The sequence below is a fragment of the Odocoileus virginianus genome, chromosome 29 (genome assembly GCF_023699985.2).
Source record: "Odocoileus virginianus isolate 20LAN1187 ecotype Illinois chromosome 29, Ovbor_1.2, whole genome shotgun sequence".
Classification (NCBI taxonomy): Eukaryota; Metazoa; Chordata; class Mammalia; order Artiodactyla; family Cervidae; genus Odocoileus; species Odocoileus virginianus.
The window spans coordinates 3361577-3433665 of record NC_069702.1 but is presented as its reverse complement, the minus strand read 5'-3'; the positions used below and the strand labels follow the sequence as shown (position 1 = coordinate 3433665).

Here is a 72089-nt window from a genome sequence, read left to right as displayed (position 1 = left end):
GGAAGACAGTTAGGCAGTTTCTTACAAAATTTACCATATGATGCAGCAACTGGGCTCCTTGGTATTTACCCAAATCAGTTAAAAACTTATGTCCACACAAAAACCTGCATACAGATGTTTTTTGCAGCTTAATTCATATTTGTCAATATTTGGAAGCATCCAAGATGTGTTTAAGTAGGTGAATGGATAAATAAACTATGATACATACAGACAAGGGAATATTATTCACACTAAAAAGAAACAAACTATCAAGCCAAGAAAAGACATGGAGGAATTTTAATGCATATTAATAAGTAAAAGAAGCCAGTTGGAAAAAGCTACATACTGTGTAATTCCAACAATATGACATTCTGGAAAAGACAAAACTAGGGAAACAGTAAAAACAGCAATGGTTGCCAGGGGTTAGGGGAAGGGAGGAATGAATAGGCAGAGCACAGAGGATTTTTAGGACAGTGAAATTTGTTTGTATGATACTGTAATGATGGACACATGGGCTTGTCCAAACCCATAGAATGTTCAACACCACTAGAGCGAAACTTAATGTAAGCTATGGTTTAAAGTGATACTGTTGTGTTAATGTAGAATTATTCCAAGTTGTGACAAAGGTGCCACTCTGATGGGGGATGCCTGCAGTGGGGGAGGCTGTGCTTGTGGGGTCAGGAGGTATATGGGAACTCTCTGTACTGTTTGCTCAATTTTTTTGTGAACCTAAAACTGAAGATAATCTGTATTCTAATTCAAAGAATAAATTCTCCAGGAAGGCTGTTGCATGAAGGAACACAGTTTATAGTGGAGGAGACTGGGAGAGACAGACATTTGAAAGATTCTGAAAGTACTTTAGGGTACTTTCAGGGACTTGAAGTTGATATAGCCAATGAGTTGCCAAATGAATGGCGCATATTAGTGAATAGAAGTAGGTAGGAATTATTATCCTCAAAGAAATGAGACCTGAAGAGGAAAAACAAAACAAAACAGAAAACAAACAAAAAAACCCCTATATCCATGATCATATGAGCATGAAGCAGCCCAGAGTCCCATTTGCATCCCTCTGGAGAAGACTTTTGAGAGTCCCTTGGACTGCAGGAGGTCCAACCAGTACTGAGTGTTCATTGGAAGGACTGATGTTGAAGCTGAAACTCCAATACTTTAGCCACCTGATGTGAAGAGCTGACTCATTGGAAAAGACCCTGATCCTGGGAAAGATTGAGAGCAGGAGGAGATCGGGATGACAGAGGATGAGATGGCTGGATGGCATCACCGACTCGATGGACATGGGTTTGGGTGGACTCTGGGAGTTGGTGATGGACAGGGAGGCCTGGCGTGCTGCGGTTCATGGGGTCGCAAAGAGTTGGACACGACTGAGTGACTGAACTGAACTGCATCCTGCACTCACCAGGGTACTCCCCTCTCACCCAGAGGAAACACATGGAACAGTGGGTAAGGTTCACTTGAAGAAACCTTGTCAAAATGTTTCCCCAAAACTGACATGGTTGATGAACTGTTGGCAAATATCAATCAAGAATTCCCTAATAGCTCAGTTGGTAAAGAAAATACCTGCAATGCAGGAGACCCTGGTTCGATTCCTGAGTCAGGAAGAGCCTCTGGAGAAGGGATAGGCTACCTGCTCTAGTACTCTTGGGCTTCCCTTGTGGCTCAATTGGTAAAAAATCTGCCTGCAATGTGGGAGACCTGGGTTCGATCCCTGGGTCAGGAAGATCCCCTGGTGAAGGCAAAGGCTACCCACTCCAATATTCTTGCCTGGAGAATTCCATGGACTGTATAGCCCATACAGTTGCAAAGAGTCAGACACAACCGAGGGACTTTTACTTTCTTTTTCACTCTTTCAAAGGTTAATGCAACTGAAAAAGACATATTACCCATCAAAATCATGAGATTTGATAATATTTGGGGCCCATGATATTTTATTTAAAGATTAAAAAATAAAATAATACAATCTACAAAAATTATCATACAGTATAATAAAATAAGAATGAGGATATCATTTTTTCAATTCCCTTCCCCAAAAAAAGGTAGAAAACACAAATGGCCATTTGTAATGGTAATGGCTAAATAATGGGTGTGTGTGTATACACACACACTTGGAACAATGTGCAGCTATACAAAAGGATGAAAAAGCTCTCTAATAACATATACTGATACAGACAATTTTCAATGAAATAAAATATAGTTGAATGAAAAAAGTAGCTCTGTAGCCTGATTCTAATGGAATCCCATATTTTTTATACTAAATTATATAAACTTTCATCTGCCAATTTATCAGCTCTCTCCCAAGCCAGAGTATAGGATGCCCAGCAACTAGGACTGTGTCTGCCATATAAACACATTTGCTCTATAAACATTTGTTACATAAATGAATATCTAATTACAGTTCAAAACTAGAAGATTACTACTTAATGAAGAAATGAAGGTAACCCTTGGGTGGCACCTGCTCTATTTTAGCATTTAATTAGTAGTTTATACTTGTTAGTACGCTTATTATTATACTTATCACTCACAAATCCCATTGAGATTGAGATGATTAAGACTCAGAGAGCTTACATATCAATAATTTATCCAAGTTTACACAGAACCTAGGATCCAAGGCCTTTTTTTAAATTGAAGTGTAGTTGATTTATAATATTGTGTAAGTATACAGCAAAGTGATTTGGCTAAATATATATGTATTCAAATTATTTTCTATTATAGGTTGTTATAAGTTATTGAATATAGTTCTCTGTGTTGCACAGTAAACCCTCATTGCCTATCTATTTTATGTATAGTAGTTTGTGTGTGTTACTTCCATATCCCTAACTTACTCCTTTCTCTCCTGCCTTTCGCCTTTGGTAACCAAATGTTTGCTTTCTATGTGAGTCTGTTTCTCTTTGGTAAATAAGTTCTTTCGTATTATTTTTTTTTAGACTCTACATATAAGTGTTACAATATAATATTTGTCTCTGTCTGATTTACTTTACTTAATATGAAATTCTCTAGGTCCATCCATGTTGTTGCAAATGGCATTATTTCACTCTTTTTTTGGCTGAAATAATATTCCATGTGAATATATGCCACATCTTTATCCATTCATCTGTTGATAGACACTTAGGTTGCATCCATGTCTTGACTATTGTAAATGGTGCTGCTATGAATGTTGGGGTGCAAGTATCCTTTGTATACTTTCAGAGTTTTCTGGATATATTCCCGGAAGTAAGAAGTAGATCTCATGGCAGCTCTGTGTTTGGTATTTTAAGGAAACTCCACGTTGTTTCTATAGTGGCTGCACCAATGTACACGCCACCCCCAGTGTAGGAAGGGTCCTAAAGGGGGGACCTCCTTTTTAAAAATGCTTAGTTAGTTTGTCATTATTTTTTTTGGCAGCGCTGGGTCTTCACTTTTGCACGTGGACTTTCTCTCGTTGTAGTGAGCGGGCGTTACTCCCGCTGGGATGCAGAGCTTTCTCACTGCCGGGGCTCCTCTTGTTGCGGAGCTCAGGCTGCAGGGCAAGCGGGCGGGTAGTTGTGGGGCCTAGGCTCAGGTGCCCCACGGTGTGTGGAATCCCCCTGCACCCGTGATTGCACCGGTATCCCCTGCATTGCAAGGCATACTCTTAAGCACTGGACCGCCAGGGAAGCATGAAAGCTTTTTTGATTGCACAGCTTCTGAGCACATTCTCAGGTATAATCAGTAATAGAATCCGGGGTCCTGTATGTTACTCTGATATCTTATCTATCTTATATTATGGATCTACTAATAAAGAGCAAAATGGAAGTGCAAAGCGTGGCGTGTTTTGTTCATAGATCCCTAAGGGATCTTAGATGTGGTAAATTCAAATTAAGGAAGAACCTGTTATTGAATACCTAAGCTTGTAGGAGGCAGTATAATTGGTGCTTTCACATTTGTCCTCTAAAACACGTTGGTGGGTAGGTATTATTCTCCCCATTTAGAGAGATGAGGAAACAGGTTCTGAAAGCTTAAGCCATCTATGGCCATACCACCCTGAACGCGCCAGATTTCGTTTGAAAGCTTAAGCCATCTATCTGAAGTCACATAAGTGCTGAGTGTTCAAGCTGAGACTCTCCAGACTTGTCTGCTTCCAGAACTCATGCTCTTCCTAAACTCCTTACTACCTTTCCCATGCCAGGATCCAGGCAGGAGAAAGAGTCAAAGACAAGGCCTTCCTTCTCTAAATACTGGCTCTCCTTCTCTCAAAGGCTCAGAACTGGTGAACCCACCTCTGTAGGCCAGTGAAGAAGTAGGAAGAGGACCGCACCAGCCTTGCTGAGCTCTGGCTCTGTAATTTTCAGCTAATAACCTTTGGAGACCAAGTGCATCAGAAAACACAAGCCCCCAGACAACAGCAGACAGTCAAACAAGACCCTCTGCAGACTAAGTCTTGAGTTCTCTGTCCCATCTGATACCATCCATCATTAAATAGCTGTCAGTTCCTTCCAGATCACTGTATTATGTATGGGTTGCAGGGCTACCAATTAGTTTGAGCAAGTGCTAAAAATAAATAAGTGATGAGGAGCTTTCTATTCTCATCCAGGGTAATGAGGGCCTGCGTTTGGGGTGACAGAGGTGGAGTGGGGGCAGGGAGCCTGAGGGAACACAAGGATGATGTGGAATCCTGGAGCCTCGTTCAGCAAAACTGACGGTCTGTTCTGAAGCTTCTGTTTACAAATGGACCAACTGCCCCAACTGGGCCCCTTTCTCGGGGCTGGGGGTAATGCCTGGACAGGGGCAGTTATGTGGGGCTCATGATCTTATTCTTTCTTAAGATCCTCTTGTATAACCGATGAGTTGTGCAATCGAGCAGTTGGTGGTTCAAGGAAGCTGGCCCGTACCTTAGATAAGAAGTTCAATTATTCCTGGGGACGTTTGGAGTCAGGCAGGCTGGGAGACAGCGAGGAGTGAGCGGGGCCTCCTGCAGACAGGACACAGCCCTGGAGCCGAGAAGTTCCCTCTCCCCAAGCCACAGGAGCGCCCCACTTCCTGAGCATCTGTATTTGGTGAGCGCTGGAAACCTCTTGCTTTCCCACTGAAGGCCTCTTGCTTCCTCTTGGTAAAGTCAAAAACATGACCCAGTTGCAACAGAGACACAAAATAGCAGTTTGATAGGAGGAAGAGAAGAGGGGAGGGGCGCGAGGGGGCAAGAGGTCTGCATGATTGAGACCCACGCCACTGACAACCACCTCTAGGGCCATAGTTGGTGGGGGCAGACGAGAGTTAGTGAAAGAAAAGAGGGGATCAGATCACATCTGGCTAAGAACACATCTGGCTAATGACTGTGATGGTTATCTTTTCATGAAGCAGTTGGAACAAGGCCTGGAAATACTACATTAGCAAGTTTACTTCCTTGCAGACTTGCGTGTTGGTCATAGGATGTGAGTGCCCCGCAGTGCCTGCTCTCTCTCCCTGCCGCTCCCCATCCTCAGAGGGGAGATACCTGGAGCCTGGGTCTCCCTGATGGGACGGTGGAGGAGGCTAATATCTGCTCAGGGTTTTTACAAAATCAAATACAGTGACAGAGAAAATGAATGCACCAATTTCTCCACCACAGGCTTACCTTTTTTTGTTCTGCATTTAAAAATGCAGAATAAATGCTTTTGGTATGTATACATTTTGATTAAAATAAGATAAGGCCAAGCCATAAGATCATATATCCAAAGGGAGACTTAAGGACATGTTGGATACATTTATCTCTATATTTGTGGTCCCAAACTACATTGGGTAATGAAGGTGTTAGAATATCCTGGGTTAAATTTTCTCTGCACTCAGAGATGGGCATTCTCATTTATAGATCCCCAGTTCTCTCCAGATAGCGATTTCTCAAGACCAAGGTAAGGCCAAAAATTTGGCCCTGTGTAGGAAGTAGTCTCCCGTCCATGCCTTGATGAGGAGAAAGGCCTTAGAAACTCAAGGTGAGTCAAAAATCTCCTTTTCTTCTGACTGTTCCTGGTTGACGGCAGATGTACCCCTGTCTCAATACCTTCTCCCAGGCCTTTGAGAAGTAAAAACAAGGTAGGTTGATGACTAGGGCAGAGGGAGAAGACAAAAACCAGAAGGATGTAGAAGGGTAGAGTGGAGACGAGAAAGGAAAAAAATGGAGGGTGGTAGGGTAGGTGTAGGAGGTGGAAAGGAAGTGGACATTGCCCTGGTTCTTTGGAATGAGGCAGAAATGGGGCTGTCCTGGTGGCTCAGACGGTAAAGAATCTGCCTGCAATGTAGGAGACGTGGATTCAATCCCTGAGTTAGGGAGATCCCCTGGAGATGGGAATGGCAACCCACTCCAGTGTTCCTGCCTGGAGAATTCCACCATCAGAGGAGCCTGGTGGGCTAAAATCCATGGGGTTGCAAAGAGTGGGACATGACTGAGTGACTAACACTTTCACTTTTTCAAGGCAGAAATAAGACTATAAATAGCCCTCGCAAGCATGCTAGCCCCAGGGATGGCTCGGCAACAGGACTTTGGTTTGCTGACTGCTGTGTCCGAGCTCAGGAGGCCGACCCAGTGCTCCAGATGATGGCAAACGATAGTCTTTAGATAAAGATTTTTCAGCCTTTTTTGGGGAGAGATGTGAGAAGCAGAAGAGGCAGAAAGAGACAGGAGGAGAAAGATTGAGATGTTCAAGGGTTTGGCTGGGATTTTTTTCTCCAGGGAAGTCTGCATTGCTCTGCAATGCTTTGGAGTTGAAATAGCATTTGGGGAGGAAAGAATGGGGGCTGAGAAGAGAGTCTGAGTCTGGACCTAGGGAAGAAGAGAAGCCATTCACAGCGGCATCTTCTCTGTTTGTATCTGTCTTCCCTTGAAGATAGTTTTCAAAGCAAAATGATCATCTTTATAGCCTCTCATCTTGACTTCCTAACTTTAGCCAATACTAAATTTGTTCTAAGATTTTATTTCCATCACCTTTATCATATAATCTTTCATTAAATCCCTATTTAAGAGCCTGGTTTTTAAGAGTTTTTAAGAGCCTATCACACACCCAGAACTGGACAAGACAATTTGGAGGTGATGAAACAAACAGTAAAAACAGTCAATCGCTCTAAGTTTATTACAGTCTCCTCTCCAAGGAGACAGGTAATCCAAGAGACAAGATAAAACAATGCATATATGTACCATAATTACTCTAAGTATGGTGGCTCAGCTGGCAAAGAATTTGCCTGCATTGTGGGAGACTTGGGTTCGATCCCTGGGTTGGGAAGATCTCCTGAAGAAGGGAATGGCTAACTACTCCAGTATTCTTGCCTGGAGAAATCCTTTATCGTCCATGAGGTTGCAAAGTGTCAGACAAGACTAAGTGAACTTCATTTTCACTTTCATAATAGGAATTTAGAAAATGGAAACAGCTGGAGAACTATCCACCACTTGCTGACAGTGACAAGGTCTTTGTATAAAACACATTCAATGCTTTATAAACATACTACTTTCAATCTTCACAGCCTATATCGTTGTCATTGTACCCATTTTACAGATACAAAATTGAGGCTGAAAAAGGTTAGGTAAGTTTCTCAAGGTCTCATGAAAGTATCTGAGGTGACCTAGCTGATGTTAAATATGGTATCTTAACTGCACCCATTGATTCTACATTCTATCTAGGAAAAAAGGAAGGTAGGAAGCCAGTGAGTGGGTGTGTGGGGGGCAAGGCATGTGCTATCTGGTTATTACCTTTTATCAAGAGAACAACAGCTCTCCCAGAAATCTTACCTGGTAGAAGTGCTCATCAGCACAACTAGATGTGTGGATAACAGGGGAGAGATTTTACCTGAGCATAGCGCAATACCTCAAATAATTGGAGCTCTTTTAATAAGTGAAGAAGGGAGAAGAGATACTTAATAGACAACCAGTAGCATCTGCCAAACTGGGCATCTTACATGTGTGATGGCAGAATGCTGGTGTGAGGTTGCTAGAGTCTGAACTAGGATTTTGGAAGTTGAATTAGAAGAAAATAAAAAGATCCAAGAAGATTAAAAAAAGAAAAAAAAATTCACTTGGAGATAGGCTGGATAGAGGTCCTGAAAAAGGAGGAATGAAAAATGGTTCCAAGGAAAATGGAAGTGTGATATACAGTGAAAAAGCAGGTTTCATTGAACTGATGGTGGGGAAGGTTTTGTATATATTGAGTGATGGTAGAACACCCAAGGGGATATGTCCTCTGAGTTGGCGCCAATCACCTGATTGCAAAGAATTAGTCAGGGCTGGTGGCAAATTAGCCTCAAAATGACTTTGTAGGGGCTTCCCTGGTGGTCCAGTGGTTAAGAATCTGCCTGCCAATGCAGGGGAGAAGGGTTCAATCCCTGGTCCGGGAAGATCCCACATGCTGAGGGGCAGCTATGCCTGTGTGATGCAACCAGCAAAGCCCGAGTGCCTGCGTAGTCTATGCTCTGCAACAAGAGAAGCAAGCGTGATGAGAAGCGTGTGCACTTCAACAAAAAAATAGCCCCTGCTTGCTGCAACTAGAGAAAGCCCCAGCACAGCAGCAAAGACCCAGAGCAGCCAAAATAAATAAATAACTAAATAAATTTTTAATGGTATTGTAGGGATGATGAGTTTCTCAGAGCAGAGAGCATAAGAGAAGCCAAACAAGGGTCCGAGGAGCTTTGAGGAGCATTCGCATTTAGATAAGAGGAAGGAAGTGAGCTGGTAATGCGAACAACAACAAAAACTTTTGCTAGGAGTTCACAAGAGAATCAGGAAAGCAGACTTTCACAGAAGACTGGGCTAGAGGGAGTTTGGGGTGGGGGTGGGGGTTAACTGTCCCAGGCAGCCCAGGAGTTAAAGAGGAAGAGGGTGAAGGAAGACCCCTGTTTGGCAAAAGCAGATAATGATTATCTGGGGACACAGCACGGAAAGAAATGGAGGGGAACAGAAGCCAAAAGACGGTTGTTTTTCTCAGCGGTGGCCCGTCAAAAGTACCTTGGAATGACCAATGGTTTCATCATATCCCCTGATCCTACATTCTTTTGTGAGACTGACAGCCTTCAATATTTTGTCGTTCTCACCTAGCAGCAACTTTTATAAAACTGAATATTAAGGAATGACAGCACTGCTATTCCCCTATCAGAGCGGAACACTAGTATTTTTATAAGATGGCATGGATTAGGGTAACGGGCAGACCGAGAAGAAACACTTTCACACTTTGTGTTTTTCTTTTCTCCACGGTTCCCTTCTAAGACCATCCACCTGTCCCAGCCCTAAAAAGCATTCCCACACTCTATGACCGCTTCAAAGGCCTCGAACTCCCCAAAGTCCAGTTGCCTTTGAAGTCTTTGAAGTGTCAGTGGGAGAATCTGGAGCATCTGAGACAAAAAAAAAATGCCTTCCGGTCGTCTGAGTGCCAAGTGTCCGTCACCATTTCTTGGAACTAAAGGCTACTTCTAAAGTGTGAAGGAGAGAAGCGTCATCCTGAGCTCTTGATGCTACAAGGACAAGGGCCCAGGGTGGCAGAAAAGCTATAGTCCTTGATTTGCCAGGATGAGGGTTATTTACAGGTTTTAAACATTCTATTCAAATAATTTTCCCATAAGATGAAAACAATGAGTCGTTCGACAAACACAGCGATCCTGGCAATGGCCTCCTCCTTCAAGCCCTCAGAAGCTCAGCAGTGTTTCCCAAAAGGTGTAAGATTCCCAAAATCTTATTATGTAAAATGACTCTGGGTGATATACAAATGGACACTGGATTAGGCAGCTTAGGTTAAATGTGGATGCAGCGCCCAGTGACCTGTAAGAAAACCTCAGCGGCTTAGGTAATAAACACTTATTTCTTACTCACACACATATAGGTTGCCAGCTGGTTTAAGGTCTGCTTCCTGTTTTCTTTACTTCAGGACCAGGTTAAAGCCCAAATCTTATCTGAGTCTAGAGGCAGGAAGAAGGAAGCATGCAAGTCCAGAGAATGCCCGTAAATTGTCTGCTCGGGAGAACCACCCGTCACTAGGCACCGCCAGTCACACGGCCAGGCCTGACCTCAATTGGGCTGGAAATACACAGAATCCTTCCCAGCAGAATGGGGCTCTGGAGGGTGCAGTACTGAGCCTTTTGGACAAACCATTTTAATTGAAACATATTTGTCTTCAGTTCAGTCACTCAGTTGTGCCTGACTCTTTGCGACCCCATGGACTGCAGCACGCCAGGCTTCCCTGTCCATCACCAACTCCCAGAGCTTACTCAAACTCATGTCCATAGAGTCAGTGATGCCATCCAAGTAATTCATCCTCTGTCGTACCCTTCTCCTCCCGTCTTAATGTATACTATAAAAACGTAATTACATAGCTGATTTCACAGGTGGTTTTTCTAAATATTTAAGTGAAAACATGAATTAATTTAAAAGGTGATTTTAAGTAAACAATGCTACATTTGCTATAAAAATATGACAAAAATTATGAGAGTCACGTGCAAATGACTAGGCATCTGAAAAACAAAACATTAAAATGTCAGGTTATTTTTTTTTTCCCTGTTAAGAACATTAAACATGACTGACTCATTTGTTGATTGAGAAACCAGCCATGACACAGGATCTTCGCTCAGTCATGGCCGACTCTTTGCGACCCATGGACTGATGTAGCCCACCAGGCTCCTCCGTCCATCGGATTCTCCAGTCAAGAATACTGGAGTAGTTGCCATTTCCTTCTCCGAGACAGATGATTTCACAGGTGATTTTTCAAAATATTTAAGTGAAAACATGAGTCAATTTAAAGGGTGATTTTAAGTAAACAGTGCTACATTTGCTATGAAAATATGACAAAAATTATAAGAGTCACGTGCAAATGACTAGAGTTTGAAAAACAAAACATTAAAATGTCAGGTTATTTTTTCTCCCTGTTAAGAACATTAAACATGACTTGCTCATTTGTTGATTGAGAAACCAGCCATGACACAGGATCTCTATCAGATACACTGGAGATTGTCCACTTATACTTAATTTATTTTTTAAAGATTTAGTTATTTATCTACGTTTTGGCTTCACTGGGTCTTCACTGCTGTGTGCAGGCTTTGTCTAGTTGTGGCGTGGGGGCCGCTCACTTGCAGGGCATGGGCTCCCGAGCACTGGCTCAGTAGCTGTGGCTCACGGGCTCAGTTGCTCATGACATGTGGGGTCTTCCTGGACCAAAGAATTGAACCTGTCCCCCGCACTGGAAGGTGAAGCCTAAACCACTAGCCCACCAGGGAAACCCCAGGCCCATCTGCACCTCAGATAGATACAGAGGGTGTTATGGGCTGAAATGTGTCTCTCTAAAATGTGTATGGTGAAGCCCTAACCCCCCATGTGATTATATTTGGAGATAGGGCTATTAAGGAGACAATTAAGGTTAAATGAGGTCATAAGGGTGGATCCCTAATCTAACAGGGCTGGTGCCCATTTAAGAGAAGAAAAAGATACCATAGCTCTGTCTTTCTGAGCCTGGAGAAGAGGACACAGCAAGAAAATGACTGTCTACAAGCCAGGAAGAGAGGTCTCACTAGAAACTCCATTTTCTGAACCCTTGATCTTGATTTTCTAGTCCCCAGAAATGGGAGAGAACAGATTTCTGTTGTGGTGTTTTGTTGTTGTAGCTGATGCAGAGAATAATATTGAATAAGCATTTATACAGCAAAAATTCTGTCCAAAAGTATTGTACCAGAGCCTATGGAGGATCCAGAGATAAATTGTATGTGTGCCCTATCCTCAAGGGAAATGAAAGCATAAGCATAAATCATGATGATGCAAGTAGAAAGACAATGATGGGCAAAATTACATTGGAGAGAGAATGAGCGGGATTATGGAAAGCATCATGGCAGAGATGCCATCCTATATTTGGATAGAGTATGCATATATGAGGTAAAGGAAAGATCAAGAAATTCTACATGGAGGGAGTAGAAGACACAGAGGCAAAGAGATGCAGAGGCTTGGGCCAGGATGTGGAGTCATAGAGGAAAACATTAGGAGGATAGTTGGAGCCCTCTAATGAAGTGAATGAGAGATGATAAATACCAGAACAGAATGCATGATTTTTATTCTGTAGGTACTTTGAGAACCCCGCCCCCAACACTCAGTTTAAACTGGAGAGTGCCTTCAATCAAATTTGGAGCTTACAAGAGGATCTTTATGCTGTGACAGGAGTGAACTGGATGAGGGAGAGATGTTTGGTAAAGAGCCAAGAAAAGAAGGCAGGCAGGAGGGAGAGGAGGAAGGGTCTAGACAGGAAACTTGACAATTTCCGGGTCAAAGGTGAAGAGGACCTGCTCTAGGGCAGTAGGTACAGAAAGGAGATGGAGACAAGACATAAACCAGATTGATATGAGGAACAGGGAAGAAGGACAAGAGGCGATGCTGGAGAGTAGGAACCACACAGCAAGACAGACCCTGAGACAGTGATTCTTAAACTCTCTTGATTGTTGAGTGTGTGGGTCCATGTGTGTATGTGTGTGTGTGTGTGTTTCTGTGGGGAAGGTCAGGATATTTTCCAAATGGGTCCTAATTCAAGAGAACTTGTTTTGTGCTAGCTGTTCAGTCATGGCAAGAGTCAGAAAAATACACACATACACACATGGACACATATGCTCAACATTTTACCTTCAATTTCAAGTGGTTCATAGACCCTCTAAAGTCTATCTGTGGACTTCTCGTTAAGAAACCCCAGAAATTTGTTGATTCTTTAGTTTCCTGATATTGGATTATTTTCCTATGATTATCTTTTCTCCTACAATTGGAGCAGAGTCCCTGGTGTTCTGGAAATTGAAGAATGATTAATTAAGATGTTGCTCCCTTCATCCTCTAATTTGTACATTTCTCTATAGCTGTATCAAGTCAGTGCACAAAGTCACCCATAAGACAGAGCCAGTAGTCTTTCAGAAAGATGGCAAAGGAGGTCTCAGGGGTTAGCCAGCACCCCAGAAAATCACGGGCCGTTGCCGTGGGGTGGGAGTCCGCAGGTTAGAGGAAGAAGCCGCAGCTGGTAAAGAGAAGGTAGACAAGGCCCTCAAGTGAGCTCAGCTCGTTTATTTGACTACTGTTGGAAAACAAAAATGGGATGAAGAGGAAATGAAGTGATAACCTAAGATAAGTCAGAGCCTTCCAGCCGGTTAGCCTGGAGTACCAGTGCCCTATCACCCCAGCACCCATCCCCACATCAACCAGAGAGGTGACCCACCAGCTCCCACTGTCTCCCCTTGACATGGTGTCTTCAGGTGTTGTTAATCATGGTGTAAGAACCTACAGTCACCTCTTGGGCTGCTGGATGCCTTCATCTCTGGCCTCACGTTAGAATCATATGGGGAACTTAGGAGGAAAAATAAGATGTTAAGGCTCCAGCCCAGGCTTCCCTGGTGGCTCAGCTGGTAAAGAATCCACCTGCAATGCTGGTGACTTGGGTTCGATCCCTGGGTTGGGAAGATCCCCTGAAGAAAGAAACAGCTACCCACTCCAGTATTCTGGTCTGGAGAATTCCATGTACTATACCATGGGGTCGCAAAGAGTCAGGCACGACTGAGTGACTTTCACTCACTTAAGGCCCCACCCCAGACTAATTGAAACCTAACTTCTGCACGTGGCCCTAGACATCTGTATTTTTTCCAATCATCTCAGGTGATTCTGATGCACAGTCAAGATGAGAAAACTGAGCTAAACTCTCCACGTGTGCTGAAGAACCATCACATGCTCTTGTTGGTTGAAGACCCGGAGTGAATCCTGCCCAGTTCTCTAATGGGGGTGTCCACTGCACCTCTGGATTTCAGTGAACTGAGAGTGTTTTTCTAATTTGTTTAAGTTAAGGGAAACAAGTGTTTTTGCATAGAATACACATGCACTCATGTTTCTGGAAGGAAATACAGTAAAATGTTAAGAAGATTCATTTGGGGGTAGTAAGATCACAATGCCAGGGTAGTTGAATTACCATGCTGTATACCTGAAACTTATGTAAAACTAAAAAAAAAAAGAAAAAGATTTTAAAATTCTAGGTAATTTTTAATCATTTTGCCTTCATGTTACATTTTCTATAGGGATGTTTTACTAAATGTTACTTTTTTATACAGACCATGTATGTATGAGCAAAGCTTAATGAAGTACAAGTATGATTTAGAAAAAGACCAGGAATAATTTTTAACATGAAAGTGTAGGGAACCTCAAAATCTAATTATTTTCTAAGGAGAGACCCCTGCTAGAAAGATATTTCTGAGCCCAAATCAGGTAGTTTGGGTGAACTTGGGGAAACAAAAAAGGAAATAAAAGAAAACAGAAGAAGAAATCTTAAGAAAGGATGGATAGAGGGTGGGCAAATTGAGAGAGTGGCATTGACATGTACAAGCTACGATGTATAAAATAGATAGCTAATGGGAAGCTGTTTGTATAACACAGGAAACTCAGCTTGGTGCTCTGTGATGACCTAGAGGGGTGGGATGAGGTGAGGTGGGGGGAGGCTCAAGAGAGAGAGGAGATAGGAATACTTACAGCTGATTCATGTTGTTTTATAGCAGAAACCAACACTGCATTGTAAAGCAATTGTCCTCCATTTAAAAAGAGAGACCCAAGTGGTCCAAAACAGGAGGCGAGGGTGGATGTGAAAAGACAGTTTTAAAGACCAACTCTTGAAAATAAGGGGGCTCTCAAGAACAAAACATTCCTCCTAAATGTGATGGAGTTTTTGAACCAGAGGTCAGTGGATGGTTTGACAACCACAAGATATGTGTGGAATCCTAAATTGAACACTGAACACGGAAAATGAATTAATCGAAATCCTCAAAGAGAATAGCTCATTCATCTCAATGCTTCCCTCCATCAAAAACAAGCTGATGAAAGATAAAGTTCGGCACTGGTGAAAGGATTTGCTAAAGCCAAACTAGAGAGAATAGTTGAACTGACAAGAGGCATTTAGGTTGCTAAATAGAATGTGAAGATGGGCAGGGAAGAGAGATTTTTTTTCTAAGTCTGATGGCCATTATTTTACTCTTTAATTATCCCATAGGTATCTGGCATACATACAGTTTGAGTGAGAAAATTCCAATAGAAAATATAGAAGCAACAAGAAAAGTTAACACTGACAGCTTTATCCTTTGAAGTTTAAATCTGAGCCATCAGCAATTCACAGTCATCGCCCTGACCAATGACTGATTCCTTTTTTCCGAGCCTTGTCCTTTTGACACCAGTGGCACAAACACAACTTTTAACCCAGTTACAGTAGCTCTCTAGATGCCATTTTCCATCCTTGTACAGAGGGAATGCTTGCTGAAAGCTGACACTTCACCTCCCCGAAGACCGAACAACGTTTGTGGTCTTCGGGCACCCTCGTCCCCCGAGACTCTCTCCCTTGTCACTGAGTTGTCAGGACCTGTCCTCTGCTGACGTTTGGACTGCCAACCTCTCCGGATCAGCACAGACCAAAGTAAATTGGTGCTAAGGAGCTCTCCTGGCTCTCAGATTTAAAAAGTGCCCAGTACCCAATTAAAAGTCCCTCCCTAGAGGACCTTGCCCTTGCCCTGTCCTCCCAGGAGCCCACCTTTCGGTCAGTCCTCGGGGTTACCAACCCCCTCTCAATGCTCAATATTGTTCTGAAAACGCCCCATGTGAATGAACAGATGGAAAGGGTAAGTTTTATTTATCTATTTTTTAAGTCAGTACTTTGTAGAAAGCACTTTGGGGGGAAACCAGATCATTTCTTTTTATAACCTGGTCTAGCAGCGGGTTCCCTTATTGCCACACATCAGCATATCATTACAGAATTCAGAAGTGACTGCATTCTCTTTGCTGTCTTCTGTGAACATGATGGACATCCCCGGCTGCAGGACTGGCAATGACATTGGCCTCGCAGGTGCCACTTAAACCCTTTAACACTTTCTCAGCCATCTGATGATCTCTTCTCTCTTTAAACATCTTCATTAACGGCAAGCTTGTTATATTCCAATAGGCTCTGGTTCTGAAGAGCTGTGATGCTGGAAAGTCTCTCCTTCCTGGTATCTCCGAATCTGAGGTGGGTGCCCTTGTCTAGATTTTTCCTTCACCTCGGTGACTGCATCCTGACATTTACCTCTTTGCCTTGTAATTGTTCATTAGCTTCTAGGGTTCCACCCCTGTCTTCCCGGTGATGAGAAGAGGACAAGCTCCATGTCCCTCTGCAACATGGCATCTTTAGCTTAGAGCACAGAACCCTTCCTTACAAGGTAATTAGGAGCCGTCTGTCAAATGACTAAACAAATAAATGGTGTGCATGGGTCAGCATCCTTGTGCTTACCAGATAAGACTGGAGGAGAGCACTTGCGACAGCTGTTTAAACAACACACAGCAAATGTGTGAGCAGCTGCAAAGCGCCTTCTGCTCCTCGTGTCTTCATTTCCCATCTACATGGGAGGGGATTAAACTGCACTGTTCCCTATCCGGGGCATGTCTAATCCTTCCCAGGGTGTGTGTGGAAACATGAGGGGGTTGCATTTTGGTTGTCACGAGGCTTTTTCACATGATTGCTCCAGGCCAAGGCCAGGGATTCAAAATGTCCTGCAATACCTGGGACAGTCTAGCATAATAAAGAATTGCTCACCCCCCACCCTACTGAGTCCCATTGAGAACCGCTATCGATGCAATCCAGGCTTCGAGTCGGGACTTGGATTCTAATCTGCCACCAACTAGCTCTATGACCTTGCACATACTGATTCACCTACCTGTGTGTTAATTTCCTCGCCAGTCACATGAGGGTAAAAAAAAAAAAAGTCTGAAGTTTTTGCCTCTCTGGGTACAATCAAATAATGATGGTGAACGCCCTGCAAAAAATGTCAGAGTGCCATACACTTATGAGGCCTTATTGCAGTTACATGAGGAGTCTAGCAATTGAGCCAGTAATTCTAAAAGTAGGAGGAATTATCCATAGAGTCCTGCCCGGGAGTGTTAGGAAAATTAAATAGATTGTCTTGTTTAGGCTTCAGAGACAAAGCAGAGCGGGTCTTTGACCTTGCTTTCAACCTGCCTGGACACTGACCTGACTAGGAGTGACTGGGAACGACTGCTGCTCTGAGTGCAAGATTTGCAGCACCATAGATAAGAAGGAAATAGCAACCCACTCCAGTACTTTTGCCTGGAAAATCCCATGGACGGAGGAGCCTGGTAGGCTGCAGTCCATGGGGTTGCAGACAGTCGAACATGACTGAGCAACTTCACTTTCCTTTTCCTTAGATAAGATGGGGGAGGAATCTTGAGTTTGTTGAGCCCCTGAAAGGGGCCTGGCCAACCAGGCCCTGGGCTTAGCAACATTCCAAGTTTTTTGGGGGGGCTGGGGGGGGGAGGATCCAAAAGCACTGCAGAGGGACTTCCCTGGTGGTCAAGTGGCTAAGACTCCGAACTCCCAGTGCAGGGGGCCCAAGTTCGATCCCTGGTCAAGGGACTAGATCCCTCATACCACAGCTAAAAGTTTGAATGCGTCCATTTAAAGCCCACATGGGGCAACTAAGAACTGGCTCAGCCAAATAAAATAAATTAAAAAAAAAAAAGCACTGCAGATGGTGACTGCAGCCATGAAATTAAAGGATGCTTGCTCCTTGGAAGAAAAGGTATGACCAATCTAGACAGCATATTAAAAAGCAGAGACATTAGTTTGCCAACAAAGGTCCATCTAGTCAAAGCTATGGTTTTTCCAGTAGTCATGTATGGATGTGAGAGTTGGACTATAAAGAAAGCTGAGCACTGAAGGTTTGATGCTTTTGAACTGCGGTGTTGGAGAAGACTCTTGAGAGTCCCTTAGACTGCAAGGAGATCCAACCAGTCCATCCTAAATGAAATCAGTCCTGAATATTCATTGGAAGGACTGATGTTGAAGCTGAAATTCCAATACTTGGGACACCTAATGTGAAGAACTGACTCATTGGAAAAGACCCTGATGCTGGGAAAGATTAAAGGTGGAAGGAAAGGGGGAGACAGAGGATGAGATAGTAGGATGCCATCACCGACTCGATGGACACGAGTCTGAGTAAGCTCCAGGAGTTGGTGATGGACAGAGAAGCCTGGCCTGCAGTGTGTGTGCTGCAGTCCATGGGGTTGCAAGATGTTGACTGAGCAAGACATGACTGAGGAACTGAACTGAACTGACTGAAGTTTTACAAGACAAAACAAACAGCATTAACATGAAACCAGGCTTGCAGTTTGGTCCCAGATTGATGGTGACATCCGTTTACATCCATCCTGGGATTATAAGCAGGAACCCCGAACGGCAATTTTTGAAGTGTCGCCCAAGGAGTGGACGTGCTGCTTGGGACCTTTTCCCAATTGGGACTCCAGATGTGCTGTGACACGGGACTCCCCAGCACTGATTAAATCTGGTGGTGGTTATTGGTTTCGTCACCAAGTTGTGTCTGACTCTTACGACCCCATGGACTGTATCCCGCCAAGCTTCTCTGTCCATGGGATTTCCCAGGCAAGAATACTGAAGTCGGTTACCGTTTCCTTCTCCAGGGGATCTTCCCAACAGAGGGATCAAACCTGGTTCTCCTGCATTGTAGGAGAATTCTTTTACCAACCGAGCTAAGTCTGGATGTTGGTCTGTTTGATGATGTATATACTCTGCTGTTTCTATTTTTTTTTTTTTAATGTTAGTATACTGAAAGTAAGCTAGATAATCTCTAATAAATATGTTATTTATTTGTATACAATGAGAGGCTTGTTTTTTTAACAAATCCTTTGAACCTGAGTCAAAAGTGGAAGCTTTCAGCAAAACAGGGAGTGACACTTCTGATTGTGTACCCTGACCCTAATCTCATGGCCATCTCAACAGCACCGTTGTGATGGGAAGGAGAGGAGGGAGAGGAAGGAGGAAGGCAACACTGACCAGAGGAAGTCCACACGTGGAAAGAGGCACACCTCTCCTCTGCCTGATTCTAGACTTTCCACAGCTGGAAATCAGATCACACCTCTCTCTGGGTTTGAACCGTCCCATTGCACTGAGGACACGCTTTTGCCATGCCTCACAGGCAAAGTGACCTTCCTCTCCGGCCCCATCTCAAACTAACTCCCACTCCCAACGCTAGCTTTGGGGTGGATTTTTAAACTTTGCTTTATTCATGATTAGCCCAAGCTATTTCTTCCTTTAGAACCTTGACTTATTTCCTCAGCCTAGTTTCTAACTCTAGATTTCTGCATGGTTTGTCTTGCAGCTCATTATTCTGGCCCTGACTCAGTTTTTCCTCCTCTGGGACACTTATCTAAAATGGTCTCCTCCAGCTCCAAGCCCTGATCAGAAGCGTCATTCCCGATTTTCTTAGCATTTGTCTTGCTGCCGAAGCTGTTTATTCTTATATATTTATTTGTTCACTTATTTACTTTCTGTCTCCTTTCAGCAGAATGTAATTTCCATAGGTGTAGAGACTTTATCTGCTTGTTCACCACTGTAACCACAATGTTTAGAGTAATGTCTGGCACACAGTAAATACTTAACATATATTTCCTGAATAAAGGGATGGATGTATGGAAGGGAGGATGAACGAGTGGATGAATGGGTGGATGGGTAGATGGGTGGATGGGTGGGTAGATGGGTGGATGGGTGGGTAGATGGGTGGGTGGGTGGGTGGATGGGTGGGTGGGTAGATGAGTATGTGGATGGGAGGGTGAGTAGATGAGTGGGTACAAGGATGGGTGGGCGAGTGGGTGGATGGATGGATGCATTCTTCAGAAAGCTGTTCCAAATTGAACAGCACTAAGCAATGGCCATGGGCAACACACATTCTCTTCTCAGCGATATGCAGTGAGGGAGTGGAATGGGTGGTCTGCTCACTTCGTAGTGAACAAACCCCATGGCCCAAAAGTCTTTGGCAGGAAGTAGCATATACGGCTGGCTGACTCCAAGTTGTTCCAGTGACAAACCTGGAAATTGAGAAAAATGTTTCAGATATTCCTGGTATCTGTTACAGACTTTTAGGATTTCCCTTTTTATTTTGTTTAACTGACATGTTCCTAGAGAAATACATATAAATTAAGATTTTGCCCTTTTAGGTGGAAACTTATTTAAAATTAAAGTTCTGAATGAACTCTGAAAATTTTAATCCTTCCTATTAAAAGATGAAAGATTTTCAATATTCTTTCTGTGCCAGATGTATAGGAGGTATTCTGAAATCTGTTACCTCATAAAAGCCTAAACCATAAGTTCTGATGTGCCCAGAAGATGAGACTGAGGTTCTGAGTGATTAAGCAGCTTGTCAAAGTTCTCACATCTGAATCTGGGTTCAAATTCATAACTGCTACACATATATTCTGTGTATTTTCCACAACACCACCGGGACACAGAAGGAAATCATTCCTAATTTGCCTAAATTGTTGTTAGAATTCTTGTGCTGATGCTTTCTTAATGAGAGGCTCTCCGGAACGCCTCATGCCCCGCCGCTGCCTTCCCCTCCTGCTTCCGTGGCTATCCATCTCTACGACTCCCTGAACTGCTGGCGGCGGTTTAGTACGAAGATCTATACTGACAGCATCTAACGTGTGAGTATTCCCACTTGAGCGACAGATCGTTTGTGTCGCAAGTCCCTTTGTGATAAAAAGGAGGTACTCGGGAAGATTGAAAGCAATTTGGGTTTAAATCACTGCTGGCTTTGTGAGCCAGGGCGAATCAGCAAATGGATAAACATGTGCCTTCCTTAAAACTTGTACCCAAAAATCACTAGGCGAAAATCAAACCTCCAAAAATGGAATAGTTTGGTTGCAAATCCCTAAAACAACAATTACATTGTCTGCAAGTTCTGGCCATACATTATTAATAGATTTTTAGAGAAAAGGATTTAGCAAATGCAGGTTTTATCGCTTTGACTTCAAACACAAATACTTTAGAAATGTTTCAGGTTGAGCTTCTTCACTGGATGGGTTTTGGCAGGTGAGAGGTGCAGTCGTAGCTGGGACTCAAGAGATTAGCTCTATTTTATTTTGGAATTCAGATTTTGTTGAATGTTTATATAAATACAATAATGTGGACTTTAGAGCTAATGTAAATATCATATTCTCTTTAAGCTGACTCTGCACCCTTCCTTTCATTCCTCCTTGGCAGTCCCGTTCAGAATTCCAGCAGCATTCAGAGTAGGGAGGCAGTGTGGTGTAGTGAGATGAGTGCTGGGGTCACCTAGCCTGAAACCTGGGTACCCTGCATCATATCAAAAGTGTTGAAGTGCTGTGTTCAAATCTTGGCTCCATCCCTCATTAGCTGTGTGACCCAGTACAATTTGCTTAACCTCTCTGAGCCTCAGTTTTCTTGTAAAATGGAGATAATAGTACCTACTTCAAAATATTATTGTAAGGGTAAATGAGATGATATGTGTGAAAATTCCTGGAATGATCTGAGACCTTGGGGTCACCCCAATTATGGAATAGAAAATACTGGTGTGTCTATTGGTATGTAGACACTGCAGTCTTAACGTTTGTCAAACTTTTTTATAAATTGGGTGCATAGGTTCCTGTTGGACTCATCCAAGGACAATCTTTGGAATGTATGTGCACATGTCCACACCTGCATGCTATCTGGGAGAGAGATAAAATTGTAATACTTGAAGAAATGGTTAAGAGTATGAGCTCCTTAGACAGACTACTTTGGTTTAAGTCCTTGTTCTGCTGTGTGGCCTTGGGCAAGTTCCCTAACCTATCTGTGCCATAGTTTCCTTATTTAGAGAAGAGGGAAATAATTTAGGGGTGCTGTGAAGATTCATTGAGTTAATAAATGTAGATAAAGTACTTAGTAGCAGCTATTTTTACTTAACCTTATATTCGTGATTGGGCCGGAAACAGAGCTCTCTTTGGCTTTAAGCCCCCAAGTCAATAGCTATGTTCTCCATTTCTAGGATCAGCTAGACATGGCAGAGGAGAAAACTGTGGCAATGGAAGTGACAGATTCCAAGGAGGCTTGTGCCCAAGGAGGTGCCAGGGCAATGAGGCATGAAGGGCATAGGCAGTAGGAAAGAAGCTGAGAGCCTGGAGAGGTACAACAAGGAGGGTGAGGAGGAAACAACAGTATACGGCAGCGCCAGGACCCGTGGGCTGGGGTTACGCTCCATCTCCCGCTGCAGAAGGCAGGATCTGAGGCTGCAGCAGGTTTCCCAGGTCACCGACACAGAGATTAGTCAGGCAGAGAGGAGGAAGCTTGTAGTTTCTCCTTGACATCTGTACAAATGTTTAGGCCTCTTTCTAGAGCACTGTGTTCCTAGAGCACTGGCTAGTGAGGAGGGCAGAGAGCTCCAGGAGGTGCGTTTCCCAGGACCTGGAGGATTGAAGCCATCAGACCTCAGGACAATTAGCAGGTGACACCCAGCGTTAAGACAATGGAGAAGGGTGACTACACAAAGCTATGCCTCCAAAGCTCAAATCTATGTTTATCGATTTAATGCAGGAAACCCGGGTTCAATCCTTGGATCGGGAAGATCCCCTGGAGAAGGGAGTGGCAACCCACTCTGGTTCTCCTGCCTAGAGAATTCCATGGACAGAGAAGCCTGGTGGGCTACAGACCATGGGGTCGCAAAGAGTCAGATATGACTGAGCAACTAACACACAACACACAATAACACATGCTATTAAGTGGGCTTCCCAGGTGGTGCAGTTGGTAAAGAACCCACCTGCCAATGCAGGAGATGCAAGATATGCACTCTCGATCCCTGGGTCAAGACGATCCCCTGGAGGAAGGAATGGCAACCCATTCCAGTATTCTTACCTGAAAAATTCCATGGGCAGAGGAGCAGTTCATGAAGTTGCAAAGAGTCGGACACAATGGATTGCATATACATATAATATTAAAAGTACAGAGTTCTGGGAAGTGGGGGCTTGTCATCATGCTAAATTTATTAGAAGTGATAACAAGGAGTGGAAACACGTGACTTGTTTCATTGCCCGAAATTGGAAACCAGCTCTGCTATTTTCTGACTATGTAGTTTTAGAGGAAATTACTTAACTTCTCTTCTGACTCAGTCTCCTCTTTATTATAGGTGAATTTTGTTTCCCCAAATTCATTTGTTGAAGCTCTAACCACAGTACCTCAGAATATGGCTGCATTTAGAGACAGGGCCTTTGCACAGATGATTCAGTTAAAATGGGGCCATCAGAACAGGCCCTAATCCAGTCTGACTTCTGCCCTTATGACACCAGGAAATTAAGACAGTGACACCAGAGGTGAGCAGGCCCAGAGGGAAGACCATGTGAAGATGCACCAAGAGGCCTGCCATCTGGAAGCCAAGGAGAGGGGCCTTAGAGGAAACCAAACTGTGAACACCTTGATATGGACTTCCAGCCTCCAGAATGGTGAGAAAATTCATTTCTGTAGTTTAAGGCACCCAGTCTGTGTTGTCTTATCATGGCGGTCCTAGAAAATCAATACACTTGTCTATAAAAATGCAAGTTTAAAATAATGCCAACCTCAGGGCTTCCCTGGTGGTCCAGTGGCTGAGTCTCCCCACTCGCAATGCAGGGGGCCCAAGTTTGATTCCTGGTCAGGGAACTAGATCCCCCACACGACAACTGAAAGATTCTTGCGTGTAGAAGCTAAAGAGTGGCAAAAAACCACTACAATATTGTAAAGTAATTAGCCTCCAACTAATAAAAATAAATGAAAAAAACTATAAACAAAAATAAATAAATAAATAAAAGCTGAGTTTCAAGCCACAAAAAAAAAAAAAAAAAAGAATTGGCAAGTCACAATGAAGATTGCAGACCCTGTGTGCAGCAACAAAGACCTGGTGCAGCCAAGTAGACACTAAAATGGTACCAACCTCATGAGGTGGTTATGAACTTTAAAGAAGATATTCCATGGAAGGCACCTGCTACCTTGCCAGGGACATCGTTAACACTCAATAAGCACTAGCATTACAGATGATGCATCTGCAAGTTCTATTATATTGTGGGGAGTGGATGGGATTGGGAGAGGTTCTCCAAAATGCCTAGGTAATGACTTACTGATACCTATTATGTACTAAATACTTATTAGATTTAGGGTCCTGTTTAGGATGAAAGCAACAGAAAAACATTACAATACTTAAATGAGATAAAAAGTATCTCTCTCTCCTCTGCCAATTTTTGCAGGCAAACAATCCAGGGCAGTTATGATGCTCCATTATGTTAGGGAATTAAGCTCTTCTCTATTTTGTTAAATTGTCCTGTGTGGATTTCATTCACTAAGTCTCCTCATTGTCTAAGATGGGTACAGGAGCTCCCACCATTTCATCCCACTTTTATACAAGATGAAGGATGAAAGAAGAAAGAAGTGCAAATTCTCACCTTAAAGATAATTCCAGGAAATTACCCATACCTCTTTCACTTGGATTTCTTTGGCCAGGACTTTGTCCCATGGCCACACTTAACTGCCTCTGAGACTGGGAAATAATAATCTTTATTTATTCCAGATAGCCAAGAACCCAGCTGAAAATCCAAGACTATGGAGTGAGAAGAGACATTTGGTAACAAAAATGGATCTTCTGTCACAATGAAATGTGTATGGACTTATGAAATAGCCATCATTGTTATGTTACCTTTGACAGATGGGGAAAAGGAGGCTTGGTTTCCTCTTGAAGGGCCAGAGCATCTAGGAAGTAGCCAGGGTTTGATCTGGCCCCCCGTATCTTCTGCTATAATCTGTCCTCTTAATAAATAAGAGTGACTGCTTCTCATACAACCAAGGGTCCTCAAGGTGATGGAGACAAGCTCCCCAAAGCCGCACTGCCATCGGATGGGAGATTATCAAATTATAGAGAGCCATCACTCAGGTCAGACATGAGGAAGAGTTTTTATGGCTTACCACAACGATGCATGGAAACACATCTTGAAGAAAAGTCTAACATCATCTTGCCCTTCCTGGAAGATGTTCAGGGATGGGCAAGAGATAACTGCCTGGGATTTGGGGATCCCCTCCCCTGAAAGTTAGATTGCTGGTGAATTTGTAATATATATATATATATATATATATATATATATATATATATATGTACATACATACATACATACATACATATGTGTGTCTGTGTGTGTGTATATATATATACATACACGAGGAAAAAATGACTGCTGGATCTGGTTAGCTTAAAGGTTTCCAGGGGGAAAAAAAAGAAGTTGACAGAAAAGTTGAAGGAGTAAATGTTAGACTGGAATAGGAAAAAAAGCTTCCACTAAAATATCAGAGGGAAAAGAAGTGCTGGAAAGTGAGGCCATTAACAAATGAGCACATGGGAAAGCTGGTGACTGGTTTTCAAGGGGAGAGTTTCCAGGCTACTTTTCTAGAAATGTTCATTTCTTTGTCTTTTTTATTCAGCTCATTTATAGGTGTCCATTATGGAACATCTATTCTCTTACAGGCAAGCAGGCTAAATGGAAAACATGAAAGAAACCTCACTCTGATGAATCAGACCAAGACTACAGCTCCAGGCAGCCCAGGAGACTGTATGGGGGATTGAGTGAGCATCTGAGAAAAAGAAAAATCTTGCTAACCCCAAGCCATCAATGCCTTGGACTAAGAAAGGGTGGGTGGGGTGGATCATGACTGAATCCCAACACTGTCAAGACAGATGGGCAAGACAGAACAATCAGAATCTTGCCTGAAAGCTGAGATCTTTGTTGGATTTTTATTTTAAAAGTTTTTTTTAATTGTTGAAGTATAGTTGATTTACAATGTTGTGTTAATTTCTGCTGTATAGCAAAGTTATACAACATATATATTCTTTTCCATTATGGTTTATCACAGGATATCGAATATATTCCCCTGTGCTATATAGTAGACCTTATTGTTTATCTATTCTACATATAGTATCAGTAGTTTGCATCTATTAATCCCAAACTCTCAATCCTTCCCTTTTCCACCTCCCATTCCCCCGGCAACCACAATTCTGTTCTCTATGTCTGTGAGTCTGTTCATGTTTCATAGATAAATTCATTTGTGTCATGGGCTCAGATGGTAAAGACTCTGCCTGCAATGCAGGAGACCTGGGTTCAGTTCCTAGGTCAGGAAGATCCCCTGGAGAAGGGAATAGCAACCTACTCCAGTATTCTTGCCTGGAGAATTTCATGTACAGAGGAGCCTGACTACAATCCATGGCGTTGCAAAGAGTTGGACATGACTGAGCGACTAACACTTTACCTTAGATTCCACATCTAAGTGACATTGTATGGTATTTGTCTTTCTCTAAGGGGTTCTTTAAAAAGGGCCTGACTAGTGTGTGCTTTCATTGGCCTGCAGGAGAGAAGTAGACAGTGGGAATGATGTTCATTATGGAATGATGTTCCTCACATGCCAGCAATCCTTCAAATTCCTGGAGGAATTTGGCTGTGGGGGGTGGGGAGGTGAAATAGGCAGTCTAATGTGGTCTGAGGGATGGAGAGCAGCCAGTATCCTTACTGCCTCTGGTCCCATCCTAGTATCTCATACCTTTCTATGATTGGGCTAAAGTGTTGTTCATTCAAAGAGCCTGTTGAGAGGCAAAGATTCCCCAAAAGGAATTAGCCCTGCAGTGCATTTAGCAGGCAAGTGTTTCTTAGATTATTGTTGTTGTTGTTTAGTCGCTAAGTTGTGTCTGACTCCTTTGTGACCCCATGGACTATAGCCCACAGTCATCCTCTGTCCATGGGATTTTCTAGGCAAGAATACTGGAGTGGGTTGCCATGTCCTTCTCTAGGGGATCTTCCCGACCCAGGGATCAAACTTGCGTCTCCTGCATTGACAGGTGGATTCTTTACCACTGAGTGCCCAGGGAAGCCTTGTTTCTTAGGTTAGGGGGCTACAAACACTTGAAGTTGGATAAGTAGACCTGACTGGAACACTAAAAGGGAGTAGGGGAGAAGGAGGGGCAGGGAGGGGTGCTTAAAGCGAGAAGCACTGGGACCTTTGAGATGGGAGAGACTGGATGAGGGTGGGATCAGAGTTATAAACGGGAAAATGTGGGGGCTCCTGAAGGTTCCTATTTCTCCTCCCATGTTCTGCCAGAGTTAGACACATTCTCATCTAAGGCTCTTATTCTCCCTCAAGCCCACTTATAAATCCTACCCCACTACCTTGGGGTAGTCCCTGGAGAGGATATGCCTCACTTTCTTTTAATTATTAAAACAATAAAATAAAAGTACGATCACTAAGCACTGGTTCCTAATTTGGGATGGAAGTGATCATTAAATTCTTCTGAGAACCTAATGAAAATTGCGCTTCTACTTCTCAAAAAATCATTTTTGCACAGCCACACAAAATATTATATATTTTTACTTGATTTATGGACACTGTGGGAGCCCATCTCTGGATTCCGTAGTCCTGGTCAAACTGCTCTGATTTATGTTTTAATAACTCTAACTGAGACTGCATTTTGCACATTTCTTTTAAATCTTCTTCCATATGCATATATAATTGTTAACACAATCATAATCTACATAAAATTTACATCTTCTACTTTATAAAATCTAACATTATCTTGTAAACATTTTTCTGTGTTTCTATATAGTCTTCATAATTATAAATTTGAATGAATGCATACTATTATATTGAATTGTTGCAGCATAATTTTCTTAACTCTTCCTCAATGATTAGGTTTTTAATTGGCTTCTAATTTTGTAGTATAGATAATGCTGCATTGAATATCTTTATATATTTATCTTGCTTCTGTTGAATGTTTCTTTCTGAGATATTCTTTGATGTGGCTTTACTGAATCTAAGATTAAGAGCATTTATACAGCTCTCGAAATATGATGTCCCATTGGTTTCCCAAGGGGTTATAATCTTTGCTACAGCCAACAACATAGAAGTGTCCCAGTTTCACTACACCTTTTCCTATAATGGATATTGTTGGGAAATTTTTTTATTCTAATTTAATATTTGTCATACCATCCAGGGCACAGCCTGATATTAGGTTACCAAGGGGTGAAGAGGAGAATGAGAGGAATGGGTTGAGAGAGTGGGAAAGTCTGACTCTATAATGGGAATGGATAAAGCTTCTCTATTTTTAGAAAGAGCTGGATCCAGGCAGGAGATGTGCAGTAAGAAGACCATCTACTGACTTAGGAAACAGTGTATCCCCCTTTCCTGCCTGTTCAATCCCTTCTTAAGCCTTCACTTGTAAATTCCTCGAGTCAGAATGGAAGCTGGGAGCTGGATTGTTTTATAAGGCACCCACCAAGGGCTTCCCTGGTAGCTCAGTGTTAAAGAATCTGCCTGCTAATACAGGAGATAAGGGTTTGATTCCTAGTCCAGGAAGATTTCCTAGAGAGGAAATGGCAACCCATTCTAGAAGTCTTACCTGGGAAATCTCATGGACAGAGGAGCCTGGCGGGCTACAGTCCATGCGGTCACAAAGAGTTGGAGATGACTTAGCAACGGAACAATAACAGCAAGATGTTATGGCAACCCACTCCAGTATTCTTGCCTGGAAAATCCCATGGACTGAGGATCCTGGTAGGCTACAGTCCATGGGGTCGCAAAGAGTAGGACATGACTGAGTGACTTGACTTCACTTCACTTCACATGGGCATGTGGTTCTCAAAAAATTGCCTTATGGTTGCTAATAATGCAGTCCAATAGAAACAAGCAGGTCACTGGTGGAATTTTTAATTTTATAGTAGCCACATTAAAAAAAAAAGAAACAGGTGAAATTAACCTGAGTAATATATTTTCTTTAACCCATCATATCCAAAATACCAGCATGTTGACATGTAGTCAATACAATCATTAACTGGATAGTTTACATTCCTTTTTTCACACTAAATCTTTGAAATCTGTATACTTATAGCACATCCCAATTCCAACCGGCCATGTGTCCAGTCCTCACCACTGCATGTGATCCTGGCCTGAGTGCATCTCTGAGTGTCAGCTCCTCACGGGCGCGTGGGCTGCACCCTTTAATGTTTTGAGCTCTGGGAAGTCAAAACCATGCTCTTTATCAGGAAAGAGCACTTCATTAACAATATAAACTGTCCTGGGTCAGATGGCTCATGGTGGTTGCAGGGGAGACCCTGGGAAATACTGGCCGTGGGCTGTGGTACTGCAAATATATAGACGCAGGTCCCACTTTAAACACTGAAACAAGATTTTTGGGGAGTCTGGAAATCTGTATTTCTAAAGCAGATTTTTAATTATAGGTTTTAACATGATAATACATGGTGCCTGTTATTAATAGGAGGAAATGGAGTCCCAGAGAGAGTGAATGACTAACACACATGTTCTCGTAGTTGGGGGTCAGCCAGCTCTTGAACCTCGATCTGACCCACCAGGCTCCTTTCCATGCCACCAGCAAACCCTCCCCTCCCCACCGGCCCCCTGCCCCAAGCCCATTCTTCTGCCATCACAGATTCTGCCAATAAAATACCTGCTGGTGTGTGACAGGCATCAGTGTTTTTGGAATACTCTAACTTTCTGGGAAGGTAAACTGTGTTTACCCCATTAACCCAAGTAAGAGGAGGAAGAATGACTTTTCTTCCTCTAATCTGGTTTTGTCCTAGGTTGAAATTGCCTTCTTGTCAAATAGTAATAAGAAAATCACGCGATAAGACAGGTGGGCCAAAAATGAAACTCCTGGCCTACCTTTCACAAAATCGATAGTCCTAGCCCAGGTTCTATTTTTCAGTGTAGAAATACGCAGGTGTATACTTAGATCAGAAGGGCTGAAACAAATGCCTCGGAGACATTTCAGTAACAGAGACAACCTAGCCAAATTGCCTCTTCGGCCGGGGTCATGTGGGAAAACGCTCTTTAGACCCAAGTGTGTTAATGAAACAAGAACAGCCAGAACAGCAGGTCCGTAAACATCCTGATGACAATGGGGAACACACAGCTGGGCTGAGACCAGATCAGTTCAAGCAAACGTGCTCGTGCTTTTTGATCCAAGTCGTGGATGAACGGATGCAGGAGAGGCAGCAGCTGCTACGCAGCTGGACTCGGGAGGCATGTGATGGCGTGACTTGCAAATCACGCTTGAAAAATTCATTCTCCTGAGCTTGGATGTGAACACAGTCACATGGGCCCCCAATCAGCTCACACACGGCAGCCACGAGGGAGGCAGAAATGCAACCGGGCTGACGAGAAGCATTAGCCCCCGCTTCAGGCTGGCCAGGGCTGTCTTTCAAGGAAGCAACTGTCCAGGAAATGCACTATATTTGGAAATGACCCTAAATTTAGAGTAATTTGGATGATGGACTGGCTTGAGCAGACAGAGAAACTTTGACTGAGAGATGCTTAAATGTATTCCCTTAAGCGTGGAAGGCATTTGTGGAGTATTTATCAGAGGTTCTGAAATGAAAGGCATTTCTGAGTCCTTCTGTTGGTCCAGCACCTGGGGTTTGCAAAGAGTCTCACACTAGCTTTCACTTCACAAATGAGGAAATGAGGCTCAGACAGATCAAGCAAACGCTGAATGTGTGTGTGGGTATGCACACAGTTATATGTACATCCCAGGAATATACACGCTGCATTATACACACAGCTGACCTGGGAACAACATGATTTTGAACTATGCAAGTCCAAGTACATGTGTTTTCTTTCAATAAATATATTGCAACATTTTTGGGAGATTTGCAAGAATTTGAACAAATTCACAGACAAACTGCATAGCCTAGAAGAATCAAAAAAAATAAAGAAAGAAAAAACTATGTCATGAATGCATAATATGTATCTAGATACTAGTCTGTCCTTATATAGACACCAGATGAGTGATAGTTAAAATAAAATTGATAATGTTCTAGTTTTCTTATGGTTTTTTAACTTTGCTGTCAAATAATTAAACTACTGTACATATGCATCTCTCTCTGGAGAAAAGTGAACATTAGCCTATCATCATGGGTAACTGTAACAATGTTTTTAGTACATTGAAATATGACTGTATGAATATGACTGTAACACTGTATCTCATACAAATTTTATAATGATTCAGTTGTTAGTGTACAGGCCAGGCTGCCATGAAGCAAACATACTACTACTTCTTTGTTATCAATGCGTGAATCATGATACCTGTAAACAGACATGAACTTCTTATTCATATTATCTTTCCACTTTGATGTCTGGTGTTAATAATACATATGACATCTACAGTGTTTTTGAACTGTTTAAGTCAATACTGATGCGGGTAGTGACAGATGATTCATCTTGTAACGCTATCAGAAAGACAACACAGCACTGTAGATGGATTTTCCCTTCCTATGATTCTATTAATAACATTTTATTTTCTCTAATTTACTTTAAGAATACAGTATATATATATATATATATGTATATAACAAATACAAAATATGTGTTAGTTGACTCTTCATATTTTTGGTGAGGCTTCCTGTCAACAGTAGACTATTAGTAATTAAGTTTTGGGGGAGTCAAAAGTTATACACAGGTTTTAGGATGGTTGGGACCCCTAAAATTGACATTGTTTGAGGCACAACTGTATTTACATCTCCTATAGGGAGATACCCCTCATCCAAGGTAAGGAGCAGCAGCTGCTCTTTGATGGAGCAGCCGTGAAGAGATACCCCACATCCAAGGTAACTAGCCAATCTGATCACATGGACCACAGTCTTGTCTAACTCAGTGAAACTAAGCCATGCTGTGTGGGGTCACCCAAGACAGACAGGCCATGGTGGAGAGGTCTGACAGAATGTGGTCCACTGGAGAAGGGAATGGCAAACCACTTCAGTATTCTTGCCTTGAGAACCCCATGAACAGTATGAGAAGCCAACATGATAGGATACTGAAAGAGGAACTCCCCAGGTCATAATATGCTACTGGAGATCAGTGGAGAAATAACTCCAGAAAGAATGAAGGGATGGAGCCAACGCAAAAACAATACCCAGTTGTGGATGTGACTAGTGATAGAAGCAAGGTCCAATGCTGTAAACAGCAATATTGCATAGGCACCTGGAATGTTAGGTCCATGAATCAAGGCAAATTGGAAGTGGTCAAACAGGAGATGACAAGAGTGAACATCAACATTCTAGGAATCAGCAAACTAAAATGGACTGGAATGGTTGAATTTAACTCAGATGACCATTGTATCTACTACTGTGGGCAGGAATGCCTTAGAAGAAATGGAGTAGCCATCATGGTCAACAAGAGAGTCCAAAATGCAGTACTTGGATGAAATCTCAAAAATGACAGAATGATCTTTGTTCATTTCCAAGGCAAACCATTCAATATCACGGTACTCCAAGCCTATGCCCCAACCAGTAACGCTGAAGAAGCTGAAGTTGAATGGTTCTATGAAGACCTACAAGACCTCTTAGAACTAACACCCAAAAAGGATGTCTTTTCATTAGAGGGCACTGGAATGCAAAAGTAGGAAGTCAAGAAACACCTGGAGTAACAGGCAAATTTGGCCTTGGAATATGGAATGAGGCAGGGCAAAAGCTAATAGAGTTCTGCCAAGAGAATGCACTGGTCATAGTAAACACCCTCTTCCAACAACACAAGAGAAGAGTCTACACATGGATATCACCACATGGGCAACACTAAATCAAATTGATTATATTCTTTTCAACCAAAGATGGAAAAGCTCTATACAGTCAGCAAAAACAAGACTGGGAACGGACTGTGGCTCAGATCATGGACTCCTTATTGCCAAATTCAGACTTAAATTGAAGAAAGTAGGGAAAACCACTAGACCATTCAGGTATGACCTAAATCAAAACCCTTATGACTACACAGTGGAAGTGAGAAATAGATTTAAGGGACCAGATCTGATAGACAGCGAACTTGATGAACTATGGATGGAGGTTCATGACATTGTATAGGAGACAGGGATTAAGACCATCCCCATGGAAAAGAAATGCAAAAAAGCAAAATGGCTGTCTGAGGAGGCCTTACAAATAGCTGTGAAAAGAAGAGAAGTGAAAAACAAAGGAGAAAAGGAAAGATATTCCCATTTGAATGCAGAGTTTCAAAGAATAGCAAGGAGAGATAAGAAAGCCTTCCTCAGCAATCAATGCAAAGAAATAGAGGAAAATTACAGAATGGGAAAGACTAGAGATCTCTTCAAGAAAATTAGAGATACCAAGGGAACATTTCATGCAAAAATGGGCTCAATAAAGGACAGAAATGGTATGGACCTAGCAGAAGCAGAAGACATTAAGAAGAGGTGGCAAGAATACACAGAAAAACTGTACAGAAAAGATCTTCATGACCCAGATAATCACGATGATGTGATCATTCACCTAGAGCCAGACATCCTGGAATGTGAAGTCAAGTGGGCCTTAGAAAGCATCACTCCAACCAAAGCTAGTGGAGGTGATGGAATTCCAGTTGAGCTATTTCAAATCCTGAAAGATGATGCTGTGAAAGTGCTGCACTCAATATGCCAGCAAATTTGGAAAACTCAGCAGTGGCCACAAGACTGGAAAAGGTCAGTTTTCATTCCAATCCCAAAGAAAGGCAATCCCAAAGAATGCTCAAACTAGCACACAATTGCACTCATCTCACACGCTAGTAAAGTAATGCTCAAAATTCTCCAAGCCAGGCTTCAGCAATACATGAACTGTGAACTTCCAGATGTTCAAGCTGGTTTTAGAAAAGGCAGAGGAACCAGAGATCAAATTGCCAACATCCACTGGATCATCGAAAAAGCAAAAGAGTTCCAGAAAAACATCTATTTCTGCTTTATTGACTATGCCAAAGCCTTTGACTGTGTGGACCACAATAAACTGTGGAAAATTCTGAAAGAGATGGGAATACCAGAGCATCTGACCTGCCTCTTGAGAAACCTATATGCAGGTCAGGAAGTAGCAGTTAGAACTGGACATGGAACAACAGACTGGTTCCAAATAGAAAAAGGAGTATGTCAAGGCTGTATATTGTCACCCTGTTTATTTAACTTATATGCAGAGTACATCATGAGAAATGCTGGGCTGGAAGAAGCACAAGCTGGAATCAAGATTGCTGATAGAAATATCAATAACCTCAGATATGCAGATGACACCACCCTTATGGCAGAAAGTGAAGAACAACTAAAGAGCCTCTTGATGAAAGTGAAAGAGGAGGGTGAAAAAGTTGACTTAAAACTTAACATTCAGCAAACTAAGATCATGGCATCTGGTCCCATCACTTCATGGCAAATAGATGGGGAAACAGTGGAAACAGTGTCAGAATTTATTTTGGGGGAGCTCCAAAATAACTGCAGATGGTGACTGCAGCCATGAAATTAAAAGACGCTCACTCCTTGGAAGGAAAGTTATGACCAACCTAGATAGCATATTGAAAAGCAGAGATATTACTTTGCCAACAAAGGTCCGTCTGGTCAAAGCTATGATTTTACCAGTGGTCATGTATGGATGTGAGAGTTGGACTATGAAGAAAGCAGAGCACCAAAGAATTGCTGCTTTTGAACTGTGGTATTGGAGAAGACTCTTGAGAATCCCTCGGACTGCAAGGAGATCCAACCAGTCCATCCTAAAGGAGGTCAGTCCTGGGTGTTCATTGGAAGGACTGATGCTGAAGCTGAAACTCCAATACTTTGGCCACCTCATGTGAAGAGTTGACTCATTGGAAAAGACCCTGATGCTGGGAGGGATAGGGGGCAGGAGGAGAAGGGGACAACAGAGGATGAGATGGCTGGATGGCATCACTGACTCGATGGACATGAGTTTGAGTAAACTCCAGGAGTTTATGATGGACAGGGAGGCCTGGCGTGCTGCAATTCATGGGGTTGCAAAGAGTCGGACATGACTGACTGAACTGAACTGACTGATGGTATAGTGATATATGCATATATGTCTATATAAAGAAACATAGCATTTATTCAGCAAACATTTGCTGAACAATTACTAGGTCCTAGGACCTGAGTAGCTGCTGTCTCGACTAGGCCAAGAGATACAGGGATGGCTGCAGCTCTCGTAGAACTTGCAATTTAACTGGGAAGAAGACATTCCATAAATAATTGTAATCTAAATACATAGACTCTGGAATAAATATTATAAGAGAAGGGCATGGAAACCCACTCCAGTATTCTTTCCTGGAGAATCCCATGGACACAGGCGCCTGGCAGGCTACAGTCCGTGGGGTCGAGAAGAGTCGGACATGACTAAGCAACTAAGCACAGCATAGCACAAATACTACAATGAAAAGCACAGGGGTCCTGAGAACGTATAAGAAGAGGGGTCTGGCCCAGCCTGTGGGAGAGGCCTTTGAGCCGAGATGTCGGGATGCACAGGCACTAACTACAGTCTCTACACCATGTCCACTGAGGATATGGACATAAAAACCACCACAACTGCGGTTTCACCATAGAGAAGGCAGAAGGTTCCCCACAAAGTTTCAATTTCGCAAAGCTCAATCCTAAGTCTTCAGTTCAGTCCAGTTCAGTTCAGTCACTTGGTGTCTGACTCTTTGACCCCATGAACCACAGCACGCCAGGCCTCCCAGAGTCCAGCCAAAGCCATGTCCATTGAGTTGGTGATGCCATCCACCCATATCATCCTCTGTCGTCCCCTTCTCCTCCTGCCCCCAATCCCTCCCAGCATCAGGGTCTTTTCCAATGAGTCAGCTCTTCGTATCATGTGGCCAAAGTATTGGAGTTTCAGCTTCAACATCAGTCCTTCCAATGAACACCCAGGACTGATCTCCTTCAGGATGGACTGGTTGGATCTCCTTGAAGTCCAAGGGGACTCTCAAGAGTCTTCTCCAACACCCCAAATCAAAAGGTAGGACTTCATGGAAAATGAGGTTGAAGTCCTGTCAATTTTCTAAACACTAAGAATGGAACGTAACATAGAAAGGGAAATTTGCAAGCAGGCCCTTGTTTGCTGCCCTTTAAAGTTGCAAGAAGTTCTAGCAAGAAGCACAAGTTCTGGCACCCAGAGCTCACCTAGTTTCGATATGGTCTGTTCCCTTCTCTCCTTCTTCACTTTAAATTAATAGATTCATGTCAGCAAGCCTATTCATCTTGACTATAAATAGCCATTTTTTCCGATTAAATGCTCATCAGTTTTCTTCAAGATTTCAACATTTTTAAATGATATACAACACAAAGCAAGTTTTATTTATATTTGCACATGTACACACAGACAGTAAAATAAAAGGGTGCATAGGTTAAGTGTAGAATAAACTCCTAGTGTTTACCGCTTCAGGTCACACAAATTCTAGTTAGCTCAGCGTGGTTATTTGATTAACCTTGAGGGTGTTCTTAAGCAAATAGTAAAATCATCATAATATCACAGGTATTTTCTCAAAAATAACGAGTTTGAATTCTTGCTGTAGTCATTCCTAAATTAAGGAGAGACTTCCTGCTCCTGGTTGCTCAGATTCAGCAGTTTCCAGGAGGCAAGGATGTCAACAATTTGGCAAAAGCAGAAAGAAGAAGAAAAAAAAAAAGGCAGTAGAACCACATGAAATTTCAACACAGCGGCTGCCTTGGAGCCCATTTGGGGGTTAACTTGAGCTTTTTCCCCAGCCTTCCCTCCTTAAGGGGACTTGTGCTCCAATTCCAGCAAGCTCCAATAAAATGGAGATAAGATGCCCTGGAGGCTTGAAGGCAGCCCTGTGGGTGTGAGCAAGGTCACATCACATCATGGGAACTAACGAGATGGGATTTTACATAGTTTGAGTGTTGGCTCTTTTTCACTTGCCAACAGTGGGACGTTTGTTCTTGTTGTTCAATAATTAAATAGGCAGTTTGTATTTATTTAACATACAGACTGTAGCCAATTCCTGCTGACAGCTACCAAAATAACCCCACATTTCCTAGCTCCGAAGGGCTCCGAAGATTGTTTTCTGACTGCGGGGGCATCCCCTGCAGACTGAAATTCTCCCGAGTCTCTGAACACCGTTTTTCATCACTTCAAACAATAAATCACTTCACAGCATGTGATCCAAAAACACGCAGCCCAGGTTTATTGGATGAGGGTCCTTCTCTGAGGCTCTTCCTGCTGCCAGTGCTGAGCTGTCGTGAAACTGTGTTTAGCGAGGGCAGAAGAAAATGTTGACAAGTTTTCCTCATTTGTGCATGTCCACTAAAGAAAGTGAATTTTGACCTAATGATTTTAGAAAGGAAGAAGGGGTAATAACTTGCAGCAGAAAGTAGGGAGTTTGGGAAGAAGCAAGCCAATCAGGGAGTCAGGAAAGGGGAATACTGAAAGGCCACACTGGGTATCTTTGGAACAATTGATGGTAAAGTTAAGGGCCCTGGCTGGTCCCCTGAGTGTGCAGAGGGAGAGAGAAAAAACTGAGTGGCGGAAGACTGCATTCTCTCCCATGGTGAAGGGTGATGCTAAGAGAGATACTGGGCATGTTTCTGTACTATAAGGCTTCACCCTATCACATGTGCAGAAAATGGTATCAGAGGAGATGCACACCAGACCCCTGTTGACGCTTCCTGGAGTTCAGACATAATGTTTGGGGTATTTAGGCTGTACATGCTAAAGAGGGATCTTTGGCAGGAGTTTAGGCGGGAGAAGGATGCTATGTGCCATGGCCTGTTTGGTTATCAATCGGCCAGCAGCAGGGCAATGTATGGTACCACCACACTGTACCACCTTTCTTCTGATGCCCTTACTAAAGTGGGCCTCAAAGGATCACCCTGGGAAGGTATGAAGCAGCAGTCAGTCGGAAGCAGATTCTTTTCCTTCTCAGCATTCTACCCACACCCTCTCCCTGCCTCTTGAAGGGCCCCTCTACTGTGCAATTTGCCTTTGAGTGACTCTCTTTATGGTGTCTACTCCAGTATTCTAGGCTGGAGAATTCCATGGACTGCATAGTCCATGGGGTCACAAAGAGTCGGACATGACTGAGTGACTTTCAGTTTCACTTTGGGCTTCCTTTGTGGCTCAGCTGGTAAGGAATCCGCCTGCAATGCAGGAGACCTGGGTTTGATCCTTGAGTTGGGAAGATCCCCTGGAGAAGGGATAGGCTACCCATCCCAGTATTCTGGCCTGGAGAATTCCATGGACCGTATAGTCCATGGGGCCACAGAGTCGGACACGACTGAGTGACTTTCACTTGGTGCATACTGTGAAGGCCTCTGTGTGGTCAATATTAAAACTAAGCATTCAAGAGTCAAATAGCTCCACTTTGAACTATTCAACACTGGCAGCACTGCAGAGATTGGAACTCGGGTGAAGAAAACCATTCACACAAGTAAGGAGGAAGCAGCCTGTTAGGGTGACATCCACATTTCACCTGGCATATAGTATCTGAAGAAGGAAGTCTCTCTCCTTACCATCTGTGCATATCCAACAGTCTGAACTCAGTTTCCTCATCTGTAAAATGGGTCTGCCCCATTTGTCCTTATCAATGCATTGCTCTGGAGGTTGAAATGGAAGTACTCTGCCCTCTGGTACTCACCCTTAGTCCTTTCCTTTTAATCGACCCCGAGGATTCATTTCTGCCTCTTCAAGAGATGTGAAACTATGGATGAAGCCACAGAAGTCGAAGTCAATTTTTAAAAAATGTTATCATTCTGTCCCTCATTTTCTCACTTGTGAAAGGAGAGAAAAAAACATCTTTTCTGACTGTGCTGCGCAACTTGTGGGATCTTAGTTCTCTGACCAAGGATCAGACCTGAGGCCCGGCAGTGAAAGCATGGAGTCCTAACTGCTGAACTGCCAGGGAATTCCTGAAGAGGAAATTTTTTAGTAAAATCTCCAAAGTTTCTTCCAACCTCAAAGAAAAAAGGGTAGGCGGTCCATTCAAAAATATTGGTTGCAGAGTCTTGACCACCTTTGGAATGAGAAACAATGTCTAAGTAAACTCAGTCTAGTATACTAATATAGTATATAGAAGCAGGTATTCTGGAGTTGCATGTCTCAGGAGTTGGGGCAGAGATCTTGGCATGTTTCCAAAGCATAATCAAATGGGTGTGGATAACAGAGAAGTCTGGCATCCTGCTCATTTTCTGGGGCCATATTCCTAGGAGGCTGATTCAACGATTCACAGCCAAGAAGCATTTTTTATCACAGTCTCTTCTCCCATCAGAAACTGCTCCCGGCATGTCAGCCACACTGCTGTCACGCTTTCAGTTCCCTGGGTCATGAATCAAGTGACTACTGTCAGAAGCAATGAGGTTGCGCATTGTGTATTTTCTGGAAGGGTCCCTCCCTCTCTTTGCATCTGAGTTCTTCTCTCCTCCCCTTCTTGCCTTACTCCCAGAATCCTCTACAATCTTCATCATGTTTTTCTCCCCTACTTCTTCCTTTCCTCTCCAGTTTTTCCTTCCTCAGCACATCTCCATTTTCTATACTTCAAAGCTTCCACTGGGATTGACACAGTCTGTTTCACTCCTGTTTCCCCCTCCTCTTTCTTCCCTGTCCCATTCCAGTTCCTCACCATGGACGACAAGAGGGCTGTGTCCAAACTGGGACTGAATACAATCTGCAAGGAACTTAACAATCTAAGCCCCACACCCACAGTGCACTATATTCGAGTACAATATCAGCAGATCACAGGATCAAATATCATGCCCTTATTAGGATGGAGCATTGTTGTTCCCCATGGAGAATTGGCCTCTGTCAATGGAATCCTTTGATATCCATAATACAGAACTGGATAATGGGCAAAGAGAAAGATCACAAATTGGAGGTTATAGGAAAGAAGGCAGAGAGAAACCAAGTTACTCTAAAAAGTGAGGGAAGACAAAAAGCTAAATGAGATGAAGAAGCATTTTATGAGCAGAGAGGCTGTTGGTGACTAGGCAATCAGAGTAATACAGGGTGCAAGAGACTCGGGGAGAAAAAAGGGGAGATGAGTAGTGTCTCTAAGTTATAAGTTGGATCCTTATAACCTTTTTTAAAAAAGAGATGCAGTTTAGAAGCTGGGCTCCTTTCTTGATTACTTTTGGCTCTTTGATCTATAAATCCTTGAATAAAAGTCTCCCTAGAAGCTGAGACAGGTGGGTCAAAGAGCCATACAGGTTACACACCAGAGTTCACGGAAGTATAAAAACTTCTGAGTTTTCACTGAATTAAGTTTAGACCACTGAGATTTAGAAAGAATGATATTTGCAGGAATTTCCCCTACTGTACTCTCTCATCAGACAGATTTTTCAAAGGGCAGTCATTTCAGCAGAATAAGAAAGAGATAAATGACAGCCTGTGCATTTGATATTTGATACATTCTTCCTCCACTGAGAAGTTAATGCTTTAGTTCCAAACTTACCTGAAGTCATCAGGAGACTTATCAGAGACGTCAAACTCCCATGCTATGCTGAAAGGAAGTAGGTTTTAGAGGCAAAAGGAGAATTGTGTCTCTCTCTGTAGTTCAAATGGCATTTGGAAATCCAATTAATGTTTGGTTTTTAAAGCAGAATCAGTAACTGTGTTCAAAACTGCCGACTGTTCAGTTTGATAATAAAACAGGCTACTCTAAAGATGGCTTATAGTCATTAGGGAAAGTCTCGCTCTGTAGAATAAACTTTCTCTTTGGAATAATAATATTTTATGTTTTATGATTTCTTTCATCCAAGAATTTCAAAGCATTTTAAAATAGTTTGGCGTGATGGGAAATGTAATGCTTCATAACTTAAGCTACATATGTCAATACTTTGCCTGGGGACAGAAATTAATTATTCCATGGAAGTAATGTTGGTACCTAATTTTATTCTATTTATACTATAAAAGTATCATTATTAATCATTATGATAGCTATTATTTATTGAAAAGAGAATGCTTATTCTGTTAGGCACTGTGTTAAATGTTTTACATGCATTATCTCATTTAATATTCATATAGATCTAAATCTAAATCTAATGTCATTTTACAATGATTCTTTGAGAAAAGCACTACTTTTATCCTTCTTTCACAGATAATGTAATTTAGGTTCAGGAGGTTAAGTAACTTGCTCATTGTCATAAAGCTAGTGAAAATGACAGTGTGTTGTTAGTGGATAAGGAATCAGTCAGCAAAAGTTCTGGTGGTCAGTTTCCTTTCCAGTTGTCACCTGAGCGGCATTTTATGCAGCCTCTTAGATCATGAAGAGATGGTTTTCTTAATCCTAGAACTGTGTGGCTGCAATCTTTGCTGATCCTTGAATGTGTCAAGAGTTCTGTTGTCCCTCGACACCTAGTAAGTAGAGAAAACTCAAGGGTGATTAAAAATATTGTAAATGACACCCCTTCTCAACTGTCAGCCAAGTCTCTAGAATTACAACTACAAAACGTACTGTGGCCAAAAATTCCAGGATTTCAAGATACAGGGCCTTTACCTTTCCCCTGGATTGTTGCGATATTCTCCTCCTAACTGGTATCTCTGCTTCTACTCTTGTCCCCTACAACCTAACACTGATTGAGGATTCAGAATAATCACCTTAATATGCAAAACCAAGTCAAGTTCCCTGCTTCAAATTCCCCAAATGGTTTCTCATCATATTTAGAATAAAACCCATGGCTAAATGCTCTCCATGATCCATCCAAGCCAAACAATAATCTGATCTTAACATCCCTGTCTTCCTGGCACACTCCATTTCAGCTTGACACACTCAGCCTTTTTCAGATCTTCAGATCACTGAGTCTGTCCCGCCTAAGGGTCTTTATACAGGCGCCACCTCCTACTGAAACCACTCATCCCTGCTCTTTTCCCAACTGCTCCCTCCTGTTTCTCAGGACTCAAATATTATAGTAGGTCTTCAGTGATACACACATCCCTCCCCACCACCACACACCACATTGAGATTTCATCCTTGCTACATTTTCTCCTAATACCCTGTTTTTCTTTCATACCTCTTATTCTTATTTATCATTTTTTTTAGTACTTCTGTATTGAATGAGTGTCTCCACAATTGGGCTATAAGCTTCATGAAGGAAAATTCCTTATCTCTTTGATGACCATTGTATTTGATCACAGTGCCTGAGAACTTGAGTGATCATGTTAGGTATTGATGAAATATTTGATTTTGAGTAACTCTAAGCTTGATTCCTTGTCAATCACCTAATTGCTATGTGACCTTTGGAAATATATTCAACCTCTTCTCTAAGTCTCAACCTTTTCATCTGCTAGATGGATTTCCTAATAACCTTGCCACAAGATCTATAGGGAGTAGATACATGATAATATATACAAAATGCTTTGTAGACCATGACAACTTTTCTTATAAAATTTCAAGCTTTAGATCTAGTACCACCTCTGTGGAGCAAAGGGCATTCCCTCTAGTCTACTAAGCTAAACTTGCAGAAGGAGCAAAGCTGTGGACAACACGTGGGCATTTTTCACAAGGCTTGTAACTAGGCTCCAGGGCACTCAGAGTCTCAGCAAAGAATGAAATTAACCCAGCTCTTCCTCCAAGGAATAAACTGGTCCCTTGACTGAGCCTGTGTGTTCATGTTGCTGACTTGGGCTTCATAAACTCAGCCCTTCTACTGACCTTTTGTCCTCTTTCCTAACTGACTTCTCCTCCAAAGCACACAGCCAGATGGAAACCCACAGGGGCACATGTATGGACAGAGCACAGGCCTTGCAGGATCAGACTGCCTGGTGATTGTTTTAAGGGACAGAAAAATGGAGAAGCTCTGTGGGCACATAACACATATGGCTCTCACCTGCGCTTAAGGTACACATCACTCTCTTAAACGCTTAGAGAAGGAAAGGCTGTGTTCATTGTAGGCTAAAACTTTTCCCAGGGGATTTATGAAATGCTGCTTCTTTTTTGTTGATCTAGCTTTGATAAAAGGAGTAGTATCAGTAACTATGTTAGGGGAAAGGTCAGGATGGCTAGAGTCCGTCTTATATGGGAAGGATCAGAGCAAGTGGAGGTCACTTGGGGATACCAAGGTATAGCATATATGTTCTCCTTTGGCTTCTTTCTTCTCAGCAGTGAGCAGATCAGTGACCTAGGTATAAGAATACTTGGAACCGTTGAGAAGTTCTCTAATCTATTCTAGTATTTTTAGACAGAGTGTCTCAGAGCAAACTAGATTCAGAGGTCTTTCATTTCCCATGGTTTTCCTTCTGAAACAGGTGAGAAAATAAGCCTCATTACAAGTGGTATTCGAAATAGCTATTTGGGATTCTTAAATGGTATTATGTGACTGGTGATGGAAGTAAAGTCTGATGCTGTAAAGAGCAATATTGCATAGGAACCTGGAATGTGAGGTCCATGAATCAAGGCAAATTGGAAGTGGTCAAACAGGAAATGGCAAGAGTGAACATTGACATTTTAGAAAATAGCTAACTAAAATGGACTGGAATGGGTGAACTTAACTCAAATGACCATTATATCTACTACTGTGGGCAGGAATCCCTTAGAAGAAATGGAGTAGCCATCATGGTCAACAAGAGAGTCCAAAATGCAGTACTTGGATGCAATCTCAAAAACAACAGAATGATCTCTTTTCGTTTCCAAGACAAACCATTCAATAGCACGGTAATCCAAGTCTATGCCTCAACCAGTAACGCTGAAGAAGCTGAAGTTGAATGGTTCTATGAAGACCTACAAGACCTTCTAGAACTAACACCCAAAAAAGATGTCCTTTTCATTATAGGGAACTGGAATACAAAAGTAGGAAGTCAAGAAATACCTGGAGTAACAGGCAAATTTGGCCTTGGAGTACAGAATGAAGCAGGGCAAAGGCTAACAGAGTTTTGCCAAGAGAATGCACTGGTCATAGCAAACACCCTCTTCCACCAACACAAGAGAAGACTCTACACATGGACATCAGCAGATGGTCAACACCAAAATCAGACTGATTATATTCTTTTCAGCCAAAGATGGAGAAGCTTTATAAGTCAGCAAAAACAAGACCGGGAACTGACTGTGGCTCAGATCGTGACTCCTTATTGCCAAATTCAGACATAAATTGAAGAAAGTTGGGAAAACCAGTAGATGATTCAGGTATGACCTAAACCAAATCCCTTAAGATTATAGAGTGGTAGTGACAAATAGATTCAAGAGATTAGATCTGATAGACAGAATGCCTGAAGAACTATTGACAGAGGTTCATGAACACTATACAGGAGGCAGTGATCAAGACCATCCCTAAGAAAAAGAAATGCAAAAAGGCAAAATGGTTGTCTGAGGAGGCCTTACAAATAGCTGTGAAAAGAAGAGAAGTGAAAGGCAAAGGAGGAAAGATATTCCCATTTGAGTGCAGAGCTCCCAAGAATAGCAAGAAGAGATAAGAAAGCCTTCCTCAATGATCAAGGCAAAGAAATAGAGGAAAACAATACAATGGGAAAGACTAGAGATCTCTTCAAGAAAATTAGAGATACCAAGGGAACATTTCATGCAAAGATGGGCTCAATAAAAGACAGAAATGGTATGGACCTAACAAAAGCAGAAGATATTAAGAAGTGGCAAGAATACACAGAAAAACTGTACAAAAAAAGATCTTCATGACCCAGATAACCACGATGGTGTGATCACTCACCTAGAGTTAGACATCCTGGAATGTGAAGTCAAGTGGGCCTTAGAAAGCATCACTCTGAACAAAGCTAGTGGAGGTAATAGAATTCCAGTTGAGTTATTTCAAATCCTAGATGATAATGCTGTGAAAGTGCTGGACTCAATATGCCAGCAAATTTGGAAAACTCAGCAGTGGCCACAGGACTGGAAAAGGTCAGTTTTCATTCCAATCCCAAAGAAAGGCAGTGCCAAAGAATGCTTAAACTACCACACAATTACACTCATCTCACATGCTAGTAAAGTCATGCTCAAAATTCTCCAAGCCAGGCTTCAGCAATACGTGAACCATGAACTTTCAGATGTTCAAGCTGGTTTTAGAAAAGGCAGAGGAACCAGAGATCAAATTGCCAACATCTGTTGGATCATCAAAAAAGCAAGAGAGTTCCAGAAAAACATCTACTTCTGCTTTATTGACTATGACAAAGTCTTTTACTGTGTGGATCACAACAAACTGTGGAAAATTCTGAAAGAGATGGGAATACCAGACCACGTGACCTGCCTCTTGAGAAAGCTGTACGCAGGTCAAGAAGCAACAATTAGAACTGGACATGGAACAACAGACTGGTTCAAAATTGGGAAAGGAGTATGTCAAGGCTGTATATTGTCACCCTGCTTATTTAACTTATATGCAGAGTACATCATGAGAAACGCCGGACTGGATGAAGCAGAAGCTGGAATCAAGATTGCTGGGAGAAATATCAATAACCTCAGATATGCGGATGACACCACACTTATGGCAGAAAGTGAAGTACAACTAAAGAGCCTCTTGATGAAAGTAAAAGAGGAGAGTGAAAAAGTTGACTTAAAACTTAGCATTCAGCAAACTAAGATCATGGCATCTGGTCCCATCACTTCATGGCAAATAGATGGGGAATCAGTGGAAACAGTGACAGACTTTATTATTTGGGGTTCCAAAATCACTGCAGATGGTGACTAAAGCCATGATATGAAAAGTTGCTTACTCCTTGGAAGAAAAGTGATGACGAACCTAGACAGCATATTAAAAAGCAGAGATATTAGTTTGCCAACAAAGGTGTGTCTAGTCAAAGCTATGGTTTTTCCAGTAGTCATGTATGGATGTGAGAGTTGGACTATTAAGAAAGTTGAGTGGTGAAGGTTTGATGCTTTTGAACTGTGGCGTTGGACAAGACTCTTGAGAATCCCTTGGACTGCAAAGAGATCCAACCAATCCATCCTAAGGGAAATCAGTCCTGAATGTTCATTGGAAGGACTGATGCTGAAGCTGAAACTCCAATACTTTGGCCACCTGATACGAAGAATTGACTCATTTGTAGAGACCCTGATGCTGGGAAAGATTGAGGGTGGGAGGAGAAGGGGATGACAGAGGATGAGATGGTTGGATGTCATCACCGACTCAATGGCTGTGAGTTTGAGTATGCTCCGGGAGTTGGTGATGGACAGGGAAGCCTGGCGTGCTGCAGTCCATGGGTTCGCAAAGAGTTGGACACGACTGAGCGACTGAACTGAACTGAACTGGTATTAAAGGGGGAAAGGTATTTTTTCAACCTTATGAGGAGCGCCAGCATCTACTGGCCACTGGGAATGCACTCTTTCCTTTCCACCTCCCTGCAACCCCATCCCAGGACTGTTCCTGACCCAGGACCCCATCGTCTCTTGCCTGGGCCACCATGATAGACTCCAAAGGGGGCTCCCTGCCTCTGCTGTGGCCTGCTCCGCCCTCCCGCATCCTTTCTCCACTTTTCACACAGAGCGACCTTTCTGACACGACCCAATCCTGTGACTGGCTCTTCTGCTTCCAGCACCTCCACGGGACCCCACTGATGTTGAGGTAGAATCCATGGCATCACTTGGCCTTCGCGGCCTGACTACCTCACCAGCACCATCTCTTGTAATTCTTCTCTTCAATCCCCGGCCCCCCACCCCACCGTGTCTGCTCACCTCTATTGCCAGCCATTTTTCTCTGCCAGCAGGTCCCATACTGGCCAGGCTCTCTCTCAGAACTCTGGGTTTTCACACATGCTATTGTCCACGAATTACAAAGTCCATCTTCTCACTGTTGTTTATTTGAAATATATTCCCTGAACCCTGACACTGTACCTAGTATTGTCCTTGAAAATGAATAAAGCAAAATTCCTGCCTTGAGGAGATCACAGTCTAGCAGGGCAGATAGGTGAGTAAACAAGTTAATTAAGAGTCCAAATGTGGTAGAGGGAAATAGGTACAAAATGACAGGAACCCAGAGGAAGGGGCCACTGGGTTGGTCAAGGAAGAGTCAAGGAAAATTTCCATCAAAAGGAAACTATAAGCAGAAGAATACAAATGATAATAGCTTGTTTTTATTGAACATTTCCTTAGCTCTGTGCTAAGTGTTTTGATGCTTTTGAACTGTACTGTTGGAGAAGACTCTTGAGAGTCCCTTGGACTGCAAAGAGATCCAACCAGTCCATCCTAAAGGAAATCAGTCCTGAATATTCATTGGAAGGACTGATGTTGATGCTGAAACTCCAATACTTTGGCCACGTCATGCGAAGAGCTGACTTATTTGAAAAGACCCTGATGCTGGGAAAGATTGAGGGCAGGAGGAAAAGGGGACGACAGAGGATGAGATGGTTGGATGGCATCACCGACTCAACGGCCATGAGTTTGAGCAAGCTCCGGGAGTTTGTGGATGGACAGGGAAGCCTGGCATGCTGTAGTCCATGGGGTCGCAAAGAGTTGGACATGACTGAGCGACTGAACTGAACTGAACAGAACTGAAGTACTTTAGGAATATTATCAGATTTACATAACAATCCAATGAGAAGCATACTATCAGGAGGCAGGGAAACATAATTGTTTAAACACATCAGCCAGACCTTGGTTCAAACTTCCTCTTTCATGTGTAATGTTGAGGGCCTTGGGCAAGTTATTTAATGCCCAAGGCATTGCCATCATCTTTATAAAGAAGATGATAAGTTTAAAATAAGTAAATGTTGATTATGTATACTAAGAGAGAAGAATACATGTAAACAGCAGGGTGCCTGGAACTAATTAAGCAAGGGCCCATTGAAAGTTGGCTACTACTAATATTCTTCTTGGTCTACAGAGTTTAAGTAACTCTCCCAAGGTCACACAGCAAGTAAACTCCAGAGTCAGGATACAAACCCAGAATTGTCTGACTCCAGAGTGCAGGCTCTAAACTAGGATGCGAGCCTGTATAGTGAGAGGAATTTTGGGGTGAGTATTTGAAAACCCTTCCCAAACTAGGAATCATGGAAAAAGGAAAAGGTTGTCATATGGAAGAAACCAACACAATATTGTAAAGGAATTTTCCACCAATTAAAACATTTTTTTAAATATAAAAAAACAAAAGATGGTGTTGACACAGCATCAGCTTGGGAAGAGATACTTGGATGAAATCTGCAAAACAGTGCGTCCTGCCTAGAGAAGAATGAGCTGAGGCTGACCCAGCTCAGGTAGGCAGTGCGCATGCAGAGCAAGCAGCAGCAGCTCCTCCTGGGCCCAGGGCTGGCTGTGCGGGGCTGGGGTGGCCTCCAGGAATTCAGCACCAACTCTCTCCTCACTCCCTCCCTGCACCCAGGCAGCTGCTGCTACTGGCATCGACCTGACTGCAAAACGGTTCCCTCCCTAAGTACCCGGCTGGGCCTCTCGCTGCTACTCTGACCTGCTGTAATAGGAGCTGGAGGGATGCATCAATGAAACAGCAGAACCAGACCTCCATTCCGCAAACTTTAATTGCTCCAAAGGAGGGGTTATGGTGTGTCTATGTAAAAAACCCTAATTATCTGTTAACTCAATAAAACAAGTTTCAAAGAGCCCACGAAGACCTATTAACCAAATGTATAACCTGTAATTACAAATTATCCATTGGGCAATCAATGGACATTTTAAGCCACCATTTGAAAGTTTATGCCCTTCCATGGGAAATGGTTTTCCTGAGGCCTTTTATGTTGTTTTTAAACTGAAATACACATAAAAAGTTGATCATGGGTATGGAACCATTTTTATGGAACTCACACATCAAGATGAAATATCTGATCTCTGATGAGTTTACGGAAATAGACTATGACATTGATAACAGTCCCTGAATCATACTAAAGGCAATGGATTTGAGGCCTTGAAAATTGAAATTGAGTCTATGGTAATAAAATGCTGGTTGTGACCCAAGAACTAGCAGCTTTCAGCATGTCCCAGCCATGAAACCAGACCATGCAATCCAGGCAAAATGACCCTGGTTCTTGGGCTGCGTGACACCCCTGTGAGGTGGTTTCATTCATATATTCATTCATTCGGCCAACAAATTGCTCCCACTGTATTGTGTATTGGTGAGGATGAGATGGACAAGGTCCTGCTCCCATGGGGGTTATATTTGGAAGTAGCAAGAGATAAGTAAATGGATATGATAATTCAGAGAATGGTGGCTACTGAGAAACTAAAAAGGTAATGGGGCAGTTATTACCTGGTAGGAGGCTGGAGAGGGCCTGATTTAAATTGAATAGAAGACTGATTTTAAGAAAGTGATTTTTATTTTTAGCTGGAGACAAAGTGATGGGAAAGATCCAGAAACATCCAGATTGGTAACAAGCTTGCCATGTAAGAGAAACAGAGGCCAATATGCTTGAAACATAGAGAGCAAAGTGGTCTAGGAGAGTGGTGGAGGGACAGGCAGGGACTAGCTTATCTGTAAATTTGTCATAGAAGGAGTTTGTATTTTGTATTTCATGCAGTGGGAAACTATAGGAGCATTCAAGTAGAGTGATGACATGGAAATATACATTTTAAAAGAACATTCTGGCTGCTGACTGGATAATAGATTATGGAAGAGCAAGAGTAAGCAGGGAGACAGCTAGGAGGCTATTGTGATCATCCAGATAAGACAAAGAAAAAAAAAATGTGCTTCAATTACAATGAGAACAGGGGAGATGGTGAGACTGGCTGGATTTGGAATCTATTTTGGCATCAGACTCAAGAAGACTCAGTTTATATGGAAAATGAGGGAAGGTGACAAATGAAGACTAACTCCTGAGATTTTGATCTGAGCAATTGGGTGGATGATGAAGGTAGTCACTGAAATACAGGAAGATAGATGGAGAGGAAGTTTCAGGAATAGAGACGCAGCAATCAACCGTTCTGTTTTGAAAATGAGTCGCAGTGCCTGTTGGACTTCTAAATGAACATGTCACATTACCCTGAACGACTTAGAGCCCAGAGGAGAGGTCGAGGTTGGAGCTTTAGTATATTGAAAATCATCCTCATTTTAAGAAAACTGAGACTTAGGAAGGTCATGGAATTTCCCTAGGACCATATAACTTTATAAGTGTCTCCTACAAAGCCCCCCAGGATGCGGTCGCCTGCTGTCCCATCTGCCACATCCACAGCTCCCAGGCCTGTGCTGTCAAAGCTCCGGCCACAAAGAACTTCACTCCAGTTCTCAATGGTATACAGTTGTCTCCTGCCTTGGAAATTTATACACAATCTATCTTCTGCATGTAGTTTTCCATCTACATCTACTACAATGTCACCTCTTGGGAAAGCTTTTTCTGACCCCCTGAGATAGATAATATACCCCTAAAAATATGCATTTATGGTTCCTTTTTCCTGTGTTACATGTCATAATCTAATTTGAATATGCATGATTATTTGATTGATTTGTACTTATGTACTCCAACGGTCTCTTACTAGTGTTTACCCAGGAGCTGGGTAATCAAGAAATACAAGTTGAAATTGATTATTGATAAATAGTAGTAATCAATAAGTATATGTTGAAAGAATGAATTATTTTTTTAGAAAATTGATTCTTAGATAGATGGATGATTTTATTATCTGGATAATGTTGGGAAATTATTTAGCTTATCTCCATCTACTACCAGACGTGTAAAATTTAAATGAAAAAACAAGAAGGATCTACTGTATAGCACAGGGAACTATGCTCAATATCTTGTAACAACCTGTAATGGAAAAGAAGCTGAAAAAGGATACATATATGTGTATATATACAACTGAATCACATTGCTGTACATCTGAAACTAACAAAACATGGTAAAAGAAATGAGAATGGACACATATTCTTTATGCTTTTGGAAATGTTAAAAGGCTAAAGATAAAGCTCTTTGCTAGCTTAAAAATAAGACATAACAAATACAGGGATTTAATCCAGAGTCAGTACCAAAACATCAATTAGTTAATAGCCACTCCATTTTACCAAACCTTTGCTTAGAGTTGCAAGCAAATCCATTTCAGCAGATTCCCATTTCCCTTCCCTCTATTTCTTTGTTCATTCACTTTTAGGAGAGAGAAAAACTTTTAGAAAATGTCCCAACTAAGAGCAGCCAGGAATGTCCCAAGTAATCCTCGAATAACTGTAAAATTAATCTCCAACCAGAGGTTAGAAAAGCTAACTGCATTTTTCTCTCCTGTTACTTTTTTCGTTGATGACCAAATGACCTGAGACCCAATAAAGCCTTCATAGGGCACCTCTGGGCCATGAGAAATAGTGTCATTTGTAACTGAGCCAATTGTAACTAGTACAGCTACCCTGCTGCAAAGATCATGTGCAGGGGGAGAGATCCTGAAACTACATGGAGAGTGAGACAATGGCCCAGCCATCCCAGCATTTCAGCTGAGCCCAGTCTTCCTGCCATCCCTACCAAGTTACCAAAAATGCGAGAGACCGAGTCTAGAGATGTCAGTCTACCAACCCCTCAGGACTACAGACACAGCTGACACTGTATGTGAAGCAGAAAAACTGCCAAGTCAGCCCCCAGAATCATGAGAAATAAAAAACTGTTGTTGCTTTTAACCTTCAATTGGTGAAGGTATCTGTTAAACTTCAATAAATAACAAATAGAAATCGCCACTGGGAATGGGATGCTCCATAACAAAAGCCTGACATACATGGCTTTGAAACCAAATGGCAGGTTGATACTAGAAGTGCTTTGAGAATACTTTCAGTAAAGGCTGTATGGACACTAAGAGCATTTCTTATTAGAGCCTAAAGAAAAGGTGAACTGTGTGAACTAGTTGTAGAAATTTTGGTGAAACTATTTGTTACCCGCTGTCACAGGGAAGACAGGAAGGGTATGTAATTAATTAATAGTTGGTCAAGGAAATTTCCAGGCGGAATGTTAAAAAGCATCAGCTTGTTTTATCTAGCTGCCTATGATAACATAAGAAGAGAGAGTTTAACTGAAGAAGGTATAGTGCAGTTTTCATGCAGAATTTAGAGGAAATACAGAGATCCCAAAACCATTTTTTCAATCTGAAAAAGGTTCTGAGAAATTAAAAAATGTTCTCAAGCAAAGATCAAATCCAAGTTACTGCCAGTTAAAAATGGCCTCAGGGTAAATTCAGATCAAACACAGGGTAAGACTTCTTGTTATGACTCTCAGGAAGATATGAGGTAGTCCCTCATAGATCCTCCCAGCCAGAAAAAAAAAAAAAGACTTATTTTTTGAGCACTGGGAAACAAAGGAAAATTTTTGTGTGTGTAAGTGGTGAGAAGAAAGAGATGCTTCGTAGAGACTCATTTGGAAGTAGAAAGCAGGATGAAAAACCTTGAGAAATGAAGAGACCAGATAAGAAATAACCACCTAGGTGTTGGAGATTCCTTCTCAAAAATATTCTGTTCTTAACTCTAGAAGAATATAGAAGAACACACAGTAGACATGCAAGAGCTTTTGCCAAATGAGTGTACGAATGATTCAAAAATATTACAATATTAACTGCAAAGGATAAATGGGAATAGAATAACACTCACAAAGACCCAGCTTCAAATCAGCTCATTGGATTAAGGTGATCCAACCCTAATCTAACTGCTTGCAGAAGCAAAGGCAAACCTTCAAAATATATAATTCAAAATCAGTTCAGTTCAGTTCAGTCGCTCAGTCGTGTCCGACTCTTTGCAACCCCATGAATCGCAGCATGCCAGGCCTCCCTGTCCATCACAAACTCCAGGAGTTTACTCAAACTCATGCCCGTCGAATCGGTGATGCCATCCAACCATCTCGTCCTCTGTCATCCCCTTCTCCTCCTGCCCCCTATCCCTCCCAGCATCAGGGTCTTTTCCAATGAGTCAACTCTTCGCACGAGGTGGCCAAAGTATTGGAGTTTCAGCTTCAACATCAGTCCTTCCAATGAACACCCAGGACTGATCTCCTTTGGGATGGACTGGTTGGAACTCCTTGCAGTCCAAGGGACTCTCAATAGTCTTCTCCAACACCACAGTTCAAAAGCATCAATTCTTTGGCATTCAGCTTTCTTTATAGCCCAACTCTCACATCCATACATGACCACTGGAAAAACCATAGCCTTGACCAGATGGACCTTTGTTGGCAAAGTAATATCTCTGCTTTTTAATATGCTATCTAGGTTGGTCATAACTTTCCTTCCAAGGAGTGAGCATCTTTTAATTTCGTGGCTGCAGTCACCATCTGCAGTGATTTTGGAGCCCCCCAAAATAGTCTGACACTGTTTCCACTGTCTCCCCATCTATTTCCCATGAGGTGATGGGACCAGATGACATGACCTTAGTTTTCTGAATGTTGAGCTTTAAGCCAACTTTTTCACTCTCCTCTTTCACTTTCATCAAGAGGCTTTTTAGTTCCTCTTCACTTTCTGCCATAAGGGTGGTGTCATCTGCATATCTGAGGTTATTGATATTTCTCCTGGCAATCTTGATTCCAGCTTGAGCTTTTTCCAGCCCAGTGTTTCTCATGATGTACTCTGCATATAAGTTAAATAAACAGGGTGACAATATACAGCCTTGAATATTCCTTTTCCTATTTAGAACCAGTCTGTTGTTCCATGTCCAGTTCTAACTGCTACTTCCTGACCTGCATATAGGTTTCTCAAGAGGCAGGTCAGATGCTCTGGTATTCCCATCTCCTTCAGAATTTTCCACAGTTTATTGTGGTCCACACAGTCAAAGGCTTTGGTGTAGTCAATAAAGCAGAAATAGATGTTTATGTTTTTCTGGAACTCTCTTGCTTTTTCGATGATCCAGTGGATGTTGGCAATTTGATCTCTGGTTCCTCTGCCTTTTCTAAATCCAGCTTGAACATCTGGAAGTTCACGGTTCACGTATTGCTGAAGCCTGGCTTGGAGAATTTTGAGCATTACTTTACTAGCATGTGAGATGAGTGCAATTGTGTGCTAGTTTGAGCATTCTTTGGGATTGCCTTTCTTAGGGATTGGAATGAAAACTGACCTTTTCCAATCCTGTGGCCACTGCTGAGTTTTCCAAATTTGCTGGCATATTGAGTGCAGCACTTTCACAGCATCATCTTTCAGGATTTGAAATAGCTCAACTGGAATTCCATCACCTCCACTAGCTTTGTTTGGAGTGATGCTTTCTAAGGCCCACTTGACTTCACATTCCAGGATGTCTGGCTCTAGGTGAGTGATCGCACCATCATGATTATCTGGGTCGTGAAGATCTTTTTTGTATAGTTCTTCTGTGTATTCTTGCCACCTCTTCTTAATATCTTCTGCTTCTGTTAGGTCCATACAATCTCTGTCCTTTATTGAGCCCATTTTTGCATGGAATGTTCCCTTGGTATCTCTAATTTTCTTGAAGAGATCTCTAGTCTTTCCCATTCTGTAATTTTCCTCTATTTCTTTGCATTGATTGCTGAGGAAGGCTTTCTTATCTCTCCTGGCTATTCTTTGAAACTCTGCATTCACATGGGAATATCTTTCCTTTTTTCCTTTGCTTTTTGCTTCTCTTCATTTCATAGCTATTTGTAAGGCCTCCTCAGACAACCATTTTGCCTTTTTGCATTTCTTTTCCATGGGGATGGTCTTGATCCCTGTCTCCTATACAATGTCACGAATCTCCGTCCATAGTTCATTAAGCTCGCTGTCTATCAGATCTAGTCCCTTAAATCTATTTCTCACTTCCACTGTATAGTCATAAGGGATTTGATTTAGGTCATACCTGAATGGTCTAGTGGTTTTCCCTACTTTCTTCAGTTTAAATCTGAATTTGGCAATTAGGAGTTCATGATCTGAGCCACAGTCAGCTGCCAGTCTTGTTTTTTGCTGACTGTATAGAGCTTCTCCATGTTTGGCTGCAAAGAATATAATCAATCTGATTTTGGTGTTGACCATCTGCTGATGTCCATGTGTAGTCTTCTCTTGTGTTGTTGGAAGAGGGTGTTTGCTATGACCTGTGTATTCTCTTGGCAAAACTCTATTAGCCTTTGCCCTGCTTCATTCTGTACTCCAAGGACAAATTTGCCTGTTATTCCAGTGTTTCTTGACTTCCTACTTTTGCATTCCAGTTCCCTATAATGAAAAGGACATATTTTTTGGGTGTTAGTTCTAAAAGGTCTTGTAGGTCTTCATAGAACCGTTCAACTTCAGCTTCTTCAGCATTACTGGTTGGGGCATAGGCTTGGAGTACCGTGATATTGAATGGTTTGCCTTGGAAATGAACAAAGATTATTCTGTCGTTTTTGAGATTGCATCCAAGTACTGCATTTCGGACTCTTTTGTTGACTATGATGGCTATTCCATTTCTTCTAAGGGATTCCTGCCCACAGTAGTAGATAAAATGGTCATCTGAGTTAAATTGCTGGAGCAGCTGTGAAGAGATACCCCACGTCCAAGGTAAGAGAAACCCAAGAAAGATGGTAGGTGTTGTGAGAGGGCATCAGAGGGCAGACACACTAAGACCATAATCACAGAAAACTAGCCAATGCAAAATCTGACACAACTAAAAGAGGAAACAGAAAGATTCACAAACACAGGGAAAGATTTTAACACATCTTCCTAGTTATTGACAAAATAAGTAGACAAATACAAATAAAGATATAAAAAGATTAGCAATGCCACTAATAAAACTGACCTAATTTATAAATTTGTGCTGTATTGTGCTTAGTCGGTCAGTCATGTCCAACTGTTTATGATCCCATGGACTACAGGCTGCCAGGCTCTTCTGTTCATGGGGATTCTCCAGGCAACAATACTGGAGTGGGTTGTCATGCCCCTCAAGAAAGTAGAAGAAAGAAAATGATAAAGATAAGAGCAGAAATTAATGAAAGAGAAATAATATAAAATACAAGAGATTACAAGTTGAATCTGAAAAGACTAAAAAATTTTATAAACTTCTTGAAGACTGATTAAGAAACAAGAGATGATGTTCAAACAATCAATATTAAGAATGAAAATGTGATGTCACTTACATTTTACAGACACTGAAAATATAATAAAAGGATATTATGATCAATTTTTTGCCAATGAGTTCAAAAATTCAAATAAATTAGACAAGTAACTAGAAAAACAAAACCTACCAAAACTGATACTGGAATAAAGAGAAAATGTAAACAATCCTGTATCTGTTAAAATCACTGATTCTGTAGCAAAAACCTTCTAGATGGTGTCTTCAGTAAATGCTTACAAATATTTAAGGAAGAAACAACATCAAACTTAAACTCTTCCTGAGAATAGGGAGAAAAAAGGAAGCACTTCCCAACTTGTCTCATTAGACCAACAAAGCTTTGATAGTAAATCCTAATAAGCACATTACAGTGCAGGCCAGAGTGTTTCATAAACATAGACACAAAACCCAAAGAAGGTTATTAGCAAATTGAATATAGGAAAGAAAATACATCAGAACCAAGCTGGGTACATTCCAAGAATGCAAAATTGATTTAATATTTGAAAATCAATAGGTGCAATTTACCACATTAATAGAACAAAGAAAGAAATAACATAAATTATCTGAATAGAAGCAGAAAAGGCATTTCACAAAATTTAACAGTCATGCATAATAAAAACCCTTGCAAACTACAAACAAAAGTACACTTCCATAATTTAGTGAAGTGTATCTATAAAAATACTACAGAAAATGTAACTTGAAATCAAGGGAGAGAAAAAAAATGCCCACTTTATTAATTTGATTCAAGATTATATTGAAGGTTCTAGCCAATATCATATAATAAATGCAATAATGTAATAAAACAGAATAAAAGGTAAAAGGATTGAAAGTGAAGAAATAGAACTGTCAGTATTTATAGATGATGTGATTTGTATTCTTACCCAGGAAATCTCCATATAAATTATTATAAACAATAAGTTAAAAATTTAGTAAGATTAAAAAATAAAAGGTCAACATAAATAATTACTTGTAATTTTATATACCAGTCACAGTTAGCAAATAATTTTTTTTCAAAGATCATTTACAAAAGGATCAGAACAAATACCTAGGTATAAATATAATAAAAACTGCTCAAGATATACATCCTGAAAATTATAAAAAGTTCCTGAGAGAAATTAAAGACATTCTAAAAAATTGAAGCATATGCCAATTTTCATGAACCAGAAGATCAATATTGTAATGATGTAAATCTCCACAAGTTGATCTATAAATTTAATGCAATGTCAATCTAAACTCCCATAGATCATCTCATTAAAACTGATAAGCCAGTTCTAAATTTTATATGAAAACACTAAAGATCATCAGCAGCCCCTTGAAAAATTGTAAAGAAGATCAAATTCAGACAACATGGATTATCAGGCATCCAGACTTACTATAAGCTCTAGTAAAGACTATGTAATATTTGCACAAGGATATACAAATAAACCAAGGAAAATAGTTGAGAGCACAGAAGTAGATCTACACATATATGAAAGCTTTACTGACAATAAAATTGGCAAAGTAGAGCAGAGGGCAAAGGCAAGTTCCTTTCCATAAATGGACCCTAGGCAATGAAATATCCATTCAGAAGAAAATGCTATTAATACTTGACTCTTACCTCACATAAGTGTCATTTCCAGGTGAATTCTAGTTTTAACATGAAAGGTAAAATTTTTAGAAGGTAAAATATGAAAATTTTTCATGAAAATTTTTCATGGCCTTGAAAGAGAAAAAATGCCTTAAACAGAACACAAAGAGTAATAATCATAAGGTAAATAATTACTGTATAGATTGTATTGAATCTCTGATTCATCAAAAGATGGCCATTAAGGGAATGAAGAAGCAAGCAACAGAAGAGAAGATATTTACAATATCTGACAAACTGACAAATAACTTAGTCCAAAATAAGCATAGTTCTCCTACCTGTCAATAAGAAAATCTCAGAAAAACCAATAGAACAATACCAAAATACTTAAACAGAAATGTTACAAAAGTGGAAGACCAAACAGCCAATAGGACTAAGGAAATGTCCTTAATAGGAAAGATGCATATTGAATCCACAATGAGATTGTATTATTAATGCACCAGATTGGTCAAATCTTTAAATTATAGTCAGTAAATTAAAAGTTTTAGGTGATATGTGGAGCAATGGGAGCACTCACATACTCCTGGTGTGAGTGAAATTAATATAACCACTTTGCAAAAATATTTGGCAAAATCTACTTAAGTTGAACATACTCAAAGACTCTGATATAGAAATTTCACTCCTGGGAGTATGCCCAACAGAGGTGCATACTTTTGTTCAAACCTGTTCATGGCTGTGCTTATTGTTAATAATCCCAAACTACCAACTCAAATGTCAATCAATTATAAAATGGATATATTGTGGTTGCATTTTTAAATGGAATATTTTACAGCAGTAAGAATGATTTACTACATCAATAATGCAGATGAAACTTACAATTGAGCTAAGATGGTTAAGAATTCGCCTGCAATGCATGAGACCTGGGTTCTATCTCTGGGTTCGGAAAGATCCCTTGGAGAAGAGAAAGGCTACCCACTCCAGTATTCCTGTCTGGAGAATTCTATGGACAGAAGAGCCTGGTGGGCTGTAGTTCATGAGGTTGCAAAGAGTTGGACACGACTGAGCGACTTTCACTTTGCCAGCGTGGGACAGATGGCCTTCCTGTACCTTCAGATGTGGGTCCTGAGATGAGCACATGACTCAGTAGCACTCCAGTCTGGAATGCAATCATAAATCCAACCTTTGGGAAACACCACTCAAACCCCAAATGAGGAATAACCTAGTAAGAAACAGGACAGGAGAGAATAGTATTCATAAACATCAGTGTCAGGCAAGACAAAGAAGGGCTTTGTGGAAACGTTCCAGATCAAAGGAGACCAAGGAGTCACAATCAGTTCAGCTCAGTTCCGTTGCTCAGTCATGTCCAACTCTGAGACCCCATAGACTGCAGCCTTCCAGGCTTCCCTGTCTAAATGCAATTCCTGATTCTGCACAAGAGGAGTACACTTGTGAAAGGCATGAGATCAAAGGAACTAATAACTGAAAAACAGACGGTAGTATTCTCATGAAAGCTGTAGGAAAGTGTTTAGGGGTAAAGAGTCATAATGAACATAAATTACTTAACTAGCTCAGGAAAAATTTTATATATGTATAGTGTGCGTATGTATGTATATGGAGAGAGAGAAAGAAGCCACAGAAGGCAAATGGGGCCAATATTAACAACAGATGAATCCAGGTCAAGGATTGTTAATTGTGTTTTACATACTATTCTTATTATTACATATTTTCTCTAAATATGTTTTGAAATAAAACTTTTCAAAATACATTGACTTATTGGACAACTTCATTGCACTGACACTAGTTGACATGGATACTGAAATCACAAGTTGCTCAACAATTGAGCAACCTGCACAGCCCATTCTATTCCATTCTGCATTACTGAGACATGTACCAATTCTAATGGTACAACCAGATTTCTTAATAAAAAAAAAAAAAAAAATATATATATATATATATATCTCCACAGTGACCTTGTTAGACTCCTGCCAGGAGAATTAGCAACAACTTGCAAGTCCCTTTTACTATCCCTCAAGTCTGGAAAAAATGTAATGTCTGGGACACTTCAGAAATTTTCAACACCATTTATCAATTCGATCACTCAGAAAGTCCCATGCATGTGCTGATCCTGGTATTAGGCCCCAAGGCTAGTGCTGAAAAATAGAGAACATATATGCTACCTGAACTCAAAAAGGGAACTTGAGAATGTAACAGGGAGAAAAAGATGGTGGAGGAGTAGGTGGATGTGGAGTGCATCTCTCTCCACAGATACATCAGGAACACACCTTCAGACACAGGAGTGCACGCAGAACGCCAGCTGACAGCAGACAGGAGTACCTGACCAGTGGGAAGGAATATATAAAACCTGCAAAACTTGGTAGGATGAAAGAACTAGGGAGAAAAACAGGAGCGTTAGTAGGACTGGACCTGCCCTTGGCGGGTTGGGAAAACTGAAACAGGGGTCTGATCCCCACATCAAGGCAATTATCTGAGTCAGAGGAGTAACATTTAAGGCTGAGAGTGCAGCTGATCTGTGGCAGCCTAAATGATGAGAATGTCAGTCCTTGCCGCAGCCACACATACCCTGGACACGCACAGATCCCCTGGAAGGCGCAGCAGCGGGGAGCCGGAGTTTAGGGATTGTGGAGTGATCCCAGGGCGAGGGCTGCTGTTGACTGAGGAGAGATGGATCAAGGGGATGTGAGGGAGGAGACTGCGGTGGGAAATGCCGGTGGAAAGCCAGGCAGCGGTGGAAGCAAGGTGATGCTGCTGAGTCGCACATAGCAGGTGGAGCCGTCACCATAGCCTCTCTCCCCCCACACGCCAGCATCAGCAGCTGAACAATAGAGAGGCTGGCCCATCAAACGCCTGCCATGCTGAACTACACAGTAGGACCCCACCCAGGGTGCTCCATTAAGTTTCTGATGTGCCGATCTACAGAGTAGGACCCCAGCCGGGGCGGGCCCTTCTGTGTGCCTGGCATGCCAAACAGAGAAGGACCTCAGGCAAAGGAGCCCTCTAAGTGCCTGAACACGCGGAGCTATGGAGAAAAACTGGCCAGAGAGGCCTTCTGGTCACCAGCTACAAGAGGCTTGAAAAAAGACTCTGAAAGGGCCTTAACCCCTGTGGCGGAGGCAGTCCGTGTCCCTGCACACTTGGCACCGCCAGGGTCCCCGCAAGCCAAGCATCTGTGCCACCTTCACACCCAACTCTCACTGGGGCAGAGCTGCCACAGGCAAAAAAAAAAAAGTCTTGTGTCTATTCGCGCAGGGTCACTTCGGTCATGTCCAGCTCTTTGTGACCCTGAAGACTGTGGCCTGCCAGGCTTCTCTGTCAGGGAGGGGGCTCTCCAGGAAAGAATACTGGAGGGTATCGCCCCAAATCCGGTGCTGCCAGGACCCCTGTGACCCAAGCAGCTGCAGCACCTCCAGGCCTGGTCCTCACAGGGGCAAACCCAAGTCCTCCAGGGCAGCCTCAGGAGCAAACCCCGGTGGACGATCCACGTGCAGAGGCGGAAATAAAACAACTGAAACCCAGGGGCAGTGTGGCTAAGGAAAAACATTCAAAACCTTCCCACCAGCTGTACAATCTGCAGATTAAATCCACACGATCAATTGGGTATACTCTGTGTCTATGGAATATGTAAAAGGTCATTGAGAGCTCCCACAAAAGAAAAGGCACTCGTTCTGACAGCTGTGGACATGGGAGGCAAGAACACACAGGAGTAGGACCAGATTAGAATCTGAGCTGCTCCCAGAGCAGGTCCAGAGATCAGCACAGAGTTGGAGGGCATCCTAGAGAGGCGAGGTGGACTGTGACTCCCAGCTGGGAAAGGGCTCTGACAGCAGTGACAGCAGAAAAACATTCATTATTCTTAGGTTTTGACTTGCTCTGTAGATTCTTTTGTAATTTTTTTTCTCCAGTCACATTTTTTATTGTTAGAAACATCTGCTTCTGCATGGGACTTCTGCAGCTCTGTGGAGTCCCCTTTTTGTTCCCTTTTTTTAATTTTAATTTTTAATTTTTTAAACCTATTATTATTTTTTCTACATTTATTCCTTTGTTTGCTTTTCCTACTGTTCTTTACCCCTTTCAGTTAATCTTTAATGTATGTAAATCTTCATCTACCTCTATTTAACTTTGCATATCTCTTCTTTCTTTCCTTTCCTCTCAACATATTTGTTAGTTTTATTTTCATTGCTTTATTCCCCAACTGGCATGTTGTGTTAGTTTTGTTTTCCAGTTTGTGCTTTAGTTAGTTTTGTTCTTAACTGGTAGATAAAAATTTTGGCTTCCTTTGTTTGCCAGGTCAATCTATTGTACTTTATTTTTGTTGGACTGTTTTGATTTTGCTTAAGGGTGTATACGTATATGTGTATATTCAGTCACAATTTTTATTATTGTTATAAACCTCTGCCTCTATGTTGGGCTTTTGCAGTTCGGTGGAGTTTTCCTTTTTCTTTTTCTTTTCTCTTTTTTTAATTTTAATTTTTTAAACCTGTTATTATTTTTTCTACCTGTATTCCTTTGCTTGCTTTTCCTACTGTTCTTCTCCCCTTGAAGTTAATCTTTAATGTATATAAATCTTCTTTATCTATCTCTATTTAACTTTGCATATCTATTCTTTTTTTCTTTCCTTTCCTCTCAACATATTTGTTAGTTTTGTTTTCATTGCTTTATTCCCCACTTGGTACCTTGCTTTAGTTTTGTTTTCTAGTTTGTGCTTTAGTTAATTTTGTTCTTAACATGTAAATATAATTTTTGATTTCCTTTGTTCACCAGGTCAGTCTACTGTACTTTATTTTAGTTGGACTGTTTTGACTCTGCTTATGGGTGTATATGTATATGTGTGCATTCCATTATTTCAATTATTATTTGCCTGATTTTGTTATTGCCATTTGTCTGAGGTTCATCTTTGGTTTTTCATTTTTGGGTATTTGTTTTAATTTCATTTAATGTCATAACAAACCACTTGTGGGATCTTCATTCCTGACCAGAGACCAAGCCCTGAGCCTCTGCAGTGGGAGCACTGACTCCAAGACCCTTGACTACCAGAGAACTAGCCCTAGGGAGTATCAAATAGCGAGAACTCACACAGAGGAAACCACTTGGATACAAGACCCAGCATCACCCAGCCACCAGTAGCACCCTGTGCAGGACGCCTCATCTGAACAACAAACAAAACAAAAATACAAACCCAGTCATCAGCAGACAGGATTACACCTCACTCAGCCTTGCCCCTCAGAGGAAAAACAAACAAACAAACAAACTCAGCACAAATCTCACCCCGCAGGAAGCTTACACAAACCGCTGGACCAACCACCTTAGGAGGGCAGAAACCAAAAGGAAGAAAGAATTCAACCTTGAAGCCTGGAAAAAGGAGACCTCAAACACAATAAGCTAAAAAATAATGAAAAGGCAGAAAAATACTACACAAATGAAGGAACAAATTAGAAACACAGAAGCCCAAATAAATGAAGAGGAAACAGGCAAACTACCTGAAAAAGAATTCAGAATAATGACAGTACAGATGATAAAAAAAAACCTTGGAAACAAAATGGAGAAAATGCAAGAATCAATTAACAAAGGCCTAGAAGAATTAAAGAATTAACATACAGAGACAAAACAATACAATTACTGAAATTAAAAATACTCTTCAAGGAATCAGCTGAATATCTGAAGCAGAAGAACGAATCAGTGAGCTGGAAGATAAAATGGTGGAAATAACTTCTGAAGAGCAGAATAAAGTAAAAAGAATGAAAAGAACTGAGGATAGTTTCAGAGACCTCTGGGACAATATCAAACACACCAACATTTGAATTATAGGGGTCCCAGAAGAAGAAGAGAAAAAGAAAGGGTATGAGAAAAATTTTGAAGAGATATAGTTGAAAATTTCCCCAACATGAAAAAGGAAATAGTCAATCAAGTTCAAGAGGTACAAAGAGTCCCATACAGGATAAACCCAAGGAGAATCACGCCAAGACTCATGCTAATCAAACTAACAAAGACTAAACACAAAGAAAGAATATTAAAAGCTGGAAGGGAGAAGCTATAAGTTACATACAAGGGAAACCCCACATGCTTAACAGCTGATCTTTCAGCAGAAACTCTGCTGGCCAGAAGGGACTGGCATGATACATTTGAAGTACTGAAAGGGAAAAATTTACAACCAAGATTACTCATTCAAATTCAAAGGGTCTCATTCAAAATGGACGGAGAAATAAAAGGCTTTTCTGACAAGCAAAAGTTAAGAGAATTCAGTACCACCTAACCAGTTTTACAACAAATGTTGAAGGGATTTATATAATTAAGAAATAAAAGAGAAGAAAAAAATCTACGAAATCAACCCCAAACAATTAAGAAAATGGCAATAAGAACATTTATAACAAAAATTACTTTAAATGTAAATGGATTAAATGCTCCAACCAAAAGACACAGACTGGCTGAATGGATTCAAAAACAAGACCCACATATATGCTGTCTACAAGAAACCCACTTCAGACCTCAAGACACATATAGACTGAAAGTGAGAAGATGGAAAAATACATTCCATACAAATGGGAAGCAAAAGAAAGCTGGAGTAGCAATCCTGATATCAGACAAAACAGACCTTAAAATAAAGAAGATTACCAGAGATAAGGAAGGACACCACATAATGATCAAGGGATCAATCCAGGAGGAAGACATAAAAATTATAAATATCTATGTACACAACATAGGTGCACCTCAATACATAAGACAAACACTAACAGACATAAAAGGAGAAATTGACAGGAACACAATAATAGTAGGAGACTTTAAGACCCCACTCACACCAATGGACAAATCATCAAAACAGAAAATTAACAAGGAAACACAAGTCTTTACATTAGGTGAGATGCATCTCATTGATATCTTCAGGACATTCCATCCAAATGCAGAAGAATACACCTTCTTCTCAATGCACATGGAACCTTCTCCAGGATAGACCACATCCTGGGTCACAAATCAAACCTCGGTAAATTTAAGAAAATTGCAATCATATCAAGCATCTTATCTGACCACAATGCTATGAGACTAGATATCAATTACAGGAAGGAAACTGTGAAAAAATACAAACACATGGAGATTAAACAATGCATTTCTAAATAACCAACAGGTTACTGAAGAAATCAAAAGGGAAATCAGAAAATTTCTATAAACAAATGACAATGAAAACATGACAACTCAAAACCTATGGGATGCAGCAAAAGCAGTTCTAAGAGGGAAGTTTATAGCAATACAATCCTACCTCAAGAAATTAAAAAAAAACATTGAATAAACAACCTAACTTTACACCTAAAACAACTGGGAAAAGAAGAACAAAAAACACCCTCAAAATTAGTAGAAGCAAAGAAATCATAAAGATCCAAGCAGAAATAAACGAAAAGGAAATGAAACAATAGTAAAGATTAATAAAACTAAAAGCTGGTTCTTTGAGAAGATAAACAAAATCGTCAACCTTTAGACAGATTCATCAAGAAAAAAAGAGAATAATCAAGTCAACAAAATTTGAAATGAAAAAGGAAAGGTTACAACAGACAATGTAAAAATACAAAGGATTATAAGAGACTATTATGAACAACTATACAGCAACAAAACCTGGAAGAAATGGATAAATTCTTAGAAAAGTTCAATTTTCCAAGACTGAACCAGGAAGAAATAGAAATTATAAACAACCCAATTACAAGCACTGAAATGGAAGCTCTGACAAAAATCTCCCAAAAAACAAGCTTCACAGAAGAATTCTATCAAACATTTAGAGAAGTGCTAATGTCTATCCTTCTAAAACTCTTTCAAAAAACTTCAGAGGAAGGAATACTTCCAAACTCATTCACCATCACCCTGATACCAGGCCACCATCACCCTGATACCAAAACCATACAAAAACAACACACAAAAAAAGAATATAGGCCAATACCACTGATGAAGATAGATGCAAAAATCCTCAAAAAAATTTTAGCAAACAGAATTCAGCAACACATCAAAAAGCTCATATACCATGATCAAGTTGGCTTTATTCCAGGGATACAAGGATTCTTCAATACAGTCAAATCAATCAATGTGATACACCATGGCAGAAAATGAAGAAGAACTGAAGAGCCTCTTGAAGAAAGTGAAAGAGGAGAGTGAAAAAGTTGGCTTAAAGCTCAACATTCAGAAAACTAAGATCATGGCATTTGGTCCCATCACTTCATGGCAAATAGATGGGAAACTGGAAACAATGGTTGACTTTATTTTTCTGGGCTCCAATATCACTGCAGATGGTGACTGCAGCCATGAAGTTAAAAGATGCTTACTCCTTGGAAGGAAAGTTATGACCAACCTAGACAGCATATTAAAAAGCAGAGACATAACTTTGCCAACAGAGGTCCGTCTAGTCAAAGCTATGGTTTGTCCAGCAGTCATGAATGGATGTGAGAGTTGGACTATAAAGAAAGCTGAGCACTGAAGAATTGATGCCTTTGAACTGTGGTGTTGGAGAAGACTCTTGAGAGTCCCTTGATTGCAAGGAGATCCAACCTAAAGGAGATCAGTCCTGGGTGTTCATTGGAAGGACTGATGTTGAAGCTGAAACTCCAATACTTTGGCCACCTCATGCGAAGAGTTGACTCATTGGACAAGACCCTGATGCTGGGAGGGATTGAGGGCAGGAGGAGAAGGGGATGACAGAGGATGAGACGGTTGGCATCACTGACTTGATGGACATGGGTTTGGGTGGACTCTGGGAGTTGGTGATAGACAGGGAGGCCTGGCGTGCTGCAGTTCATGGGGTCATGCATGACTGAGCACCTGAACTGAACTGATATTCACAAATTGAAAGATAAAGCCATATGATAATCTCAATAGATGCAGGAAAAGCCTTTGACAAAAATCATCCATTTTTGCACCCATTTATTGACCCACAAAAGCACCCATTAAATGCAAAAAGGCAAAATGGTTGTCTGAGGAGGCCTTACAAATATCTGTGAAAAGAAGTAAAAAGCAAAGGAGAAAAGGAAGGATATTCCCATTTGAATGCAGAGTTCCAAAGAATAGCCAGGAGAGATAAGAAAGCCTTCTCAGCAATCAATGCAAAGAAATAGAGGAAAACAACAGAATGGGAAGGACTAAAGATCTCTTCAAGAAAATTAGACATACCAAGGGAACATTCCATGCAAAGATGGGTTCGATAAAGGACAGAAATGGTATGGACCTAACAGAAGCAGAAGATATTAAGAAGAGGTGGCAAGAATACACAGAAAAACTGTACAAAAAAGATCTTCATGACCCAGATAATCACGATGGTGTGATCACTCACCTAGAGCCAGACATCCTGGAATGTGAAGTCAGGTGGTCCTTAGAAAACATCACTATGAACAAAGTTAGTGGAGGTGATGGAATTCCAGTTGAGCTATTTCAAACCCTGAAAGATGATGCTGCACTCAATATGCCAGCAAATTTAGAAAACTCAGCAGTGGCCACAGGACTGGAAAAGGTCAGTTTTCATTCTAATCCCAAAGAAAGGCAATGCCAAAGAATGCTCAAACTACTGCACAATTGCACTCATCTCACACACTAGTAAAGTAATGCTCAAAATTCTCCAAGCCAGGCTTCAGCAATACATGAACCGTGAACTTCCAGATGTTCAAGCTGGTTTTAGAAAAGGCAGAGGAACCAGAGATCAAATTGCCAACATCTGCTGGATCATCAAAAAAGCTAGAGAGTTCCAGAAAAACATTTATTTCTGCTCTATTGACTACGCCAAAGCCTTTGACTGTGTGGATCACAATAAACTGTGGAAAATCCTGAAAGAGAGGGGAATATCAGACCATCTGACCTGTCTTTTGAGAAACCTATATGCAGGTCAGGAAGTAACAGTTCGAACTGGACATGGAACAACAGACTGGTTCCAAATTGGAAAAGGGGTATGTCAAGGCTGTATATTGTCACCCTGCTTATTTAACTTATATGCAGAGTACATCATGAGAAATGCAGGGCTGGCGGAAGCACATGGAATCAAGATTGCTGATAGAAATATCAATAACCTCAGATATGCAGATGATACCACCCTTATGGCAGAAAGTGAAGAGGAACTAAAAAGCCTCTTGATGAAAGTGAAAGGAGACTGAAAAAGTTGGCTTAAAGCTCAACATTCAGAAAACTAAGATCATGGCATCTGGTCTCATGACTTCATGGCAAATAGATGGGGAAACAGTGTCAGACTTTATTTTTTGGGGCTCCAAAATCACTGCAGATGGTGAATGCAGCGTGAAATTAAAAGATGATTACTCCTTGGAAGGAAAGTTATGACCAACCTAGATAGCATATTAAAAAGCAGAGACATTACTTTGCCAACAAAGGTCCATCTGGTCAAGGCTATGGTTTTTCTAGCAGTCATGTATGGATGTGAGAGTTGGATGGTGAAGAAAGCTGAGCGCTGAAGAATTGATGCTTTTGAACTGTGGTGTTGGAGAAGATGCTTGAGAGTCCCTTGGACTGCAAGGGGATCCAACCAGTCCATCCTAAAGGAGATCAGTCCTGGTTGGACTGATTGGAAGGACTGATGCTGAAGCTGAAACTCGAATACTCTGGCCACCTCATGTGAAGAGTTGACTCATTGGAAAAGACCCTGATGCTGGGGAGGGATTGGCGGCAGGAGGAGAAGGGGACAACAGAGGATGAGATGGTTGGATGGCATCACCAACTTGATGGACATGAGTTTGAGTAAATTCTGGGAGTTGGTGATGGACAGGAAGGCCTGGTGTGCTGCGATTCATGGGGTCGCAAAGAGTTGGACACAACTGAGCGACTGAACTGAACTGATGATTAAAACTATTCAAGAAATAGTCATAGAAGGAACCTACCTCAACATAGTAAAGGGCATATATGATAAGCCTACAGCAAACATTATTCTCAATGGTGAAAAACTGAAACCACTCCCCCCAAGTTCAGGAACAGGCCAGCGGTGTCCACTTTTACTGCTATTATTCAACATAGTTCTGGACGTCCTAGCTACAGCAATCAGAGAAGAAAAAGAAATAAAAGGAATCCAGATCAGAAAGAAGTAAAACTCTGTTTGCAAATGACATGATACTGAATATAGAAAATCCTAAAGATAGTGTCAAAAAATTACTAATCAGTGAATTTAGCACAGTTGCAGGATACAAAATCAATACACAGAAATCACTTGCACTTCTATATACTAACAATGAAAAATCAGAAAGAAATTAAGGAATCAATCCCATTCATCATTGCAATAAAAAGAATAAACTATCTAGGGTTAAACCTACCTAAGGAGACAAAAGAACTGTACACAGAAAATTATAAGACACTAATGAAACAAATCAAAGATAACATAAACAGATGGAGTGATAGTCCATGCTCCTGGGTGGAAAGAATCAATATTGTGAAAATGTCTATACTACCAAACACAATCTACAGATTCAATGTGATCCCTATCAAAGTGCCAATGGCATTTCTCACAAAACCAGAACAAAAAATTTCACAATTCATATGGAAACACAAAAGACCCAAATAGCCAAAGCAGTCCTGAGAAAGAATGGAGTTTGAGGACTCAACCTTCCTGACTTCAGATCATACTACAAAGCTACAGTTACCAAGACAGCATGGTACTGGCACAAAATCAGAACTATAGACCAATGGAACAAGACAGAAAGCCCAGAAATAAACCCATGCACCTATGGGTACCTTATTTTTGACAAAGGAGGCAAGAAAATACAATGGGGAAAAGACAGCCTCTTCAATAAATGGTGCTGGGGAAACTGGACAGATACATGTAAAAGAATGAAATTAGAACACTACCTAACACCATATACAAAGATAAACTCAAAATGGATTAAAGACCTAAATGTAAGACCAGAAACTATACAATTCTTAGAGGAAAACATAGGCAGAACACTTGATGACATAAATCAAAGCAAGATCCTCTATGACCCACCTCCTAGAATAATGGAAGTAAAAACAAAAGTAAACAAGTGGGACCTGATTAAACTTAAAAGCTTTTGCACAGCAAAGGAAACTATAAGCAAGGTGAAAAGACAACCCTCAGAATGGGAGAAGATAATAGCAAATGGAGCTACTGACAAAGGATCAATTTCCAAAATATACAAGCAGCTCATACAACTCAATGCTAGAACAACAAACAACTTAATCCCAAAGGGGGAAAAAGACCTAAATAGACATTTTTCCAAAGAAGACATACAGATGGCTAACAAACACATGAAAAGATGCTCAGCATCGCTCATTATTAGAGAAATGCAAATCAAAACCACAATGAGATATCACCTCACACCAGTCAGATTGGCCATCATCAAAAAGTCTACAAACAATAAATGCTGGAGAGGCTGTGGAGAAAAGGGAATGCTCTAGCACTGTTGATGGGAATGGAAATTGATACAGCCACTAAGGAAGACGGTATGGAGATTCCTTAAAAAACTAGGAATAAAACCATCATATGACCCAGCAATCCCACTCCTAGGCATATACACTGAGGAAACCAAAATTGAAAAAGACACATGGATCCCATTGTTCATTGCAGCACTGTTTACAATAGTTAGAACATGGAAGCAACCTAGATGTCCATTGACAGAGGAATGGATAAAGAAGGTGTGGTACAAATACACAATGGAATATTAATCAGCCATAGAAAGGAATGCATTTGAGTCAGTTAAATAGTTGGATGAACCTAGAACCTATTATATACAGTGAAGTAAGAAGGAAAAAGATAAACATCATATTCTAATGCACATATACGGAATCTAGAAAAATGGTACTGAAGAATTTACTTACACGGTAGCAATGGAGAAACAGACATAGAGAATAGACTTATGGACATGGTGAGAGGGGAGGAGAGGGTGAGATGTATGGAAGGAGTAACATGGAAACTTACATTACCATATGGAAAACAGATAGGCAATGGAATTTGCTGTATGGCTCATGAAATTCAAACACGGGCCCTGTATCAACCTAGAAGGGTGGGATGGGGAGGGAGATGGGAGGGAGGTTCAAAAGGGAGGGGATATATGTATACCTATGGCTGATTCATGCTGAGTTTGACAGAAAACAACAAAAGTCTGTAAAGCAATTATCCTTCATTTTAAAAATACATAAATTTTTAAAAAAAGATTGCCAGGAGAAATATCAATAACCTCAGATATGCAGATGACACCATCCTTATGGCAGAAAGTGAAGAGAAACTAAAGAGCTTCTTGATGAAAGTGAAAGAGGAGAGTGAAAAAGCTGGCTTAGAACTCAACGTTCAAAAAATGAAGATCATGGCATCTGGTCCCATCACCTCATGGCAAATAGATGGGGAAACAATGGAAATAGTGACAGACTTTATTTTCTTGGGGTCCAAAATTGCAGATGACGACTGCAGCCATGAAATTAAGATGCTTGCTCTTTGGAAGAAAAGCTATGACAAACCTAGACAGCATATTAAAAAGAAAGAGACATTACTTTACCATATAGTCAAAGCTATGGTTTTTCCAGTAGTCATGTATGGATGTGAGAGTTGAACCAAAAAGAAAGCTGAATGATGAAGAATGGATGTTTTTGAACTGTTGTGTTGGAGAAGACTCTTGAGAGTCTCTTGGACTGCAAGGAGATCCAACCAGTCCATCCTAAAGGAGATCAGTCCTGAATATTCATTGGAAGGACTGATGCTGAAGCTCCAACACTTTGGCCACCTGATGCAAAGAACTGACTCATTTGAAAAGACCCTGATCCTGGGAAAGATTGAAGGCAGGAGGAGAAGGGGATGACAGGGGATGAGATGGTTGGAAGTCATCACCAACTTGATGGACATGAGTTTGAGCAAGCTCCAGGAGTTGGTGATGGATAGGGTATCCTGGTGTGCTGCAGTCCGTGAGGTCACAAAGAGTTGGACACAACTGAGTGATTGAACTGAACTGAGGACACCGGAGCTCAAAGATCTTATGCAATTTGCTCAGAGTCATACAACTAGTAATTAGCAGACTCAAAAGTCCAAGCAAAGCTGTCTGGTTCCAAAGCTCATCTTGCCAATTTGTATCTCCAGCCTTGACCACTCTCCTGAGTCATAGCTGGAATATATAGATGTCTGCTTTATATTGTCATTTGCCTGATGATGGGCATCTCTTTCACATCAAAATGAGCACATCCAAAATGAATTCTTAATGTTCCCCCTTCCCTCTTTACCCCCAGAGTCCTCTCTTAGTAACTTTATCACCATCCACCAGATCTTCTCAATGAAAAACTACAGTTGCTATTGATTACTTTCATTCCCTAATCCCATAATGCTAATTCATCAGCCAGTCCTGTTCACTTTGTCTCCAAACTATATCCTGAAAACTACATACCCTCATGTACCACCTTCACTGTAAGCATACTCAAGTCAGCACAGCTCTTGCAGCAGCCTCCTGCTTTCCCCTCTTGCCCCCTAACCATCCACCTAGCAGCCAGGATGACCTTTTAATAATGTAAATCAGATCAAGTCACTTCCTACTGAAAGTCCCTCAATGACTTTCTGTTGCACTTAAAAAGCTAACTCTTGCATGACAGAGGTAGGCATCAGTCATTGCTTGGTTATCCAGAATCCTATCCTACTTTGCATATTAGAGAAATTCCCTGACTTTTCTGTTTTGAAGGGTGATAGACTCTACATCCCACACAAGAATGCATCAGATACTCACTTTCAGACTCTTTGGTGAAGTAAGTGACCACTTAACCAATCAGCTCTCCTTGTCTGCCATGATGGTTATATTTATGTGTCAACCTGACTGGGCCATAGTATGCCCAAGTATTCAGTCAACCATTATTCTGGGTGTGTCTGTGAGGGTGTGTCTGGAAGAGATTAGCATCTGAATTTGTAGGAGTAAAGCAGATTGCCCTTCCCAATGTGCACGCTCAGTCACTTAGTCATGGCCAACTCTTTGTGACCTCATGGACTGTAGCCAGCCAGAGTCCTCCGTCCATGGAATTTTCCAGGCAAGAATACTGGAGTGAGTTGCCATTTCCTCTCCAGGAGATCTTCCCAATCCAGGAATAGAACCCAGGTCTCTTGCATCTCCTGCATTTGTAGGTAGATTCTTTAGCAATGCACCACCTGGGAAGCCCCCTAGAACTCATTCCATCACCAAAAGCTTTACTTGACCAATTGGCT

At 41.5% G+C, this 72089-nt stretch overlaps 2 long non-coding RNA genes across 2 annotated transcripts; one reads left to right on the top strand and one right to left on the bottom strand.

Moving 5' to 3' along the window:
* Positions 1-14422: 14422 nt before the first annotated feature.
* Positions 14423-19419, top strand: LOC110148454 (uncharacterized). Its single transcript, XR_002317176.2, has 4 exons — positions 14423-15782; positions 15879-15941; positions 16025-16131; positions 19105-19419. It is a non-coding gene; the product is annotated as an uncharacterized lncRNA (long non-coding RNA).
* Positions 19420-36705: 17286 nt separating this feature from the next.
* Positions 36706-71831, bottom strand: LOC110148447 (uncharacterized). Its single transcript, XR_002317173.2, has 3 exons — positions 71620-71831; positions 38181-38243; positions 36706-36871 (listed from the first exon to the last, which is right to left on the bottom strand). It is a non-coding gene; the product is annotated as an uncharacterized lncRNA (long non-coding RNA).
* Between the last annotated feature and the right edge of the window lie 258 nt (positions 71832-72089).